Here is a 71195-nt window from a genome sequence, read left to right on the forward strand (position 1 = left end):
GGCCCTGGGGCTGTCCAATGTTTGGGCATCCAGTAGAGAAGGAACAACCAAGAAAGGAAATTGAGTTGTGAACTGCCAAGAGAAGGGCTCTAAACTGTGGTGTTCCCAAGCCTTCTTGATAATGGAAGCTTTTGGTCATAGGGCGACTTGTGCTCAGCAAAACACACTGAGGTAAATGCTGGTTTATGCTACAGTAAGTGGAAAGGCAGGCTACAAAATGGTATGAAAATTATGATTGCGATTGTGCACAACCATGTACAGAACATGCCTGGCATGTGTGCTCAGTAAACATTTGTTGAATGAATTAATGAATGAAAGTAACACATATGGACAACCACAACAACACAGCCACTACAAGGGAATAAACAAAAGTGACAGTAGTTGTTGGTAGTGAGATATGATGAGAGAAAGTTTTTCCAAATTTTCTGCAATGTTCTGTTGTCTATTTTTTTCTAATGGTGTTTTGCCAATTTCATGCATCCATCCGTCTCTCCTGCATTCAGGGATACTGTTCCCAGACATCCTGTAGGAATCCACTCTGCCTGTTCTCTCCTGCTTGTTTTGAAATCCTTGACACCATTCCTGGCCTGTTTAACTTGAATTCCATTCAGTTCCATCAACAATTATTTACTGAATCATCTTTAGGCTAGAGAGATGATTAATACATAAGGCCCCTGATCTCACGTTGCTCACAGTCTGAGGGAGATGGATAGGTAAACCTTACTGAAAATCCACTTCCCCTCTAGTCCCTCTTATTCTATCCCTGAACTTTAACCCGTTTGTTTACACTTCCATGCTTCCAGTCAGTTCCCTCCAGCTTCCAGTTACGGCCCTCACCCTGCCCCCTACAACTAGCCTATTAACGTATTTAATTAGATCAAATAAGCCCCACTGGCAAATATCTGGAATAAAACGTTACAGCGGAGTTTCCCCCACAGAGGGAATTTCTCTGCATCCCTGCATAAACTGTTTTTATGGACATTTGTTCATTGTTGTTAAACGTGTCTCTGTGTGTGTGATTCTTGCTTCTCTTTGTTTTTGGAATGGCTCCTAAAGGTTTTCAGAGGTTTTGCTAGGAGAAGACACTTTACACTGTAAGACACCTCACCATCCACCAGGACATCATCTCGCAGAGCTTTGATTATGGTAATTAATACATTTTGCCAAAAAAGAAAAAATACTGGCTCCTGCAAACATAATAATTGTTTACGTTTGTTGAGAGCATACCATGTGTCAAGGATTATTTTAAGTGCTTTATTCAAATTAAATACTTTAATCCTCCCAACACCCTATGAGGAAGATACTAGTATTACCCTGTTTTACAGATGAGGTCCAGAAATGTTAAGTAACTTACCTTGATGTTACAGCTGGTAGGTGATGAAACTGGGATTCACACCCAAACAGCTGGGCTCCACTGCCACCCTCACTATACTCACTATAAATTTACGCACATACACAGATACATCATACATCACTTTTTGTATTGTTTTAAATCAATTAACATTGATTAACTACTTGGTTCGTACTAACCTCCTAAAGCAGACCTAGCATACTTTGACATCAATAAGTTGGAAGAGGCAAAACTTTGAGACACCAGAATGACCCATTAGACCACGTGAACTTCATATCCTTTTCGGAGAAAGCATTTTGTTGAGGTTACAAAAGAGTAACATGTCCAATATTGCTAAAAACAATTACTATCGGGAAATCTTTTAGGTGTAATCCTAGTCCCAAAGGATACAAGTCCCCTCAAAGGCCTGTAATTAATTTACTTTGCTTAAGAAACGTCGTTTCAGCAGAGCAAAGACTACCACACTGGAACCTTGCCATGGCACTGTTCCCTATAAAGCCAATTTAGTATTAGGCCAGAAGCCTTGGATGGGATCCAAAGGAGGTTTATTTTAGAAGTAATCAGAGACCCTTGCTAGATGGAGACCTCCCTTCCTGAGGCAGTTCTACGGTCTAGATACACAGAAAAAGTTTTATAGGAAGATTTTGTTATACTATTAGCTAATTAAGTCATCAAGGCAGCTCTTTTAAGAATGACAGGTTAGCAGAGAAACAGGTACCCTTAGACATGGTCAGTGGGAGTGCCGGCTGGTCCTCTTTCTTTGGAGGAAGTTCGACAATTACCATCAAAATTCGAAATGCACATATTCTCTGCCCCAACTGTTCCATGTGTGGGAATCTATCCTAAAGATCTCTCAAATCTGTGTAAAATGTACATTCAAGATATTCACTGCAGCATTGTTTGTTATAGCAAGAGACTAGGAATAATCTCTAAATGTAAATCAGGGCCGGCCCCGTGGCTTAGCGGTTGAGTGCACGCGCTCCGCTGCTGGCGGCCCGGGGTTCGGATCCCGGGCGCGCACCAACGCGCCGCTTCTCCCGCCATGCTGAGGCCGTGTCCCACATACAGCAACTGGAAGGATGTGCAGCTATGACATACAACTATCTACTGGGGCTTTGGGGGGGAAAAAATAAAATAAATAAAATCTTTAAAAAAAAAATAAATGTAAATCAATAGGAAACCAGTTAGATAAGTTATGATATATCATACAATGGAATTCTATGCAGCCATTTAAAAAAAAGAAAATATTCATACAATGGAATACTACCAACAATTTAAAAAAATAACAAACTGCTGCTACTCACAAAAGAAGCCAGATACAGAGGAATACCTACTAGATGGAGCCATTCATACGAAGTTCAGAACTTTCCAGCCAAGATGGAGTAACAGGGACCAGATTTATCCTTCTGTCTGAAACAACAGCAACAAAAACTAGACAGAATATATGAAACTATGGATTATGGTTTTCGAGACAATGAACAGTGAAGGGAATGGAAAATGAAGGGCAGTGATCCCTGAGAGACAGGAAACAAATCAGTGAGGCCTCTTTCCGGTTTCCTTATCACTCTACCCAATTTTAAGACATAATATGTAGCCACACTAATCAAGACTGCAGGGGGCCGGCCCTATTGCTTAGTGGTTAAGTGCGCGCGCTCCGCTACTGGCGGCCCGGTTTCAGATCCCGGGCGTGCACCGACGCACCGCTTCTCGGCCATGCTGAGGCCGAGTCCCACATACAGCAACTAGAAGGATGTGCAACTACGACATACAACTATCTACTGGGGTTTTGGGGAAAAAAAAGGAGGAGGATTGGCAATAGATGTTAGCTCAGAGCCGGTCTTCCTCAGCAAAAAGAGGAGGATTAGCATGGATGTTAGCTCAGGGCTGATCTTCCTCACAAACAAACAAACAAACAAAAAGACTGCATGATATTGTGTGATATTGGTGGAGGAATAGACACATAGATCAGTGGGACAGAACAGAGAATCCAGAACAGACTCACAAAAGTACAGCCAACTGATTTTTAACAAAAGTGCAAAAGCAATTTAGTGAAGAATAGCTTTTCAACAAATGATGCTGGAGCAATAACTGGGTATCTATAGACAAAAAAAATGGACTTCAATCTAAACCTCACACCTTATATAAAAATTCACTCAAATAAATTATAGATTTAAGTGCAAAACATAAAACCATAAACTTTTAGGAGAAAATCTTTGGGACTTAGGGCTTGATAAAGAGTTCTTAAATATGACACCATAACCATGATCCACAAAAGAAAAAAATTAAGGACTTTTGCTCTGCACAAATCTTCTTAAGAGGATGAAAAGACAAGCTTACAGACTGGGAGAAAATATTTGCAAACCACGTATCTGACAAAGTACTCATATCTAGAATATATAAAGAGGTCTTGAAACTCAACAGTAAAAAAAAATCCAATCAGAAACTGGGCAAAAGACATGACATTTATTTTATTGAAGAGGATATACAGACAGCAAATTAACACATGAAAAGATGTTCAACATCATTATACAATAGAGGAATGCAAATTAAAACCACAATGAGATATCAGTACACATCTATCCAAATGGCTAAAATAAAAAATTGTGATAACACAAAATGCTGGCAAGTAGGTGGAGAAATTCGATCACCCATACATTGCTGGTAGGAATGTGAAATGTACAGCCACTCTGAAAAACAGCATGCCAGTTTTTCACAAAACTAACATGCAATTACCATACAACTCAGCAATTACACTCTTGGAAATTACCCTAGAGAAATGAAAACTTGTATTCACACAGAAACCTGTACACAAATGTTTATAGCTGCTTTATTTGTAACAGCTCCAAACCAGAAACAACCGAAATGTTTTTCAATGAGTGAATGGTTAAACAAACTGTGGTCTATGCTGTCTATGCCTACTCAAAACCACAGAAATGTTAGAGTTAAGCATAGGGTGCTTTAGGAGCGCAGAGGAGTGCCTAGCCCCGCCTGGGAGAAGGTGAAGAGGGCCAGTGAAGGCTTCCAGGAGGAAGTAGCACCTGAGCTTTGTCTTGAAAAGTAAGCAAGAGTTAGCTAAATCAAAAATGGGGGAAGAGCATTCTAGGTAGAGAGAACAGCATATGCAAAGGCATGGAATCTTAAGAGAGCGCTATACATTTGAAGGCCTGTAAATGGTAACTCGACATGGTGGGAGCCCAGTGGACACTAGCAAGAGATGAGGTTGCAGATGTCAGCAGAAAGGCCCTTGGGCCTCCAGGCTAAGGAGGCTCTCAGACAGCAGAGAGTCACCAGAAGGGTCTTAACTGGGGGAGTAAGTGTTAGATCTGCGTTTCTGAGAGCTCTCTGTCAGATGCTGGGGAGGGTAGTTTGGAGGAGGGTGAGACTGGCGGCTGAGAGACCAACATGGAGGCTGTTCCTATGGTCCAGAGAATGTGCAAAGGCAGCGAGGAAGAAGGAAGGGGCAAGTACAAGAGACAACTGGTGAATCCTAGCAAAGTGTTCATTGTTCACTGTAAAATGATGAAAGGTGAGGGAGAAGAGCTGTTTAGAAGACATGGAGACCAGTTCCTGAGGGTGAGGACACAGAAGACCTCTTCTCCACTGTCCTCTCTCTGCCTTGGCTACAACGTTCTGCCCACTCTCTCCCACCCATGCCATGTTCCTTCTCCTTGCCTCTGTGCTTCTGGGCTTGGGAGGTCCAGCACAGTAGGCAGAGGTGATCACCTTTCAGATTATTCAGAATGAATACACTGATGCATAAACCAGAGGCAAACTTATTTGTCCCACAGTGGGGGCATAACTTGGCCCTGGTGCCTCCTGGACAGAGTATCCCCTTGTAAAGCCTCAGGTTCCTGGGAAGCTGATGTAGAGAACATGCACTCAGAGCAAAGGGAACTTGGTGTTCTTAGATTTCATCTGGAGGATGGCAAAGCCTGGGGCAGTGTCATCAAGCAGAGGGTACCAGCTTGGAAGTCAGATAGACCTGAGTTCAGAGCCCAACCCTGCCACACAAGCTGTGAAACCTTGAACACATTTCTTAACTTCTCTAAGCCTGTTTCTTCAGCTCTAAAATGGCAATGGTGATTCTCTGCAAATAAGACTGTTGTGAAAACTAAAAGAGATCATGAAGGGGAAGCACCTGGCTCATGCTACATCTGCCATTTGTGTTGGTTGTTTTCCACTGTCTCAAATGAACACTGCCTCCGAAAAAAATCCACCTCACTAGATACCAGAATATTAATGTCCTCTAGAAACTGCAGCTCTTTTGCTTAGACAATCCTGGACAAACACAGATGGAATCTTCTTCTCTGAAGCCCCTTTTTTAAAAGTCAGTTGTTCAAAGCTTCATTATCTCATGCCAGACAGGAAGTTCTTCAGCCACTGGCAGTGCTCAGGAGCCACATCCATGCTATCAGCAATATATCTGCATCCATTTGCCATGATGGGTGGCTACTTTTGCAGGTAGCTGATCTCATCCACTATGTACTGATTTTTCCTGGTTTCAATTTCCAAAGGTGACCTTTTTCTACCCTTGTCCCCAGAGTCTGGGGCCCAGAGCTCCACATGCATTGACCGCCTCTGAATGGGATCAACTAGATCTCTGTGTTTTGTTGCTTCAAGCTCCCCTTTCAGAATAAGCTCTGCTGGGATCTCAAATGGGAAAGAAACCGCAGCCCTTTGGCTGTGGAGCAGGTGGGGTTGGGACAGTGAGTCTGGGTCAAGGTTTGTGAACCTCTGTCCTGGAAAGAGGGCTGCCATTTCTCTTTCTGGTTTTCCTTGTTTAAGAAATTCGTGGAAGAATCAGTCTGAGGAGATAATTAATGGAAAATCCAAGTGGCAGCCATTCCTGGCTCTGACTCACTGTGCACACTCCTGCAGTTGTTACCATGGTTTCAAGGCTGAAGTTTTCTCCTCTCTGCTCTTCTGTTCATTCGTCACTCTGCTCCACAGACTCCTCCACAGTCGGCCTCCACAGACTGGTGGAGACTTAACCCTGTATAGAAGCTAGCTTTTTCGTTGTTTGTTTTACAAATAACATTTATTGCCTTTTTTTTCTTGAATAAAAAAAAATACATGCCAAGTGATATAAACAGAATATAAACAGAAAACAATGAAAGTTAGCCATAAACTCACATTCCAGAAATAACACTTAAGATTTTATCATATTCCCCTCCCATCTTTTAGTGATGCATGCTGCATAGTTGAGATTGTACATGATTTTGTATCTGACTGTCTTAAAGCACTTTTGACCTTGAAACCCCCAGCAGACCTATACTCATCCTTTTCTACTTTGAGCTATTGGCCTTCAGGCACTGCTTTGGGCAAATTCAGCCACGTACACAGGCTTGCTTATTATTGTTCTTGCTGTTATCTGCTGGAAGACACAGAGCTCACAATGTTCCAGGCACTAAGCATTTGCCAGGCACATCAACCATTTAATGCTGGCTCTTGATTGGGATCTGAACTCTGCTTCATTCCCACTCCGAGACTGCCATAGCCAGTGGTCACAGGAAACGTTGTTCCCTGTGAAAAACCAGAAGTAAATGTGCCCCCTGGGCCTTCACAGTTCACTGGCTGTGGATGAGCCAATGAACATGAGGCCACACTGTCATTGTCAAACTCCAGCTAGTCTTGGAAGGTCAGTACACTGGTGGGATCCACCTCAGAAATGGGAGAGCAATGATCCCCTCAGTGCTAGATGTGTTCCCTACAGTTGATCACTCTCAATCTGAAACAAGGAGTGCCCAAGATGTGCTGTGTCCAGAAGTCACAGTAGTACGAAATGAGGGGGCTGTTCGTTATGTATGAGTTGGGGTGGGCACTATCTCAGAAATACCCGATCCCTTGGTCTGGGCATGAAGCATCCCAGGTCCAGCAAGGCTGTATCCAAAAACTAAACTCTGAGCTGGAGACCTATATATTCTGGCCGGCAGTGGCAAGCTGGGACAGCTATCTTGTGGAGTGGAGGAAAAGCCCTGAGGTTATATACAAACTGGGGGGAGAGGGGTTGTAAGGGGAGAAAGTGTAGGGGCACAAATTCAAAACTCATTTATCTTAAGCCTACACTCCATGAGCTAGTCATTGTTTTACGTGCTTTACAAATATGAACTTGTTTAAATCTCTTAACCTTAAAAGTAGGTACTATTATCATCAACTCCATTTTACCAATGATGAAACTGAGCCAGAGGGATGAGGTAACTTCCTCAAGGTCACAGAGCTAGTAGCCAGATGGTGGAGCAGGGATTTGAAGCCAGGTGGTCTGGCTCTAGAATCCATGCTTTTAACTACTATATTTTGCTGCACCATTATAGAAATTTTGAAAAATACACAAACATACACAACAATCTGTACTAGCACCACTGGTCACATTTTGCTGGATAGCCTTCCTGTCCTTTATAAGCATATATTATATACTTTTTAGAAAGGTATCATATTCTATAGCTTGTTCTACAGCCTTCCTTAAGGCCATTTCCCCTGTCTATACGACAGGTTAACACTCATTATTTTAAATGGCGCATATCCTTTTGTGTGCTTGAAACCTTATTTACTTAAGCAATATCCTACTGAGGGACATTTAGACTGCTTCCAATTTCTCTTGTGGGAGATCAAAATTGGCCACCCTAAAATATATCTCTTTACCTTGATTATTTTCTCTGACAGACATTTGACCTCCCACTAACTGCCTAAAGAATTTAACACAGAAGATCTATTCCAGGAAGGAGTTACTGTCATATGATGGCTGTAACATAATGCAAAATAGATGTTACAATAGGAAAGGCACCAACAAGCCCATCTTATCAAAAATTCTCTCTCTCTGAGGCCACATTCTCTAGGCAGCCCTGCAAAGAGTTGCCAGACAAATATTTACATTTATAAGGGAAATCTCCATTTGTAAAGGTAGCTCCCTCTCTGTGCTGAGGGGAAGGGGGGTTGGCCTCTCTAGAAACCTATCAGTATGGAGGATAAGGCTTAAATCTGCATACCCTCCATTACTGTGATTTCTGTCTCTCTTCTGTCTCCCTCCCCACCACCAACATCCTCCTCTGTCTTTAGCTGAAGATTCTATTTAAGAGGAGAATCTCTGCCATTGTGTTGAGAAACTCAGTTTCCCTGGTTTCTCCCATGTATACACGTTATCAAACTCGGTATTATTTTCTCCTGCTAACCTGTCTTTTAACTATTTGGCCAGCCAGAAGAACCTTAAGGGAAAGAGCAGAGGGGGATTCTCCCTCTTCCCCACACTCTCCATGACACAGTTCTGAATGAGGCAGAGGGATGATAGCCTTTTTAAAAAAGTACCCTTTGAACCCAATCAGCTACAGGCTGCAAAATAAAACTTAAAAATGAAAAACTACACGTGTGTGTAGGCAGGGGCAGGAGGAGGGGGCGGTCACCTCGACTCTTCCTGCTTTTCTTTTGTTTCGCGGCCCCGCGGGATTGGCTAGAGCCCTGCGGAGAGACTGCAAACCTCCGGCTTCCACTACGCACGCGTGGAGGAGGCGGGCGGAAGAGCCGATGAGCAAGGCAGCTGGGGCAAATAAGAGCATGCGAAAGAAGTAACAAAAAGCCCAGAGGCGGGGTTTATCACCCCTGCTCTACCTTTGGCTCCACCCCCCTACCTGGCCCAAGCTTCTTATTGGTCAGGCATCTTCAGCCCCATTGGTCCGAGGGCTAAAGGACTGGGTCTGCCCCAAGATATGCCTGCTTCCGGAGCTGCAGTAAGAACCGTCAATTGCGATGCTGCTTTCAGGCATTTGTTTAGGACATGCCCCTGGGGCCTGAAGGGGCTTTGTACGGCAACCGAAGCAGTTGCGAGTTCAACGGCAAGTTTCGAAGATGCCGCCCAAAGGAAAAAGTGGTTCTGGAAAAGTAGGGAAAGGTAGAGCGGTCAGAGCAACCGGGGAGAATGGGGTTGGGTGAGGAGCGAGGGGAGGAAGCAGACTGGCGACTCCCAGGGTCCCGGACGGAGGCAGGGGGTGGTCAGTGTCTAGAGGACTGACCAGGAAATAAGTTGGGGATGATCAGTGTGGACTTCTCTGGAAAGCTGTAATTGAAAAAGCATAGAAATTAGATGGTAGAAGAGAACAAAGGATTAAGAGGAAGTCGTATTTTGTTTGTTTCTTAAGAATGGGGAAAACTTAGGAATGAGGCTGACGTGAAGGATCCAGTAGAGTTAGAGAAGTAAAGGTACACAGGAGTGAGATTTGGGAGAAAATGGGGTCCAGGATAGAGGTGGAGCAGTTGACCTTTGAATAGGAGAAGGGATACCTTACGCTTGAGGTCACAGTGCAAGAGACGAGGATGTGTGGTTGTGAAAATTGGGGCCAGAGAGAGGGGAAGGGGTGGAGCTTGTGGGAAATCGTGCTTAATGGCCTCAGTTTTTTTTAAAGCTTCAGCGCATAGTTGTGTATCCTAGTTGTTAGTTTACTTCTCTATGTGAGCTGCCGCTACAGTATGACGACTGACAGAGGAGTGGTGTGGTTCCACAACCGGGAAACGAACCCCGGGTTGCGGCCATGAGAGCGCCCAGTCTTAACCACTAGACCTCTGGGGCTGGCTCCAATTTCTTAATAAAATGGAAGGCAAGGGTAATTTTTAAGACTGAGGGGGCAGGAGGCTGGCCCCGTGGCTTAGCGGTTAAGTGCGCGCCCTCCGCTACTGGCGGCCCGGGTTCGGATCCTGAGCTCGCACCGACGCATGGCTTCTCCGGCCATGGTGAGGCCGCGTCCCACATACAGCAACTAGAATGATGTGCAACTATGACATACAACTATCTAGTGGGGCTTTGGGGGAAAAAAAAAGGAGGAGGAGTGGCAATAGATGTTAGCTCAGAGCCGGTCTTCCTCAGCAAAAAGAGGAGGATTAGCACGGATGTTAGCTCAGGGCTGATCTTCCTCACAAAAAAAAAAAAAAGACTGAGGAGTAGGGACTGAGTAGGGGTATTAAGGAGAGTGGTAAAGGTTTGGAATAGTCATTGAAGGTGATGGGAGAGGGAATGAAACACTAGTAAAAGGATTGCCCTCAGTGCTGAGAACCTAAGATTGAAGGCCATGAATTTGTAGAGGACACAATCTGCACAGTCAGAATTTATCTAGCACCGTGCAACTGGCACAATATAGGACTGAAAAGAGCTAGGTGTAGCCTTGAGCCAAGGTTGAGGTTTTGTTGGACAACAATAATAGAAGGATAGCAACACAAGAGAAATAAGAGTGCCAGTGAGAACTCAGTTCAGATGATCAAGCATGGGGTGCAGACAGGGAAGAGAAGGAGAAGTCTGATAGTCTACAGGGAAGAGAAGGAGAAGTCTGATAGTCTAGAGGAACGTAGCAGGATAAAGGGACTGAAGGGGGGTGCAGTTTCTGTGACGTCAAAGAGCAGTGTGGTGGGAATGAAGCATGAGAAAGCTGGAAGAACAGGAAGTTGTAGCCAGAGACTGAACTAGTAGTTCTGAGTGGCACAGTACTATGGTGTGCCCCTGGGAGCAGTGGCCTGGAGTAGAAGGCATCGGCATTCTGGAGGGAGGTCCAGAAGTGTGAGGTTAGGTTGTTGGATGATTCCTCAGCATAGATGGTGAGGTCATCCAAGGTGATGGCAGGAGTGAGGGTGGAAAGGAAGCCTGAAGCTGCTGCCAGAGGCCTCAGTTGATCAAAGGGAGTGAGGTGGCAGTCAGAAGATGACAGCATCCAGCGGGGGAGAGGATGGGATAAGTGGGAGACAGCATTGTTCGAGAGTGAATATACAGCAAACCCACTTTAAGAGTTCTGTTGTGATAGAACTCCTTTGGCAGTAACATTTTTTAGGCATTTGGTGGTATTTTGGGTTTTCAGTTTAGTTGAACATTTATTGAACAACTGTTTTGTGCCAGGCACTGTGCTAGGCATTAGATATACTAAGACGAGTAAGATGGAGTCTCTTGATTAAAACTTTGCAATGGCTCCCTATTACTTCTAGGGTAAATTCCAGGTTCCTTAATGGGGCCCAAAGGCCCTCATACCCTAACCCTCAGCCACCTCCTCTGGGCTCATCTTACAGCACTCCCACCTCAGATTTGGCTTTATCCATAGTTTCCTACACATACCACGCTGTTTCCTGCCCCTGGAGTGCCCCCTTACCCTTGTCCTTTCTTCATCTGATGAGCTCCTACTCATCCAGGAAACGTTCCCTGGCTGGCTAAAATGTCCCTCTGTCATTCCACAGCTTCCTGTCCGTAATCATAGATCATTCTCCTGCAATGATCTATTTACGTAACTGTTTATATATCCATCTTCCCCAGTAGAATATGAGCTCCCTGAAGGAAGGTACCGTGGCTTTGTATCCCCAGTGACTGGAACTTAGTAGTTCCTTAGGAAATGTTTATTGAACTGAACACTTAATCCAGCAATAGTTCTTAGGACCATCAGCCTCTAACAGTAATTATGCTGCCATCGACACAGACGTTGACATAATAATAAAATGTAAGATGCTGCCAGTGGTTGTTAATCTGAATATCGATAGGTTTTCTTAGGAAAGTGTCAATGGGTAATGTAGTAGACTCTGGAAATTTGGACATCAATGTATTCTTTAGCCACATATGGGTGGTGGGAAATTTGATCTTTATTTAAAATATATTCTTGGAGATTTTACTTATTGGAATTGTGAGTACTCAGATACATTGTTGCAGTGCTTATTAGAAATCTTACAAAACCTCAGGGGTTTGCCGTTAGAAGGCAGGATTTCAAATTGGGTCCAGAAAATCTGGACCAGGCTTCTGGCACTCTCAACCATTAGCACACTCACTTGTGTATCCATTTTCCTTGAAGGGTTTATGTAGCATGTGAATTTTCTGTTTTAAGAGAGGTGAGTCACAGATTAATTTAGCTTGATGTAGTAAACTGTCTGGCAGAATTCCCTTTTGAAGTTTGGTGCTGTGATGGAAGTATCAACTCCTATTGTGTTGGACCTTTCTGTAAATATCAAGGTGCAGTTTAAACGAGTACATGTCATCTTTTCTCTAAAGGAGGAGCAGCCTCTGGGAGTGACAGTTCTGACAAGAAGGCTCAGGGTCCCAAAGGTGGTGGCAATGCAGTAAAGGTGAGTTAGTAGTTCTTTTTCTTAACGTTAAGTATAAATAACATATATATGGGTGTTACTTTGGTACACTTAAAAGGAAAAGACAGTATACTGAACTCATCGTAAGAAGCTAGCCTAACACTGATGTAAAATCCAGGTAACACAAAATTGGAAAATAGAGACCAGTCTCACTTATGAAAAGTAGTTTTTCTCAAATGCTTTCTCAGACATCCAGAATTTCTTCATACTTCAGTATTATTCCTTAAAATGTATTAAGTTAGATCTTCCCAGTAAGTGAATGAATTATTTCTCAAGATGAAATAATTTTTTATAAAACCAAGAGCTTAGATAAACAAGCAAAGGCACAGGTCTCATTAGATGGCTCCTCCACTGGTAAGCTACAAGCCAGGGCCCTCACCATGAAAATGGGGCTGGGAGACAATCGCAAATAATTACTTGAAGTACTTGACCTAGTCCCAGAGGAGTGTCTGCCCTGGAAAAATATAATCTGCAAACAGAACTATACTACTTAGTGCCATGTAACAAAGCAATTTCCATGTTTCAGTCAGGATATAGGATCCCATACTTTGATTCATTCATTCAATGAGGATTTAGTGACATCTGCTCTGTGCCAAGCGGTGTACTAAGTTCTGGGTATTTAAAAAAATAAAAAACAGGTAAGAGATGGTCCCTGTTATCATAGTCTAGTTGGGAGCAGTTAGGTAAAGAAAGAAATTTCCTTGCTGTATGATAAGTGCACTAGGAGAATTACATCATATAAATCCAACCATACACATGCAGCCAAAAGAAAAAGAGAGATAATGTAAATAGTGTGGGCCATTCTGCCCACTTTTCTACTCAATGAACCTATGCCCCAGAGAGGGAACGAAATGGGAGACATGAATCTGCTGACCTCTGTTCTCGTATGAGCATCCAGCCATGTGAAGTGGGATTCTGGTCTCCAAAGATAAGTTTTCATAAGACATGGCCCCTAAATACAAACCAGCTACTTCATCTGATGTTCAGCTGAAGACGTCATTGTTACAACATGGGCGGGGGAGACAGGCTATGTTGGGCTTAATGAGGGCAGACATGTTGGTATCCAGTATGGTATCTGAATGAATGAATCAAAGTATGGGATCCTATATCCTGACTGAAACATGGAAATTGCTTTGTTGGTATCTTCACAAGGGATGTGTAGAGTACTTTTGGCTATCTGCAGTTTTCACCTTATGTGCTGACTTTTACAAGCACCTAACCTAAGAGACTGCTCCACTGCATATGGCTTTAAAAAGGCATCTTGCCCTCTCTGGAAAAGAATAAGTTCAGTGTGGCTGTACATGAGGTAGATGGAGAGGGGTGGCATGTAATTAGGTAGGAAAGTCAATTAGGGTTAAACCTTTTTGTTAAGCTTTATCTTTTGAGATTTTTTTTTTTAGAGAGAGAGAGATCTCTGGAGTCTCTTCTCTTTTTTTGAGGAAGATTGGCCCTGCGCTAACATCTGTTGCCAATCTTCCTCTTTTTCTTTTTTCTCCCCAAAGCCCCAGTACGTAGTTGTATATCATAGTTGTAGAGTTGTAGCTCTTCTATGTGGGACGCCGCCTCAGCATGGCTTGATGAGCAGTATGTAAGTCCACACCCAGGATTCGAACCAGCCAACCCCAGGCTGCCGAAGCGGAACGTGTGAACTTAACTGCTACGCCACCGGGCCAGCCCCTTTTTTGAGATAATTTTAGACTCATAGCTTCAGTTGTAAGAAATAATACATGTACCTTTTACTCTGTTTCCCCCAATGGTAACATTTTACAAAACTCTAGTTCAATAGCACAACCAGGAGATTGACATTGATGCAGTCAAGATACAGAACAGTTCCATCACCAGAAGGATCCCTGTGTTGCCCTTTTATAGCCACACCCACTTTCCTCCCGCCCCTGCCTCTGCCTCCTCCTTAACCCCTGGCAACAACTAATCTGTTCTCCATTTCTGTAATTTTATAATTTCAAGAATGTGGTTTTTTGTTTTTTTTTTTTAAAGATTTTATTTATTTATTTTTTTCCCTCCAAAGCCCCAGTAGATTGTTGTATGTCATAGCTGCACATCCTTCTAGTTGCTGTATGTGGGACGCGGCCTCAGCATGGCTGGAGAAGCGGTGCGTCCGTGCACGCCCGGGATCCGAACCCGGGCCGCCAGCAGCGGAGCCCGCGCACTTAACCGCTAAGCCACGGGGCCGGCCCTCAAGAATGTTATATGGATGGAATGATACAGTGTGTAACCTTTTGGGATTGGCTTTTTTCTTTCAGCATAATTCTCTGGAGATTTCATTCAAGTTATTGCATGTATCAATAGTCTGTTCCTTTGTATTGCTGAGTAGTGTTCCATGGAATGGAAGTGCTGTAGTATGTTTAACTGTTCACCTGCTGGAGGACAGCTGGGTTGTTTCCAGTGTTTGTGAAGGCCCCAGCAGGGGAGGGACCCTGAAACCCTCCAGCCTTTTAGGGTCTAGGCTCCTTCTACATCCTGCCATTTTGCTTTAGACCCCACTCCCCATTCCTGAGCCTGTCCGTGCCCTGTGTTACTAGGGCTGTCCGGATCTTGAAATCCACCCTTCACTTCCTGCCTTCCCCAATCCTGTTCTGTTCTTCTCCGCACACAGACCTCTAGGCCCTCAAGCCGTTCCTGTTCTCCTCACCTTCTCCCAGGCTTTATGTCTGTTCTCTAAGCCCCGTTATGTCCTGTAAGCTGGAAATTAGATCGAAGGTCTTGACCATTGGATCAAGGAGCCTGACTCCTTTTCCTTTGGTCCTCTGCTGCATCCACCTGACAAACTACAACTCAGGATCAGTCCAATGGTCTACTTTTTTACACTGAAACCCAGAACTGCTGGGCCCTACTGGAGGGTCACACAGCCTTGGGGATTTGGGGCCACTAATTCCTGGTCTCTAACCCTAGCTAGGCCCTCAGTACTGCTCAGCAGTCCTTTGCCTCTTACCTCAAGTGATCCACCACCCTGCTCCAGTCAGTCAGCAGATCACTTTGTCCAGTGGTTCTCACCTCTCATCAGGTTCACCTGGAGAGCTTCTACAACAACCAGTGCCTAGGGCCCCACCCCAGACCAGCTACCTCAGAATCTCTGGGGAGTGAGGCCTGGACCTTGATTTATTTTTTAGAAGCTCTGGGGGTGATTCTGATGTGCTGCCAGGGTTGAGAAACACTGATCCAGTCTCACAGGGTTGGTGTGAGGATTTCATGAGATAATGCATGTAAAGCACTTAGCACAGTGCCTAGCAAATACTAAGTACTCAATAACTTTTAAATATTGTTATAATTTTCACAAGAAAATGGAAACCAGACCTATAGTCAGGAACTCATTGGCTTTCCAGCCCCCTATCAACAAAGTTATCTTCACCCCCACCCCCCTCTTCTCACCTTCTTCCTTTAAGGCTCACTAATTTTTCAAACAGTGCTCTGAATGCCAGACCTTGCTCCTTCATTTCTCCACCCTCTTTCTTGGCTCTGTCTTCAACCTTTCCCTCTACTGCATCTTTCCCTTCCTTCTGAAAATATGCCCAGGGATCTTGAAAATACACACATGTCCTGTGACCCTTTTCCTCTGACCAGAGCCCTTTCTCCTTTTCTAACTCAGTTGGGGAAGTACCCCCCAACACATTGCCTTCCCACTTCCCGTTACTCCCTCAGTCAGCCTGCTGCAGCCTGGCTTCTGCACTTACTACTCTCTCCAACTGCTTTTGCTAAGGTCATCCATCAATCTTGCTAAATTGATTGTACCTCTTACCTGATCACTCTGCAGCATTTAACCCTGTTGAACATTTCCTCCTTGAAACTTTCTCTTGCCTTGGTTTCTGTTAACACACCTTTCTCTTCTACCTATCTGGCCCTTCCTTTTCATTATGCTTGTTGAGCTGCTTTCTTTGCTTATTGCTTAAACGTTGATATTCTCCAAGGATGTCTTTAACCTACTTTCCTCCTCTTCTCATTCTACATAGCCTCCCTGGGTAATCTCATCACCTCTCACAGCATCAGCTACTACCTCCATGCTGATTGCTCCCTAATTCTCTCCATAGCTTTGCTCTCTTCTAAGATGCCAGTCTTACCCAGTTGCTACTTGGTCAGTCACAATTACAAACCCCACAGGTACTACAGACTCATTGTGTCTAACTTATCAAACTGTCCAAACCAGAATACTTGTTTATTCCTCTATAAAATGGCGGATGGTATCGCCTTTCTGTGATCATGAATACTGTGTGCTTTTTCCCAGTAATTGAACCAGAAGGTTGCTTTGTGAGTGTAGAAGCAGAAAGAGGGAGGCAGTCTAGAAGCTGTTTTAGCTAGGCTGAGTTGAGGTCTGATGAGCCATCCTTGTCCCCCAACATGTATCTCTCTGGTGTCCAGATTGTTTGTCCCTGTCTCCCCTGGACAGTGCTGGACACATTCTATAGACGTTTGCCTCTCTGAGCCCTGCTTTTTAACACATTCTTTCCTTTGCTGGGTTGGTATCTCCTGTGTAGCTCCTCCAGTCAGGAAATTACTCCTGTGGGCCTAGGATTCCCTCGCTCCCAATTTCAGTAATTGAACCCTGAGGACAACCTTGGTTCGCTTGTCTCTAAATTTATAAGGGAGACACCTTTAGCCCCTACCCCAGTGTATCACTTGCCATATGGAACAACAGATTCTATTTGCATGAGAAATGGGAAATCCTGCAAAACAGATGTCTTGACAAAATCATTTTTAAGGATATAGTGATTTTTTTAAAACATGGCTTTTTGTAAACATACGTCAGATTTGAATACTTCTATAGGGTTGAGTATTCTTAATATTCAACATACGATACTTTTTCAAAGTGTTGAATTGTGGGGAGGCTTTATACATTGGGCCTCTTTTGGTAAAAAGTGTTTCCTAGTGGGTTTTTTTTTCATATATTTCCCACTCTGATGAATGCTACCTTTATTGAATGCTAGCTGCATTAGCTCAATCTTCACAACACTGTGAGAACACATAGGTACTGTTATTATCTCAATGCATACATGAGGAAACACTTAGAGGTTTAAAAACATGCCTAAGATCATACAGCAGAGTTGGGATTTGACTCCAGGACCCAAGCTTTCAACCATGATCATGTTTCCTCTTCCTCTTACCATTGAGGTACATAGTCAAAGATGGGAGCTTCCCACAGCCAGGTGCCCGTTTTCCATCTAAATCGAGGTTCTGAGATATTGTCGTCATGTGGGAAATGAGTTTCTGGCCATCACCCAACTGGGCAGACTTCCAGGATTTTCTGTTGCCGTGAGCTAATGTGTTTTATTTTTTGTTTTTTGTTTTTTACTAATGGGGGTAATCAGACATGACTGCTGTACTGTGAGGAAAGGAATCGTTTGGGTCTCCAAGTATTATGTGAACATACTTTTTCCTTGTAGGTCAGACACATTCTGTGTGAAAAACAAGGAAGAATCATGGAAGCCATGGAAAAGTTAAAGTCTGGAATGAGATTCAATGAAGTGGCTGCACAATATAGTGAAGATAAAGCCAGGCAAGGGGTATGGTGCTCTTATCATTTGAAATGATCTGTTCCCCACAGAGGACACCCAGCAGTAGGGATTATTTCTATGTTCTGCCATTAATTTTAGCCATATCTTGGTTTAAAGATCTTAAAAGCAGAAATGTCCAACTTGTGAACAGTTAAATGTGGGTCCCCTATGTCTAAACCTAGGCATGACCAAACTTGCACAGCTAACAGACACCCGGTAACATTGTGAGTGCTTCTGTGTTCCATTCAGGGTTGGACCTCTTCTACCCGTTTGTCCTTGTGGAGCCCTCTCCTTACAGCCCAGATGAATAAACCTAGGAACCTTAGCATTTGTGTTGGGAAATTCTCAAGCTACAGTAGAACTGTTCCCTCTTCAGGGCCACTTGACATCACATATCTTTTGGGTTTTGCAGGGCGACTTGGGTTGGATGACCAGAGGGTCTATGGTGGGACCATTTCAAGAAGCAGCATTTGCCTTGCCTATCAGTGGGCTGGATAAGCCTGTGTTTACAGACCCTCCAGTAAAGACAAAATTTGGATATCATATTATTATGGTTGAAGGGAGAAAATAAAATTGTATGAAAGACTGAATATGTTTTATACATTCTGCTTATTTCTTTAAAAGTTATTGAATAATTCTTGTATTTTATGAACTCTGTCATTGTGGGTTTGTAGGTACAAAAGCAGGTGGGTAGAGGTCAGCATACACTGTACACTGCAGTAGGTAGTCAGTTGGTGGTTCTCAAAGATGAGTCAAGTGGACTCCTTTAACCTGTCGTCCTTTTCCTTCCAGAATGACTTTATCTGATTCTCAGTATATCCTAGAAGTTCATTTAGAAACCATCTCTAGGGGAGCCAAATATGAGTTCATACTATGCACACGTTGAATTGGACATTGAATAGATGGATTCTAATATGAAAATCATCATATAAGTTTCTAGACAACACTTGTTTTTTAAGTTAGCCAACTTGGATCTGCCAGGACAGTTATTATTAGCTCCATTGTCTTAACACAGTACATGGCACATAATGGCCATTCAACATTAACTACTTTCTTTTTAAATAAATGTTTATTGCAGGAAAAAAAGCACTCAGTTCTTCTACCAGTTGTTTGTACTAGACTAAGCAGCCATTCACCAAGTGCTGGTTAAGGGAGAAATGTCAGAATAAAAACATTTCCTCATCTTCAAATGTATTGGTTACATTATGACCATCCCTTCCAGGGCCAATGTTCTGTGTATCTACGTTTTCTAAATTTATAATGCCATATTTATGACATACAAAAAAGTATAAAGAATAATATAAATACTATACTGCTTCAAAAACAAAACTTTGTCAACACAACTATGTGATTCTTAATAGTGATTCTTTTAAGACACCGTGTTATCTCAGCTGCATTTGACATGCCACGTTATGCTACGTAGTGGCAACTTCACCTAGAGACTTAAGGTTCCCATTTTAGAAGAGTTTCTGAGCACCCAAGCGGATTATGCCTTCATGAGATTTTCCTCACTGAGCAGACCAAAGGCTGCCCCATTCCCTGGGATGCATAGATACGCCAGTACGATAGAGAGAGATGTTCAAAATAGGAAGTGTAAGATGAAACTGCTTTATTTTTTTTTTTCCCCCAAAGCCCCAGTAGATAGTTGTATGTCATAGCTGCACATCCTTCTAGTTGCTGTATGTGGGATGTGGCCTCAGCATGGCTGGACAAGCGGTGAGTTGGTGTGCACCCAGGAACCGAACCCGGGCCACCAGCAGCAGAGTGCGCGCACTTAACCGCTAAGCCACGGGGCCGGCCCTGAAACTGCTTTAAAAACCACATTCAAAACAATGTCTCTAAATAAGGGCTATAAATTCTGAAAATCTTGAAGGAAATTCTGAAAAGCTTTATGTACATGAGACACTACCTAGGCTAGAGTCCTTTGCTCAGGACATTGGCTTACCCAGGATACTAAGTGAATACATTTTGCATGGGTGTCACTCACAAAGGAAGGAAGCTGGAGTGCTCGAAAGGTGGACTAGAAAGAGCAAACTAATTTCTGTGGCATGGAGAGAGAGCCGTTATAAGCTAGCTTGTGAGCAGGTGGGGCAGAAACGGGCCTCTGACACCAAGCAAACCTGTGGGACGTTAGCTTTTGACTGGTAACTATGGTTCTAAAGGAGTTGGTAAATGAAAAAATTAAGGATTTATACAGATTTATACACATTATAGCACATGCATTCAATTTTGCTTTGAAACTGCATCTTTTTCATTAAGTTCAGTGCTTAAAGAACAAACCTCATTCATAGTAAAATAATTGCGAATTAAAACCAAAATGAGATCCCGCTTTTTACCCATCAGATTGGCAAAGTTCAAAACGCTTAATATTTTGTTGGTGAGGGTATGGGGAAATAGGTATTCATTCATTAATGATGGAAATGTACACTATTATAACCTCTATAGGGAACAATTTGGCAATACCTATCAAAATGATAAATACACCCTTTGACCCAGGAACTACATTTCTAGGAATCTATTCTGTAGATATAATCACACGTATAAAAGGTACAAGGATATTACAGTGTCAGTTGGAAACAAACTGAATATCTATCATTAGAAGATGATAAATTATGGTATATCCATTCAATAGAATATCATGCAGCTGTGTTCAAGTTAAAAACAGGTGCAGAACAGTGTGTATAGTATACTGTCACTTGGGTAAAAACATAAATATATACACACATATGCTTGTACATACATAGACTGCCTCTGGGAGTGGCAATCCAGAACTGGGGGCAGGAGTGGGTGAGAAACTTTTTACCTCATACCTTTAGAGCAGGGGTCTTAATCTGTTTTGTGCCATGGAGCCCAATTAAGTCGTTTTATATATATAAAACGACTTAAAAATATGTATTTAAATTTTAAATATGTGTTTATATAATCTTTATTAATATATTAAGTAAGATCTAGTTGTAGGTCTAAAAACTACTGTGATTTTTCTAGTGATGAATATCTGGTATTTTGAGATAACTGTAATAACAATAAAATCTCTGTGATTTCTGTTGGTGACAAAGTCACAGGTACTGCTAAAACTTCTGCAGTTTGTTGCCTACATTCATAATGAAAGGAAACATTAAATTACAGATAACGGGGCAGTGGGGGAAAAAGATGTAACTTTTTCCCATCCAAATTCACAGACATCTGAATTCTATCCATGAACTTCAGTTTAAAAATCCCTGCCTTAGATACTGTTTGTTTGAATATTTTATCATGTGCATGTATTTTTCCCCCCAAATTGTCATAATACACACTCAAACAAGAAGCATTTTGTTTTTTCAGTGAGAAATACACCTAGGCCTTAAGCCTCACTGTTCCGATCAAATGGATACAGGCCCCTCAAGCCTCCTGGCAGGCAAATAAACCCTGTAGGGCCTTTTTTTTTTACATCAGGCAAGAGGAATTTTCGCTGAATTTCCACATTCTGTATTCTTGATGGAAGGGACTGAAAAACAAAGACGTAGGGCGCAGCCAGTGATGCTCCTGCATCACCAGCCATTCGGTCCACATAGGGCAACAGGGAGCTGCACTGAGATGCAGACTATAAATTGCTGAATCAGTGTTACTCCCAAGATTTTTAAAAATAATGACATATCCAATCACATTACCCTCCCTAAATATTAGTAATAATTTCCTTTGGTAAGAGCAAAATTTTGTACTATGAACAAATAACCTATTATTTAATCTTCAGCTCATCTCTTAACCTTCTATCTGTATATTCTGTAATATACATAATATATGAGAATAGTAGTGTGTGTATATACATATAATTTACAAATTAGTTTTATGTGTGTGTATGTGATATAAAAAACAAATATCTGGTCTTTGTCCCTGGTTCCTGGCACACAGCTCCTAAAACCCTTGGAATCTCCGGAGCGATTACGAGTGTCTTTGTATGCTAATAAGATGACTATTGGCTGGGGGCCTCTAGCTTCAGGATGGGGGCTGGTCATCAGAAAGACCAAGACATAAGAGGGTTGATACCTTTGGCCCCATCCCCTGGCTTCTAGGAGAGGAGAGGGGCTGGAGATTGAGTTAATCACCAACGGCCAATGATTTAAACAAGCACGCCTATTAATGAAACTGTTACCGAAACCCAAGTGGGTTTGCCTCCTGGCAAGTTAAACCAGACTCCACCAGAAGAAGTTGTCACACAAAGTATATTTGCAGCAAATAGGAGACCACGCAAAATCATTTCCAAAGTGATGGCTCCCTGAACAAAGGGAAGCAAGGACCTTTTATTTCAGATGGGGAATGAATATTCAAAAGGAGAGGAGGGTATTCGCTTGCACAGGCTCAGTTGGAAAACATGTTTCCACATACACTGCTGATTACGGTGATGAGGCCTAAACTCCTGGAGAGATCTTAGCATTAAAAATAAGGAAAAGGTCATGGGCGTAGCTCGTGTGGTGGGGCTTGGTCTGGTTCAGGGTGGTTGGTGATTGCATCTCTTAACAAAAGGAAAGAAAACAATTTGGAAACAGTTCAATACTGCCCAACCCACCCTTGAGTTCCTCAGGGCAATAAGTGATAAAACCTCCATTAAAAACCCTAAAGGACTGGGTTCAGAGCTTTGGGTTGGTGAACACATCAAGGTGCTAGAAGTGTGGTGGTGCCCAGAGAGGGCATAAAAGACACTAAAAGACACACACACACACACCCGTACCTTGTCCCATGCATCTCTTCCATTTGGCTGCTCCTGAGTTGTATTCTTTATAAAAACTGGTAATAGTTTTCCTGAGTTCTGTGAGCCTTTCTAGCAAATTATTGAACCTGAAGGGGCAGTCATGGGAACCCTGAATTTGTAGCCAAGTTGGGATAGAAGTGTGGATAACGTGGGAACTCAATATTAGCAACTGGCATCTGAAGCGAGGGGAGTCTGATGGGAGTGAGCTCTTAAACCTGCGGAGTCTGACCCTAACTCCAGGCAGTGTCAGAATTGAGTTCAACTGTAGGACACCCAGTGGGTGTCTGTAGAGAATTGGAGAACTGCTTGGTATGGAATACCCCCACACATTTGGTGTCAGAAGTGTTGTGAGTAAAAACAGCTCAGTATATTATAAGTGGCTTTTCACTAGGTAACACATGGTTAAAAATCCATTTCACGCCTTACTATGTGATCTTGGGCAGGTCACAGCATCACTGAGCCTTAGTTTCCTCAACTGAAAAATGGAAATGCAATCCTCGACCTCAAAGGATTATGGTAAGGATTAAACGAGAAACCTATGTAGAGTACCCAGTACATAGCAGGTACTTGATAAATGCTAGTTCCCCTAGTGACAAAAGTACAGAGTGCCCTACTGCACTTTATATTTGTGAGAGGGAACCAAACTCCTCTTCAGTCTACAACCCAGAGATACAGTGTGCTAGGCACGTGTCAGAACACGGTGGTGAGGGAAGAATGGCTAAATGGTCAGCAGAGTGACTCTAGGGTACAGTTCCAGTGATAAAGAGGTGTAGCACCAGGTGCCGCACACCAGCCTTCTGCTATAGGAAGCTGAGAACCTAAAACAGCATGTTAACAAGCCAGTCTTAGATGTGGAACACTAATGACAAGCTCCTGCCTAAACAGGAGTTTCTTTCTATACGCATTTGCCAGTGTCATCTCAGTGAAAGAAAGCAAATAGAAAACACTTGAGAAAAGCAACTTTAATATTCTTAGCTGAACTGTAAGATACAAAAGTGATCATTTTCAGAATAAAATTAAGAATGGCCAGAATAATTTTACAAAAACTTTTCTAGAAATAACATAGTTCTGTTAAGTTTATACAGTATGCCTGAAAGAAAAAATAAGAATATTTGAGTAAAGAAATATTAACCTAGTGCTCAAATACCAGAATATATGTATTGGGAGAGGGGGGCAGGAGCAAGGGGTAAAGGCAGAATTTACAAAAAAGTTAGAAACAAAACCTTGCTTTTTGAGATCTGTCTTGCCATAAGCCTGAATGCTTCATGCTCCCAAAGAATCCAATTATGGGAACAAATTACCTCATACTCAATTTTGCTTTAAAATACAATGAACAGGTTATATTCTCAAGTTTTATTAAGTTGCTTATACAAACTTAAAGTCATGAGCATGACTTCAGGATCTGCACTTTTTATGTCAAGTGCTTTAACTAAGCAGTTTAATGCCTCCTGTATTTTTCCACACTCTTTCAGTTCTTTTCCACGCATTACCAGAGTCTCATAGTCGTTTGCCACCTCCACTGCCTTATCATGGGGAGAATCAACCAACTGTCCATCAGACAAAGGCTCAGGGTCACCAGGAGAGGTCTCTTGAGCTAGAACACAGGGCTTAGGTGTAGTTAACCAGCTGGAATTATTTTCTAAAGATAGTGTTTCTCCAGAAGGATCCTCTTCTGTACACTCTGGGGCTTCGCCACTGCTTTCCTCTGCTCCTTCCTCCAGATAATCTTCAGCAACCTTTGCTTCACTGCTGTTGTCAAGTCTTTCCTCCATATCCTCCACATGGTCTAAAACCACATTAATAAGAGACCTCCTAGAAGCCAGGGATCTTCTAGAGTTTATAGACTTATTTACACTATCAGGTATTTTAGGTGAAAAGAACTTTCCAGGTGGACTGATGTCATTTTTGGGAGTTGAAGCATCAAATTGTTTTACAGATAAGAACTGAAAGGGAGATACATTGAATGGATTTGTGATTGAAGTATCTTTTGAAGTATCATGTTCATCTTCACCATCTGAAACAATCCTTCTAGCTTTACTTCTGACTTTCACATTAACTACTACTTCTTCTGGCTCATCATCTTTCTCAGAAAGATCCATACTGAGACATGCTTTGCTAGGCACCAACTCTGCTCTAGAATTAGCTGCAGAGCCACACAAGCTATTTTCTTTCTCAACATGCTCCAAAGAGTGACTGGAAAGATTTTTTCCATTGTCTGCAGAGTCTTCCAAGAAAAGGTTGAAGTCACACGCATACTGTGGTGAAGACACTAAAGGTTCCTCTTCCAACTTGGCCTCAGTTGCTTGAGCATCCTGCAGTGCACTGTGGGATGCTGACAAGTCATCATCAGGTATTGTAATAACAGATACATTAAATTCTGTATTTTGATTTTCAGTTGTTATGGGATTGATGGGCCAGGGATTGCAGTGACGTAAAATCTCATCATCATTTAGTTGATCTAGATTTGGCCCAAGATCAGCTCTGATTGATTTGCTAAATAAATAATTAAAACTTCCCAGAGGGTTATCATGCAGTGCCTCCTGCGTAGGCCCCTCTTGCGATGCCTCTTTTTGTAGAGCCATTCCCGATAAAGAGTCGGTCCAAATTTCTTCTACACTTCCACACCCCTTGGGTGAAGTAGCTACCAAGTCAGCATCAAATGTACTTTCACGCGTTTTACCATCTTGCAGGATGGTAACGTTCATCTTTTTACTGGAGAGATCTTGTTTCTCACTCTCTTCAGGCAGATCATCAATGATTATACTTGTCATTTGAGACCTGATTTCTTCTTCCTGGATATGATTAGTAGTTAGAAGAGGTGAAGGCTGAGGCTGTGGTTTATTCAATTCAGGGCATTTCTTCTTTATTTGAGAAGGAAATACAGGTTCTCTCAGCCAGACCCCTTCATTTCCAGTTCTTTGTCTTTCCATTAAGAGCTCTATATTTTGAGACTCTAATTCAACAAGGAATTGAGCTTTCTGAACCCTTTGTTGAATATAGTGAGATTCTTCTATCATGTCAAGCTCTTCTTTAACAGACAGATCACGTGTGTATATCAAATCATGGTCTGAGATTCCAGCTATCCCCAAAGAGTGCAGGTAGGCAATGTGTTCATCTAGTTTCTTATCAGATCTCCTCTGAGCAGCATGCAAAGCCTGAAGCTGCAGCTGGGTTGCAGAGTTCTGAAAATCCTCGATTGTAAAGAGCTCTCTTAATTCTTGTTTACTAAAATATCGAAAAGGGTTCTTCTTATCACCAGTAGTTTGTCTTATTAAAGAGTCCTTGAAAACCTGTCTTCTGTATATTTTTTCCTCTACAGTCCCACAAGTGATTAGCCTATAAACCACAACATTTTCTTTTTGTCCAATTCGGTAAACTCTATCCACAGCTTGAGCATCAGTAGCAGGATTCCAGCTAGGGTCAAAAATGACCACTCTAGTTGCTGCAGTTAATGTTAATCCAACACCACCTACTTGAGTGGTAAGCAGAAAAACAGAGTAATCTTTACTTTGCTGGAATAAGTTAATTCTTTTTTCTCGTTCCACAAGATGAGTAATTGTTCCATCAATTCGCAATATCTTAAAGTGCCTATTCTTTAAGAGACGTTCGATGATGTTTAGAATTTGTCTTGATTGGGAAAACACCAGAGTTTGATGCCCTTCGTCTCGCAGTCTCTTAAGCAGGTCCATTAGAAATATCATTTTTCCAGATTCTTCCATCAGTGTATCATCAGTTATTTGATCAATATGGTCCACATCTGAGGAATCTTCCCCTTCATTTTCATCTTGAACAGAGAATTTGACAGCTCCTCGATTCAGCAAATGACAAGCCCGTGCAGACAGCAGCCTAGGATGATCACACAGCTTCTTTAAGACACCTAGCTCAGCCAAAGGTGAGCGTGTCTCCATTAACAACTCCTTGATATGATCTAGAGACACGAATTTCCTGTATATTTCTTCTTGTAAAGGTACAAGACGTAGCCAAATAATTAAATCATTTTTCCTGGAAAGGGAAGGCATTTCACAAATGGCATCAACATCTGGATTCTTTTCATTAAGTCTGACCTCTGGGTTGCTTGACTTTTTCTTCTGTACTTCTTCTTTAGTCCTCCTGAGAAAATAGGGTTTTATGATTGCCATTAAGTTTTCAGATATTTTAAATCCCAAGGCTTTTTCCCCTGGGGTAGCATCCTTCTCTCTTGCTCTAGTAATAGGATTTTCATACTCCATTTTAAAAGTTTTTAATGTTCCTAGCAGGGACCCTTGACAAGCAAAATCAAACAGGGACCACAGTTCTTGTAAATTATTCTGGATTGGAGTTCCTGTGAGGAGGATGCGATTACTGGCAGGGATAGCACGAGCACATATTGCTGACTTAGTAGATGAGGTTTTTATTTTATGTGCTTCATCAAGGATGACATAGTCCCACACAAACTGCTGGCCGTTCAAGCTTGAAAGCTGCTGCCAATTATTGATTAACATTTGGTATGTAGTGATAATGACACCATTCCTTTGCTGAACCCGATTGAGGTTTCTGGTACGTTCATCCTTGCTAGGACCATGAAAGGTTTTGACTCTCATTCCTGGAGTCCACTTGACAAATTCTTTTACCCACGTGTTAATAAGATTGGTTGGCATGATCAGCAGCACATGATTCACAAGTGAAGCATCAAACATACCAGAAAGGAAAGCGATGATTTGAACGGTCTTCCCTAATCCCATATCATCTGCCAAGATACCACCTTTTCTTCCATCTCTATATAGGCTATAAAGGAAAGCTACACCTTCCTTCTGGTATTCAAATAGTTGGTTGTGCAGTTCTCGATAAAGCAGCAGGCCAGAGTTGCAAACATCTGTGAATTCATCATCTCCATGTTCTGCCAACTCCTCCAAGGCTTCCTGTATTTTTTGGATTCTGCTCATCACCTTTTCATTGGGAAAAATGTCCTTTGCCAAATTGAAAAGTTTAAATGCTTCTTCCAGATCTCCATTCTTAGTTGCTTCTTTGGCCTCTTTCACATATCTGTAAAAAAAAAAAGGTAAAAAAAAAAAAAAAGATAGATATATAGAAGATTAGAAAGAAAGCAAACAGATGGAACATTCAGTCTAAGAACACTTTAGAGTCCATTTTGGAATCCAAACTACAGTTGGGCTTTTAATATCCTCAATTCAGAATGGGAAAGGTTAGCACAGAAGATGCCAAAGAAAGCTGGCATCACTTAAGACACAAATCTCCAGACACTGTCAGCAACACCTTCAGGCACTAGTTGTGGGAAATGCATGTGCAAAGGTTATTGGTTCCACAATATTAAAATAAAAAATTGCCACCCATAAGAAGTATGGAGTGATATTTTTTGTAAAACAACCAACCTATATTGTGGGAGCATGGAAACAGGAAAGACACATGGGTACTTCTCAGGCCTTATTTTTCTAGACCTCTGTGATGTATTTCACACATTGATCACTCTGTCCTTAAAATTCCCTCCTTCCACCAGATTCCTATAGATTCCTCCTGATTTCCTCTCCCATCACTGGCCATTTCTTCTCTGTCCTTCTTGGGCTCCTATTCTTCCTCCCAGGGCCCTCTTCTCACTCCTTTTACTCTCTCCTTGGGCTCTCCCTGAGCTTCCATTCCCACCTATATGCTCATGACTCCCAACCACTCTCTCCAACCCAAGGCTTGCCCCAAACTCTGGTCTAGACCCACATTCCAACTGCCCCAGACATCTCCACTTGAAAGTCTCACAGGCACCTCAAATTCAATTAATCCCAAATTAAACTCATTATTTCCTCTCTAAAAAAGTGCTTCTCCATTTGTGTGGTAGCAAATGACACTATCATCCACTTAGCCATACAAGCTAGAAATCTGAAGATCATCCTTGACTCCAACCCAAATATGAGTCATCCTTGACCTCTCCCCTCTTTTTACCCTCCTCCCAGCCACACAGTCCCCAAGTCCTACTAACTTTATTTCCCAAGTATAACCTATGTCTTACTCTCCATCTCCACTACCACTACTGTGGTCCAAGTCACCATCATCTCTGGCCTGGATAACTGCAACTTCCTACTCACCAGTCTCCCTACATCCACTTTTGGCCCCTTCCAATACATTCTCTATGTAGCAGCCAGTGATATTGTCTTAAAACATAAAAGAAATCATGTCACTTCTCTGCTTAAAATTCTTCAGTGGTTTACAGTCAATTGATTTCGAAAGGATACCAAAACAATTCACTGAGGTAAGAATAGTCTTTTCAACTGGATATCCATGTGCGAAAGAACAAAATTGGTCCCCTACCTCACCTACCATACACAAAAATTAATTCAAAATGGATCAAAGGGGCCGGCCCCATGGCTTAGTGGTTAAGTGCGCGCGCTCCGCTGCTGGCAGCCTGGGTTCAGATCCCAGGCGTGCACCAACGCACTACTTCTCCAGCCATGCTGGGGCCACGTCCCACATAAAAGCAACTAGAAGGATGTGCAGCTATGACATACAACAATCTACTGGGGCTTTGGGGGAAAAATAAATAAATAAAATTATAAAAAAAAAAATTAAAAAAAAAAAAAAGGATCAAAGACCTAAATATAAGAGCTAAAACTACAAAAATCTTAGAAGAAAATATAGGCATAAATCTTCATGACCTTGGATTTGGCAATGGTTTCTTAGATATGATGCCAAACACACAAGCAACCAAAGGAAAAAATAAATTGGGCTTCATCAAAATTAAAAACTTTTGTGCTTCAAAGAATACCATCCAAAAAGTGAAGACAGCCCAAGGAATGGGAGAAAATATTTGCAAATCATGTATCTGATAAAGGATTTGTACCTAGAATACATAAAGAACTCCTACAATTCAATAATAAAAAGACAAACAACCCAGTTAAAAAATGGGCAAAGGATCTGAATAGACATTTCTCTAAAGAAGATATACAAATGGCCAATCAGCATATGAAAAGATGCTCAACATCATTAGTCATCAGGGAAATGCAAATCAAAACCACAATAAGATACCACTTCATACCCATTAGGATGGCTAGAATCAAAAAGCAAGAAAATACCAAGTGTTGGCAATGATGTAGAAAAGTTGGGACTCTCATAACACTGTTGGTGAGAATATAAAATAGTGCAGCTGCTTTGGAAATCAGTTTGTCAGTTCCTCAAAAAGTTACATATAGAGTTACCATGTGACCCAGCAATTCTACTCCCAGGTACATACCCAAGAGAAATGAAAACATTTGTCCACAGAAAATCTTGCACATGAAATTCATAGCAGTATTATTTGTAAAGCCAAAAGCGGAAATAACACAAATGTCCATCAACTGATGAATGGATAAAAAATGTGGTATATCCATACAATGGAATATCATGCAGCTATAAAAAGGAATGAAATACTGATTCATACTACAACATGAACCTTAAAAACATTTTGCTACATGAAATAATAAGCCAGTCACAAAAGGCCACACATTTTATGACTCCATTTATATGAAATATCCAGAATAGGCAAATTCATAGAGAAAGAAAGTAGATTAGTGGCTGCCAAGGGCTGGGTGGCTGGGGGATTCAGGGATGGTGAGGGGTGGCTGGTGATAGCTAAAGGGTAAGGAATTTCTTTTTGGAGTGATGAAAATGTTCTAAAACTAACTGTGGTGATAGGTGCAGAACTCTGTGAATATACTAAAAATTATTAAATTGTACACTTTAAATGGGTGAAATGTATGGTATGTGAATTGTACTTAAATAAAGCTATTAACAAAAATAAATTCTTCAGTGGCTTCCCGTGGCCTACAGAACGAAATTTAAGCTCCTTAGCCTGGCATTCCAAGCCCTCCCTGATACAGCCGGGAACTGCTGACCTCTCTGCCTTAACTCCTGCCACTTCCTGCCTCAAACATTTTATTTTAACCCCTTATGCCCATCTTGCTACTTTGTGTCCTTTAAGCTTAGGCTCATACCACCCTCCTCTTCCTGGAATGCACTCCTCTCTTTTCACCAAGTTAACCTCACTGAATGCATTTTCTAACACAGTGATTCTCAATGTTCTGCAATATCTCCTGGAGGGCTTGTTAAAACACAGACTGCTAGACCCCAACACCAGATTTTCTGATTCAGTAGTGAGGCCCAAGAATTTGTATTTCTATAAAGTCCCCAAGTGAAGCTAATGCTTGTGGTCCAGAGACCACCCTTTAAGAGCTGCTAAAAGATATAGATCAGGCCTCACCTGTGGTTCCTCTAGGACGCCTTCCATCCCTACACCCTATCCTCCAGCTGGATCAGTTGTTCCACCTCAGTACTCCCCTATGTGTTCATCTCTATCAGTGCATTTAACACTCTGTATTAAAATCATTACAAAACAATCTAGCTGTGTTACAAATGCATGAAACAACTTCACTGTGGTGGAGGGAAAAGGTGCTGGTCTAAGTAATCTAAGAAATGAGTGACGTCTGTAAGACTAAAAACAAAAGAAATGACAGAAGCGCTGTACTCTAGTGGATAAAGTTGGTTCCCATGGGGGTATAGCTAATGATTCTGATACTGCAATGCATGTATACTAGAATTGAAGAATCAAGTAAATGGATGGTGGGTAGTGGGAGCCAGGTTTCTCACTGTTGGAGTGGGAATTTACAGATAAGCAAGAGCAGAAGGTTAGAATGATTCATGTGGTCATGGATCAGAGTTGGAGACATCAGTACAAATTCACGTTTAACATAGACACAGATGGTTACATATAGAAATATTTACAGACGTGTATACACATGGGTTAGCATACACACATACTTCTTTGCTCTGTCAGCTGAGAGAGCCTAGAAACAAGGAAACCCCAGTAGCAATGAACACACCTAGAACCTAGATCTCGTGTTCTAATACCATTCTCCAATAAAAGGAGCCAGGGCTCCTTGGAAAATGGCTGATTCTAGGACTGCGGCAGGAAATCTATAAGATGAGCCTGGAGCATCTTGTAGCGTCAGAAAGCAAGGAAGTGCTCAAAAAAAAACCCCAACGCCCCACAATCATGGGAGTTTGTCAAAGAGACAGAGGAGCCAAATGAAAGATCTCCCAATGGTCAAACCTGGAACAATTTGAGCAATAAAATGAAGTAGTATTAGGTTAAAACCCAAAGTATAAAATAAATATCTATGAATCCATACTGATATAAATGAGTGAATAAATAAATAAAGAAGAGACAAATCTCCCATGTGGAAGAATTTCAAACAATTCATGCAGCTACTCCGCCCTTAAGGAAATGGAGCATAACTCCTACTCCTTAAACGTGGAGTGCACATCGTAACATCCTTCCAAAGAGGAGAGACTGGAAAGGCGCGGTGGGGGGACAGAGTAATTTTAAAGTGGAGAAAACTGGCAAACAGTACGTCAGGCAGGTGATTACAGTCTACATCCACAGTGATAAATCATGTTGATAGTATGTACCCTTGATATGATTTGATGAGAAGGGTACTTTACCTCTGTAGTCTTACCCCTAAAAAACCAAAAACCCCAATCTAATCATGAGGAAATACATTGACAAATCCCAATTGAGGGAACATTCTACAAAACACCTGACCAATACTCCTTGAAACTGTCAAGGTCATCAAAAACAAGGAAAGTCCAAGAAACTGTCACAGGCAAGAACAACCTAAAGACACAGATGACTAAATGGAATGTGGTGTCCTAGATAGGATGCTGGGGAAAAAGGACATTAGATAAAAACTAAGGAAATCCAAATAAAGTATGGATTTAGTTAATAATATATCACTGTTGGTTCATTAACTGTAATTAATGTGCCATACAATGTAAGATGTTAACAATAGGGGAAAATAGGTGTGGGGTATATGGGAACTCTGTACTATCTTTGCAATATTTCTGTAAAACTAAAACTACTCTAAAATTAAAAGTTTATTTAAAAAGAAAAAATCATCTGCTTGTGTATCTGCCTGCTTGTGTATCTGCCTGTGAACTCCTTGAGAACAGGGACAGGGATCAGGTCTTAGAGCAGACACTCAGTAAAAGTCGACTGAATGAAAAGATGAAAAGGAGGAGGAAAAGAGGAAGAAAAGAGACTGCTGGCTGCAAAACTCTGCTATTCCTACCCAGGCAGATCAGCTGCCCACCTCCCCTACTCTAGTGGGCTTTAGAATTAAGTTACATTCCCTGTTACTCTGATCTCACATGAGGCCATAGTGGTGACCACTGGATTCCTCCACCTAAGTGCCAGACCCCGAACCCATTCTCCACTCTCCCTTTCCTCCTGGCCCTTCCCACCCCAAGGGTGCCTTCACCTGGATAACTGGTCTTCTATCTTGGTCTATGTTCTAGAGCTTGAAGGAGAAAATATGTCATTTTTTTATTACTATTAGATTGTTTCCAAGTTCCTGAACTGGTAACCTACCCAGGATCCTGAACCCCTATGAAGCTTGGGCTTCTAACTCCAGCCAGGCCTCCTTCCCAGAGAGTAAAGTGAACCCTAGCTCTGGGCCAGAGTCCCCATAATCATACACCAACCTTTTAAATGGCAACTGTCTTCCTAGACATCTTACCACCAGCTTAAGATTCATATTGCTGGGTTCTACCCATCCTCTGGAACTCGTACACTTGTCAACCTTCTGCCTGAACTACAACTGGAGTTTACAGTATTCCTTGGACACCCCACTTTCTGGCTAGGTTGAACCCCTGCTGTCAGCCAAGCTGCGTTCCCAGTCCCTGCTCCGCCCAGTTAGCAGGTCTAATACTATATCTCAGCTCTTCCCCTCTACCCCATCTGCCCCACCAACGAAGTTGGACCTAGGATGGTATTCTTTCCCTATAATGGAATCAGGGAAAAAATGAAATCTGCTTTTTATAGAACTGCTCTGGATAACGGGTTATTTACAAGACTATAGAGCTTTCTATAAAGCAGTTTGATTTAGCCACTTAACCTCTAATCACTTCCATTTTCCAGGGGTTGGAAGGAAAACATCAATTTTATTACTAATGCACTCATGTGTCCATCTATAACACATAGGATCCCTAATGATCTGGAGAACTTAGCTAACACTTCATGGGCTCAAATATTTTTTCCAAAATTGCTCCCCTATTCTCCTTGGGCATGGCTGCGGAGAAGCCAGGCCTGCTTGGGAGTCAAGAGGGCAAGGGAAGAGTAACCAGTTCAGGAGAAAGAACCTCCTCTCAAGCAGGAGAACAAGGAGAAAAACAGTGCTAGGGTATGGGGGGAGAACGTCAGTTTTTAATTTCATTTACCAATTTAATTTAATAATTTTTTAAAAGGCGCTTATATGTCAGGCTCTAATATGTTAGAACTATTTAGATGCAAAACTATCAACCCAGAAGAGATTTTAATTCCATAGCAAGGGACAATGAAACAAAAATCTTTACATTTTAATGATTATACCTGAAATTACATACCTAGAACATGGTTCCCTATAAGGATCATTTTAAAGGACATTTAGAAAGATTATATACAAACAACTCCTGTTGGAAGAAGACACAACCATTATTATTATTATTATTTTTTATGAGGAAGATGAGCCCTGGGCTAACATCTGATGCCAATCCTCCTCTTTTTGCTGAGGAAGACTGGCCCTGGGCTAACACCCGTGCCCATCTTCCTCCATTTTATATGGGATGCTGCCACAGCATGGCCTGATGAGCGGTGCGTCGGTGCGCGCCCAGGATCCGAACCCCGGGCCGCCAGCAGCGGAGCGTGTGCACTTAACCGCTACGCCACGGGGCCGGCCCCGACACGACCATTAAACATGGGCTACAAGTCCCATATCCGTAAAGCTGTCCTTTCATTGGCAGAACTGCCCAGTTGCTAACTCCCTGGGCCCAACCCCACCTAAAGATCTTCGCCATAAGAAACCCTGCCCAAGTGGCCATTTAAAACCATCTCGGTCCAAAAGTTCTTTCTGTTTCCACCGATGCAAACTTCTTCCTTAACTGTAGCCAACTAACATCTCAACAATCTCATTCCATCTACCACCCTTCGGAGCTGGCTGATACCTTGAGAAGCCTTCCCTCTCCACAGAGGGACTGCCAGGTTTACATGCTGAAAATTTTTCCTACCCGGAAAAACCAATTATCCATACTATATCTATGTCTCAAAGAGTTAAGCCCAGCTAACCAAAGTAGTGTTCACAAACCAGCAGCTGAAAAGACATAAGCTTAAATTGCAGAGACAATCACTAGGTTTTCCTTAATCTGGAGGGCCCTTTGGAACATTCCCTATGATGTTCTTCTGGAATGTGACAGGATAGGGAACTAAATGCAAAGACCTTGACCCAATAAACTTTATTTGCTTCACATGCAAAGCAACCAGAAGTTGCTCTTTGTCTTCTAACCTGGCCACCAGGCACTGGGCCTCTGGTAGAAGTGCAGGGGCCTGGATCTGCTCATCTCAGTGCATGTGAACAGTTACCGCTATTCACTGTTCTTCCCACAAGAACTCAGTTCCCCTATCCTGATCCAGTTCCCTAATGAGGAGCTCCCTGACATATCTCATTGTATCCAGTCTCCTTGTCAAGTTGCATGTGGATACATCAGACACAATTAGTAGTCTTTTGATTCTCAGAATCAATAAAACCTGTATGGCTGACATAGAAATTGCAGGTGACCTGAATGCCAGTATTGGAAACCGATCCATCAAAGTCTGGGTCATGGAACAACTAGCCTGGGAAGATGGCTGCCTTTTGGCCTCACTTCCAGGGATGATCATTTTAATCAAAGTGGAAAACAATTTATCACATTCACTTATAAATACACAAAGTTATTAAATAGCAACTTCTGGGATAAATTAGAGAATATGATTAACAGTTCAAACAGCAAGTATTACTGATTACTTAATAATTAGCTTTCCCGTGCTTAGCCCCATTTGTGAGGTGGACATCTAAGAATAAAAAAACACACACACACACACAAAAACTACATTGCTTTACTCTAATAGCCAAAAACTGGAAACAATCCAAGAGTCCAGCTTGGATTAACAATCTGTGGTATATTCATCCAATGGAATACTACTCAATAATAGAAAAGAATGAACTACTATATGTATGAATGCATGCATGAAGTCATACATGTATGAATTTCAAAAACATTATGCTGAGCCAAAGAAGCGAGGCATAAAAGTAGAAGCAGTGTGATTTTACTTATATGAAGTTCCAGAATAGGCAAACTAATCTGTGGTGGAAAACATCAGAGCAGTGGTTGCCTCTGGAGGTGGAAGGTGGGAGTGGGGATTTCCTGGGAAGGGGCATAAGGGAACTTTCTGGGGAGATGATAATGTTCTATACCTTGGCAGGGGTTTGGGTTAGACAGGTGTATGCATTTGTCAAAACTCACCAAATGTACACTTAAGATTTGTGCGTTTCTATATAAATTTTACTTCAAAAGAAAAAAACCAAAATTGAAATTTAGTTAATGGCATGTATGCTGAAGTAGGAGGAAGTATCCTGATGTGTGCAATTTACTTTGAAATGCATCCAAAAAATAAGACGGATTGGTAGAATAGATATGTGATAAAACAAGTATAGTGAAATGTTAGTAATAGAATCTGGTGGCAGGTCAAACAAAAAAAAAAAAAGGAAGACTGCTTTGCCCATAGATTGCAGCTTCTCAGTTTGAAGGCACACATAGCTAGGTGTCATAACTCAACACGCTGCAATTGGCTTCTTACCCAAGCACTCGAACGCAACTGTTTTCACCAAGGGCACCAATGACCTCCATAATGCCAAATCCAATGGCCACTTAGTCTTTACCTTTCTTGACATTTCTGCTGAATTTAAAACCACCGACCACTACCTCCTTTGTGAAGTTTTCCCTCCTCCTCGGGTACAGTGGCACACAACACTCTCTCCTGGATTTCTTCCTACCTCTCTACCCATTCCTTCTCAGTCTGCATCTTGAATTCCCCTCCTTCTGCCTGTCCCCAAATAAATGGTGTTTCTGAGGATCTTTTTGTTGTCATTGCCCTTCTGACTCTATGTACTTTACCCCAGATTTTTAACCACGGCAGTGGTTAGTATTGGGTTGAATAGCATCCCCCAAAATCTCATGTTGACCTGGAACCTGTGAATGTGACCTTATTTGGAAATGGGGTCTTTGCAGATGTAATCAAGTTAAGATGAGGTCATACTGGATTAGGGTGGGCCCTAATCCAGCATGACAGATGTCCTTATAACAGGTAAATTGGACACAGAGAGACATAGAGACAGAGTGGAAAAGGCCATGTGAATACAGAGGCAGAGATTGGAGTGATGCATCTATAAGCCAAGGAACTCCAAGGATTGCTGGCACCATCAGAAGCTAGGAGAGGCATGAACAGATTCTCTCTCACAGCCTCCAAAAAGAAACTAACCTTGCTGCCACATTGATTTCAGACTTCTGGCCTCTAGAACTATGAGAGAAAAAATTTCTGGGGATTTTTTTATTGTGGTGAAATCTATATAAGATAAAATTTGCCATTTTAACCATTTTTAATTGTACTTCAATGGCATTAATTACATTCATAATGTTGTACAACCATCACCACTTATCTATTTCTAAAACTTTTTCATCACTCCAAACAGATAATCTGTACCCACTCAGCAGTAACTCCCCAATCCCCACTGCCTCCAGCCCCTGGTAACCTCTACTGTTCTTTCTGTCTCTACGTGAATTTGCCTGTTCTAAGTATCTCATACAAGTGGAATCATACAATATTTGTCCTTTTGTGTCTGGCTTATTTCATTTAGCATAATGTTTTCAAGGTTCATCCATATGGTAGCATGTGTCACAATTTCACTTTTTTTTTTTTAAACAAATCATTTTATTTTTTTTTAAACAGTTTTATTTATTTATTTATTTATTTTGTGAGGAAGATCAGCCCTGAGCTAACATCCATGCTAATCCTCCTCTTTTTGCTGAGGAATACCTGCTCTGAGCTAACATCTATTGCCAACCCTCCTCCTTTTTTTTTCCCCCAAAGCCCCAGTAGATAGTTGTATGCCATAGTTGCACAGCCTTCTAGTTGCCATATGTGGGACGCGGCCTCAGCATGGCCAGAGAAGCGGTGCGTCGGTGCGCGCCCGGGATCCGAACCTGGGCAGCCAGTAGCGGAGCACGCGCACTTAACCACTAAGCCATGGGACCGGCCCGCTTTCACTCCTTTTTAAGTCTGAATAATATGCCATTGCATGTAAACATCACATTTTGTTTATCCATTCATCTGTTTTTTTTTTTAATTTTTATTTTATTTATTTTTCCCCCAAAGCCCCAGTAGATAGTTGTATGTCATAGCTGCACATCCTTCTAGTTGCTGTATGTGGGACGCGCCTCAGCATGGCCTGAGAAGCGGTGCGTTGGTGCGCGCCCGGGATCCAAACCCGGGCCGCCAGTAGCGGAGCCCACGCACTTAACCGCTAAGCCACAGGGCCGGCCCTATCCATTCATCTGTTGATGGACACCTGGGTCATTTCCACCTTTTGGCTCCTGTAAATAATGCTGCAATGAACACTGGTGTACATGTATCCTTTGGGGTATATACCTAAGAGTGGAATTGCTGGGTCCTATGGTAATTCTATGTTTAACATTTTGAGGAACTGCCATTTGTTTAAGGGGACTGAGGGAATGAATATGGGTAGGTGGGAAACAGAGCAATCTGGAAGAGACACAATAATTTGGTTAAGAGAAGGGACAGAATAAATGACCTAGGCCCAGTTATCCCCATTTCATATATAAGGAAACTGAGACTCAGCATGGTCAAATGAATTGTCTGAAGTCTCATAGCTAGCAGAGCAAGTGGCAGAGCTAGAATTTCAACTGAAGCCTGAAAAATCCAAAGCCACTTCTCTATCTACCATTCCATCTTGTCTCCATATTATATTTTCCCCAGGCCTAGCATCAAGGTCCAAAGAGCTGCTTTCACTCCTCTCATCTTCACCATGTTCCAGCAATACTAAGCTCCTACAGTGTTCTGAAGGGGCCATGCTTCCTCTTGCTCCTGAACCTTGACACATAAAACTCTGCCTAGTATGTGACGTGCATCAACTTCTTCCCTACTACTCAGCTAATTTTACCACTCATCCTTTAAAAATCAGTAAAGGTACTATTTTTTTCCCAGAAGCCTTCTCTGACAAATCCCCACTTCACACCCCCCCCAAAACCCAGGGTTCTGGATTAGGGACATATCCTCTGTATTTACATCAATCATATGAAATTTTTCATTTGTCTTTCTTCCCCACTAGACTATAAAGACGTGTCTTTTTCACCACTGCATCCTCAGCAACCAGCAGTGTGGGCTGGTCCACAGTAGGTATTTGGTAAATGTTTGCTGAAGGCATGGAACGGTGAGATCAGGATACTCAGAAAGTTAAAAGAACACATCTTTTAGATACAATGGGCAATCTTTTGTCTTTCCAGGAGTTTGCAACTCTCCATCGAAGCTACCTTAAAAGTTCTTCCACTAGGGGCCAGCCCAGTGGTGTAGTGGTTAAGTTTGCATGCTCCACTTCAGAAGCCCGGGAGTCACAGGTTCGGATCCCAGGCACGGACCTAGGCACTGCTCATCAAGCCATGCTGCGGCAGTGTCCCATATATAAAGTGGAGGAGGATGGGCACAGATGTTAGCTTAGGGCCAATCTCCCTCACACACACACAAAAAAAGTTCTTCCACTAAACCATATACTAGCAGACCACAATCTGCCTGACCACCTAAGACCTGGCATGTGGTTTGAAAAACACTTCCTTCAAGACAGTACATTAAGCAGAATTCAGAGAAAGTCACTTCAACATTAATACAATTTAAGTGATTTTATAAGCCGTCTTGTTTAAACCAAATCCAAAACATCAGGCTACTAGAGATCTCAATGGGAGAACTTGAGCTTGGCTATAAGGCCCAGCAGAAGCTTAGATCCTGAGACATGACTGCTCCTGAATTAGCTCTAATCAGAGGCAGCATGGAGGCACCAATCCCCAGTGATACCCCAGTGAGCACTCTCTCTCAACATTCTCCTGTGATAATCACCCAATGTTTATAGGTCCTCTGTTGGTGAAATTGTAACTGCTGTGGTTGGAGGACATTTGACTAACGAAAGCAAGCTAAGAGACATTCAGTTGTTCATCAAATACGTATTAAGCACTGACCACGTGTCAAGCATTGTGCTAAACACTGAAGATATAGCCAGGAGCAAAACAGGTCTCTGCCTTTGTGCAACTTATAGTACAGGGGACTGACACTTATCAAAGAATCACATAATAAGTAGTTACAAACTGTAATAATGGCTATGAAGGAAAAGTATAGAGGGCTACGAGAGCATACAACAAGGGAACCTAGGGAGGAAGGAGCAGTGGACCTCCAACGCCACAGAATTCTATTTGAACTCTTCAGGTTTGGTCCTTGCCGAATATACCCAAAGTAGAGCGGTCACAAAGCAAAGACCTATAGGACAAGGCAAGTAACAGAGACAAGCGAAGCTGCCAGATGAAAAGGGACACTGGGGCGCATATGCCCCATGTGAAGGGGGCAAGCTACTGTTCATCTCCACAGGGTAACTGCAACACAGGAGTTAAGAGCCCAGGATTGCCACGATCTTCGATGGTTGAAAAAAAGTTGGAAATTCTGATTTTTATGTGAATTCTCCTATTTTCAAATGGTAACTAATACATACGTTTTAAAAACACTGGGCAGGACAAACAAAACTTATCTGTGAACATGGCTCATGGGCTGCCAGTTCATGACCTCTGGTTTATCTCAGCTAAAAAAAGTACCATCGACTTTGGCAGGATCTCCTCTCAAATGTTTTCTCTTAAAAACATGGTAGGCCTAGGGCTCTCAGGATGGGAGCCTACACAAGGTTTGGTTTGGGGCTTACCACTGTCCATCTACGTACTCTGTTTCACTTACAAGACCAATGACTTAAAATAGTGTAAGACTTTCTGTAGTATTTATTATCTATGTCACTGGTTTTGGATTCCACAGACAAGAACTATCTGGACCAACCCCTATGGCCCCAAAGAGATCCAAGGTTCTTAGTGCTCTTTCAGGTCCTTTATACCCCGTCACAAAGAGAATACAAGCAGGCAGGAAGAGCAAGGCCTAATTCAAAGGGGTTAAGGCAGGCAGGGATCTAGTCCTCCTCCTTTGTATCTAAGACCTGAAAAATTTGGTTGAACTGGGCAAACACTCTTCTGCCAGAATAAACAGGAAGATAGCATCCTTTTACATGTCTACAACATGCCCTCAGAAAGCAGCTGAACCTGCTGGCTAATTACTCCAGAAAAAAAACAGCTAACTAATAATTATGCCAAAACCAAAATTATCTTTTTTTCTGGCACAGCAGATGTGCTTTGGCATCCAGATGGACCAAAGCAGCCAATGCTCCTCAGCAGAAAAAAGTTTTATTATTTGGAGGGGCATGTGGTGGCTAACATCCTGACTGGCCCTTTGAAACAAAGTCTAACTAAAAATGAAAAATTCTCCAGGAACAATATTAAGTTCTTTTACCATAGGTATAGACCTATAGCACCTCCAGCCCCCAATCTTCCAGCCCAAGGTTATCTGTTTAACCACCGCCCTAGAGTGCAAAGCTCTTGGGCTTCAAGCAAGCACTGATTCTAGAATTTGAACAAACCTAGGGTTGTTTGAAAAGAAGAAGTCCTGAACCCTCAAGTTTGCCTTCAGTTCACCTTCAGGCCACTTCAGTGGGGAGACAGACATGACCTTCCATTAAAACAAGAATATAAATGTAAAAACAAACCATGACCTAGGAATTTAACTCACTAAATTGAATATTTATGTTTCATATATTTTCCTATATACATCTTATATTTCAGAACACAAGTTTTAAAGAGTGTTACTTGCCCACCCTAGTGGCCAGAGGATAAGATCTATCACCAGAAGAAGGTGGATGTGAAAGCTTGCTGAGCAGACAAAAAAAACACAAAAACAACAAAAGACAACAGCAACCATAATTCCCTACACCTAGCAATCGCCTGAAGTATGAGTGTTTTATTATGTTGTTCCAAGAAAGGAGAGTCTAGGCTCTCAATTCTATTCCATTGATCTCTACGTCTATATTATGCAATTACCACACTGTCTTGACTACTATAGCTTTGTAGTAGGTTTTGAAATCAGGAACTGTGAGTCCTCCAACTTTGTTCTTTTTCAAAATTGTTTTGGATATTCTGGGTCCTCTGCATTTCCATAAAGCTTTTATAATAGCTTGTTAATTTCTGCAAAAAAAAACGAACAAACAACTGGGATTTTGTTAGATATTGCATTGGAATCTGTATATCACTTCAGGGAGTAGAGTCAGCTCTCCGTATCCGCAGATATGCAGGGCCAACTGAGGGACTCGAGCATCCATGGATCTGTGGGAGGGTCCTGAAACCAATTGTTTTCTTAATTTCATTCACTGCTACGTATAGAAATACAACTGAGTTTTGAATATTGATCTTGTATCTTGCAACTTTGCTGAACTTGTTTATTAGATCTTATAGTTTTTTTGTGGATTCATTAGGGTTTTCTTTTTTCTGTTTTTTGTGACGAAGATCAGCCCTGAGCTAACATCCGTGCTAATCCTCCTCTTTTTGCTGAGTAAGACCGGCTCTGAGCTAACATCTATTGCCAATCCTCCTCCTTTTTTTCCCCCCAAAGCCCCAGTAGATAGTTGTATGTCATAGTTGCACATCCTTCTAGTTGCCGTATGTGGAACGCGGCCTCAGCATGGCCGGAGAAGCGGGGCGTTGGTGCGCGCCTGGGTTCAGAACCTGGGCCACCAGTAGCGGAGCATGCGCACTTAACCGCTAAGCCACAGGGCCAGCCCATCATTAGGGTTTTCTATATAAAAGATCATGTTGTCTGCAAATACAGATAGTTTTACTTTTTTCTTTCCAATCTGCATGTCTTTTATTTTTTTTTTCTTGCCTAATTGCTCTGGCTAGAACCTCTATTATAATGTTGAATAGAAGTGGAGAGAGCAGACATCCTTGTCTTGTTCCTGATATAAGGGGGGAAAGCTTTCAGTCTTTCACCATTAAGTATGATGTTAGCTGTGGGTTTTTGAAGATACCCTTGATCCAGTTCAGGAGGTTATCTTGTATTCTTAGCTTGCTGAGTGTTTTTATCATTAAAGGGTGCTAGATTTTGTTGAATGCTTTTTGTGCACCTATGGAGATGAACATGTGGTTTTTGTCCTTTGTATTGGGACAAGTTAAGTTTGATATGTCTATTATCAAGTAGACATGTCAAGTAAGCAGTTGGATACAAGAGTCGGGTTCAGAAGAGGTCAAGACTAAAGACAAAAAAGTTAAAATTCTCAGTATAAAGACGGGATTTAAAACCAAGAACCTGGATAAGATCACCAAAGAAAGGAATTTGGAAAAAAAAAAAGACATGGCACTCCAACATTCCAACATTAAGAACATTTACAGAAGAATTCCAGCTAATGAATACAGAAAGAATGGTGAAACTAGAAAATCAACACTTTGTAATCCCTAATGAAATAACTGATTTGGGCAATGATTTTCCATGGATGCAAGGTTTATGGGGAACTGGGTATTTAAGGGATGCTAAAGTATCTCTGACATATTAGTTATTCATCATAAGAGGGAAAATGCAAATTTGCAAAGGAATGATCAGCCTGTGACTACCTGAACCCTCTGATTAATCTTAATATTACTACAAGTAGGAAAATCAGACATTAAATGCTTCCTGAAATGATGCAACATGAAGTACGTGGCTTCACCTATGAAGTATTCGTGCCAAAAATATTGAACCTTAATTTTTTTTCTTGCTCTAGAATAGCTTTTTTAAATTTTTTATTGAGATATAATTGACATACAACATTATATTAGTTCAGACGTACCACATAATGATTTGATATTTGTATATATTGCAAAATGATCACAATAAGTCTAGTTAACATCCATCACCACACAGTTACTTTTTTTCTTGTGGTGAGAACTTTTAAGATTTACTCTCTTAGCAACTTTCAAATATGCAATATACTATTATTAACTATAGTCGCCATGCTGTACATTACACACCCATGACTTATTTATTTTATAACTCAAAGTTTGTACCTTTTGACATCCTTCACCAATTTTACCCACCCTCCCACCCCCTGCCTTTGGCAACCACCAATCTGTTCTCTGTATCTATGAGCTTGTTTTTTTTTTTTTTTTTAGATTCCACATATGTGAGATCATATGATATTCATCTTTCTCTGTCTGACTTATTTCACTTAGCATAATGCCCTCAAGGTCCATCCACATTGTTGCAAATGGCAAGATTTCATTCTTTTTTTATGGCTGAATAATACTCCATTATATATATATATATATATCACATTTTCTTTATCCACTCATTTATCAAGCCTTTAAATTGAAGTTACAGGAGATAGGAGAACAAACTAATGACACTACAAGGAAGCATCAGACTAATCTAAATCATTGGCATAGAAATAAAAGTGGAGGGCAGGGAAGGAGGGATTGTTCTTGATTAAAAGAGGCTTAAGAAATATAACCAAATACAGTGTGTGGACCTTGTTTGGATCCTGATTCAAACAAGAACCAATTATAAAAAGACTTAAGACCATTTTAAAAATTTGAATACGGACTGTGTATTAGCTGATATCAAAGAATTTGTTTATTTTGTTAGGTGTGATATAGTATGACGGTTTTGAAAGAAAAATGTTCTTTTTTTAGAGATGCATACTAAAGCATTTAAGGATGAAATGCCATGAAGTCTGAGAATTTACTTTAAAATACGTTAGAAGAAAAAGCAATTAAGGATATGAGGAGGAATCAACAGAATCTGAGACTCAGCAACCAGTGAGGCAGGAAGAAAATCAGGAGGGTGAGGGGTCCTGGAAACCAAATGAATCAAGTGTTTCATGGAGAAGTGACCAACTCTGTCAAATACTGCTGGTAGGCAAGGAAGATGAGGATTATGAATTGACCATTAGATTCAGTTACACGAAAGTCATTGCTGACCTTGACAAAAGCAGTTTGAGTGGAGTGATAGGAGAAAGCAGGTGACATAGATAAAGAGAGAAGATGAGTGACAGCGAGAGAGTGGACAACATAGAGTACAAGCAAGTGGGTGACAGAGAGAGAGGGTGACACAGTGAGTGACAGAGAGAAAAAGTGAGCAACACAGCAGAGAGGGTTGGTGACTCTTCCAGGCATCATTTATTGCCCCTCAGTTCCAAATACCCCCCTCAATACCTGTTCTGTGATAATGGACAGAATTCCTTCAGGCCTCTCTCCTTTACAGCGAGCACGATGTTAAGCTTTTTCAGAGGGCACCTGATGGACACTGCAGGAGGAAGGGGCTCTCCTGAAATTGCCGGCTGCTGCTGCACAGTGGGTCAGCAGAGTGGCCCACAGCCACACACCCAGAACACGCAGTCCCTCAATGACCCTGAAGCCTCTACCTGGCCTGGTGATAACCTTCTTGCAGCCCTCTCTACGTGGAAACCAGCTCCCCCAGCGGCTCGCCTGTGCCCCGGGCCCCCACCCCTTCTGCATGCCTTCACCATGGGTTGCTGATAGCCTGCTCCCCACCTGCACTCCAGAAGGGTGCTTCCTGCTGGCCCAGGGAATGCAGACCAGCTCCGGCCTGGGCAAGCCAGCACACTTCTCTGCTATCCAGTGGGCTGAACTACACCTTCTCCAAGGAGGTGTGAAGCTCAGCCTTGGGGAGAGGACCCCCTTCCAAGTTTGTTCTTCCTTGGGTACTCTCCCTTAGCCCTAGGGTACCATATGGAATTTCCTCATTTCTTACAGTCACTCATTTATCAGTTTAATAATTCTTTATATTGAAATTCCTGTTTTAATACACTGTATGGTTTCTACCTCCTGATGGGACCCAGAATGATACAGTGAGAGAGAAAAAGAGGGTAGATGACAGAATAAGAGAGTGGTGACAGAGAAGGAAAGTGGGTGACAGGGAAAGGGTAGGTAACAGAAAAAGAATGGGTAATAGAGAGACAGAGGTAGAGAGTGGGTGATAGAGATGGGGGTGACACAGAAAGAGGGGAAGGGGCGACAGAGGTACAGAGTGGGGAAGATGTCAGAGAGACAGAAAGAGGGTGGGATGGCAGAAAGAGTAAGTGGGTGAGAGAAGGGATGACAGTGTGAGCAGGTAGATGAGTGTGTGCACAGGTGGGCAACAAAGAGAAAGAGAGGTAGGCAACAGAGAGAAGGGGGTAGTGGGTGACAGAGACAGACAATGGGAGAGAGTAAGAGAGAAAGAATATGAGTGCCAGAGAGGAAGAGCGGGTGACACAGAGGGAGAGATAATGGGCAACAGAAAGAGAAAGAGACAGAAAGGAGGAGAGAGGGAGAGAGACAGAATATGCCAGAAAAAGAGGGGGTAACAGGGATGGGGACGTAACAGGGGTGGGGGGGCAACAGAGAGTGGAAGCAAGCAGAGGATACAGAGAGCACAAGAGGGCGGTGGGGGTCAGAGTAAAAGGGTGGGCAAGAGAGGAGCTGGTGGGTGGGCATCACTAAGGGAGAGCATAACTGACACAGAGTGTGCCACAGAGAATGTGTGACAGACAGTCACTGTATGTGACAGAAGATGAAGTTATGTGAAAAAGAAAACACATGTGCAGAGTGTGTGACAGCAAGTTTCAAAGTTTTCTTTCATCTCTTAGGCAGGAGAGGCAGCGAAACAGGAATGGAGAGGGACAGAAAGGGGAGAGAGGTGTGAGGGAGGGAGAAAGACAGAGAAATTGTTTGAGAGTAGGATTGTGCCAAGGAGCAGAATTATGAGCAAACGAGCAATAGAGAATGTAAAGAAGATGATGCTTTGTGCAAGGGGGTTTCCATGGGGGGAGATTTGGAAGAGGACGAGAGAGACTGAGAAAGATTAGGAGAAATAAATGAGGAATTTTGAGAGTTGAGAGGTCATGAGAGATGGGATGTCATGAGAGACAGAGAAACTGTGAGAAAGGTGGGGACTGTGAGAAAAGGGGGTGATTGTTGAGGGGAGTGGGAGCTAGTTTGAGAATGTTCAGGAGAGAGCATGTGGGAGTGAGTGAGGGACAGGTGCCAATGTGAGAGGCAGGGTTGAAGACTCAGTGCAAGCTGAGAGACCCACTTGCTTGCTCAAGGAAAGGAGGGGAGGGGACTAAAGGTCTTAAGCCTTACTATCCCCATTTTCCAGATGAGAAAATTCAGGCTCAGAATAGCAAGTGACTTGCTTGAGGTCTCCCAGCTGGCAAGTGGCAGAGCCATAATTTAAACCCCAAATGGCCCAACTCTAAAGCCAGTACTCTACCATACCACATCTCCTCCTTCTGTTTTCCCTAAGTCTTCCTTAAGGAAGTCACGTAACTTAGTCCAAAGATGTGCTTTTACTGCTCTGTAAGGTGACCTTTTGGCGCGCTTTTTTTTTTTTTTTTTTTTTGCTGAAGAAGATTGGCCCTGGGCTAACATCCATGCCCATCTTCCTCTACTTTATATGGGACACCACCACACCACGGCTTGAGAAGCGGTGCGTCGGTGCGCACCCAGGATCCGAACCTGTGAACCCCGGGCCACCAAAGCAGAGCGCACGAACTTAGCCGCTACACCACGGGGTCGGGTCCACCTTTTGGCTTTTAACAGCCTTAAAACATTATCTTTTTGAAAAGGGAGACAGAATTATTCCACTGTCCCAATTTATTTCTTTGTACTACATCAAAATTTAAAACTTCTGGGCATCAAAGGACACAATCAACAGAGTGAAAAGGCAACCTACAGAATGGAAGAAAATATCCGCAAATCATATACCTGACAAAGGGTTGATATCCAGAATATATAAAGAACTACAACTCAACAACAACAAAAAACCCCGACTAAAAAATGGGCAAAGGACTTCAGTAGACATTTCTCCAAAGAAGATATACAAATGGCCAATAAGCACAGGAAAAGATGCTCAACATCACTAATCATTAGAGAAATGCAAATCAAAACCACAATGAGATAACACTTCACTATCATTAGGATGGCCAGTAACAACAACGACAAAAAAAACCCAGCAAAAATTAGTGTTGGCGAGGATGTGGAGAAATTAGAACCCTTGTGCACTGTTGGTGGGAATGTAAAACGGTGCAGCTGCTATAGAAGACAGTTCCTCAAGAAATTGAAAATAGAATTACCATATGATCCAGCAATCCCACTTCTGCATATATATCCAAAAGAATTGAAAGCAGCAGATATTTGCACACCCAAAGAGATACTGCAAACTCGAAGAGATACTTGCACACCCATGTTCACAGTAGCACTATTCACAACAGTCAAGAGATGGAAGCAATCCAAGTGTCCATCAACAGATAAATGGATAAACAAAATGTGATATATGCATACAATGGAATATATATGCATACAAAGGAAGGAAATCCTGTCACATGACACAACATGGATGAACCTTGAGGACATTATGCTAAGTGAAATAAACAAATCACAAAAAGACAAATACTGTAAGATTCCACTTACATGAGGTCCCTAGAGGAGTCAATTTCAGAGACAGAAAGTAGAATGGTGGTTGCCAGAGGCTGGGGTAGGGGGAATGAGGAGTTGTTTAATAGGTACAGAGTTTTAGTTTTGCAAGATGAAAAGAGTTCTGGAGATGGATGGTGGTGATAGTTGAACAATGTTAATGTATTTAATACCACTGAAGTGTGCACTTAAGAATTGTTAAGATGGTAAATTTTATGTTGTACTTTATCACAATTAAAAAAATTTTTTAAATGCTCTTTCCATCACCATGCCCCCCACCCTTGGCCGTCTGGTGACTGCTTACTCATTTTTCAACACAAATGTCTCCTCCCCTTTGCTCACCGACCCTTGTAGTTGGCCATTTCCTCCTTTATGCCCATACCGTGCCTTACACATTATACCTCTTACAGCACCTGTCAAACCTCATAGCGATTATTGGTTTACCTATCCCTTTCCACTACTAGATTATAAGCAATTTGGGGACAGGGACAGTGCTTTACTCATCTCTGTAGTTTCTAGGCCTGGGGCTTGATAGGCTGTAAAGAATCAAGAAAGGCTTGACTAATTGAAGTTCTGGCTCTTAAGGAGTTCATGCTGGAGAGTTATTTGACCAAAAACGGGGGCATCAGGGAGCTCCCCAGGCTTTAGAAATCTAAACAGAGTCCCACGCCCTACTCCGAGAATGTGGGCGAGCGTCTCACAACGCTCCGTCTGAGCAGTTTGGGCCCCTGGGAGGGTCCGAGGGCCCCCCACTCCCGGCCAGGGCCTGCGGCCTAGACCAGCCCAGCGGCCCAGACATACCTCAGGTAATGGGCAGCCTGCTCTGGGCTTAAGGCCTCGGCTTCCGCAACCCCTCGGGACGCCTCCATGACCCTCACTCTGGGTTTCTGTATCTCGGCCGGAGATTGAATTTCGCTCGCTCCCGCCCCGCGCACGCGACGTGCGCACGTACGCTGGGCAGGGCCAACCGTCGGCCTCGCAGCTGGCCAATCCGCAGCCCCGCACTCCGGCGCCATCGCCTGAGCCCCGCCCACGAAGGTCGCGCGCATGCGTCTACGCGCGCTGGCGCTAAGAGGCAGTCGCGGCTCCCGTGGTTAGGGGTGTTGCGTCATTTTGTTTTCTGTTGCGTTTTCATTCCGATCCAAACTCTGCTACTGCAAATTCGTGTGTGTGCTGTCCTCGTGCGTGGAGTAGACTGCTTGATATGATCTCATTTTAGTGGCCCTTAGAGACCTCCTCCAGAGGCTGCGCCCCAAATATCTTCCTTTCCCTGCTCGCCAATGCCTGAGCATGCTTTGAATTCAAACATGGGAGGCATAGTCCCTGTGACTTAAACTCACACTGAAGAAGGGTCTTCAAGAACCAAGCCAAAGCTCTCATTTAAGAAATAAATAGTGCTGCGGTGCATGGTCACCAGTTCAGAAGCTCCAACCGAGCTGCAGTCATATTTTCAAAGGCAGACCTCAGGGCTTCAGGAAACGAGGTGATGGAGTTTAAGTGGCTTGCTTGGGTGATGCTAAATAGGAGGTTGTGGGCCAACAAAAATTGTCCTTGTTCATATACTAGTAAGAACAGGGACATTATGCTTCCTCAAGGCACTAATTAACATTCAGCATTTGAAAACTCACCTATTGGCCCAGTCATATGCTACCGTACATCCAGAGCACTTTAAGCTTTTTGTAAATTTCATAGACCGTTAGGAGTTAAAAAGGGATCTTGGAGAAGATGGGCTATTTTCCTGGTTTATATCACTTTAAATCATGTGTTCACATGGCTTTAGGCTCTCTGTTAAAAGGGCTTTTGGTATATTACCATTATTCCTATTTTTCAGACGTCAAAACTGAGGCTCAGAGAAAGAAAGTGACTTTGCCTAAGGGAAATGTCAGAGCCAGAATTCAATAACAGGTCTATATGGACACAAATCCGTACTTGTTCACTGTGTCACACCGTCTGTTGCTGGAAAGAAGAGGGAAGTGGTGGGAAATGAGATTGATGAGGTAATTGGAGGCCAGTTTGTGAAGGAGCTTGTTAACATGCTGAAGTGTTTACATCACTTCTTTTCCTGGAGGCAAGTTTGGCGTGGGGTGGGTCGAATGTGCAGGTGCCCTGGATACCCGAAGGATGAATGTGGTGAGAAGAAGGGCTGGTGGGGAGAATTCCATAGAAAGGTAAAAAGAGATGGGAGCAGAAAAATCTTTGGAGTGTGGGGAAGACCATCTCTAGTTGTGCTTTGGCTCAGTGGCCACCATTATCACTCAGATCCTTGGAACTATTGAGAACTCAAGATGAAGCAAAGCAGAACACTTATTGCTGTCTTAGGCAGCTGCCCCTCTGTGGGCTGTGGAGAAGAGCTGAAAGGAACTCCCTCATGAGCCAGGCTACCACCGCCCTGCTTCCCAGCTGGCAGTGATCCCCAAAGGCCCTGGTCACTGGGAAGAAAGGACCACCCCTCCCACCTGCCTGCCCTTAGGCTACTGGATTTTTCTCAGTGCCATTTTCACACAGTCACGGACTCCCCCTTTTTTTTTTTTGTGAGGAAGATCAGTCCTGAGCTAACATCCATGCTAATCCTCCTCTTTTTGCTGAGGAATACCGGCTCTGAGCTAACATCTATTGCCAACCCTCCTCCTTTTTTTTCCCCCAAAGCCGCAGCAGATAGTTGTATGTCATAGTTGCACATCCTTCTAGTTGCTGTATGTGGGACGCGGCCTCAGCATGGCCGGAGAAGCGGTGCGTCGGTGCATGCCCCGGATCCGAACCCGTGCCGCCAGCAGCCGAGCGCGCGCACTTAACCACTAAGCCACGGGCCGGCCCCCCGCTTCTTTAAACCCATCAAGTCCTCCAGCTCTCCTTCTCTCCCCCTCAGTCCTGCAGTTGCTGCTTCCTTTGGGCCCTTCTTGTGCTTCTAGAGTCCGAGCTCCCACCCCAGGTTGCCAATGACCCAGGAAACTCTCCACCCCAGGCTCCTCGACTGCCTTTGGTTACACATATTCACAGACCGGAAATGAGAGGTTGAGGAGACTTTAGAGTGGATAAATGGAGAGAATGAAAGAGAATCGAAATAATAGTTACTACTTTATCCCATTCATGTGTCAGGCCCCATTCAAAGCACTTTACTTATATTAAGTCTCTTGGCTGTTCCTCATTTCACATCGACCTCGAAGCGAGGGCTCCCATTCCCAGCTTCTTTCAAGGGGATGGGGTTTAAAAAACCTTTCCTAATTATTGTTAATTTTTTAAGTGTGGTAATGGTATTGTTGTATTTTTTTTAAGTCCTTATCTGCTAGAGATACATAATGGAGTATTTCCAGATAAAGTGATATGACATCTGGGATTTATATTAGAATACTCCAGTAAGGAGAAAAATGAAAGAGCGCGAGATGAACATAGATTGGCAAAATGTTGATCATTGTTGAAGCTTGTTACAGAGGTTCATTATCCTCTTCTCTCTACTTCTCTGCATGTTTGAAATTTTCCATAATAAAAATTACAAAAAAAAACTTTGCTATCTAGTCTGCAAATTACACTGAGTCACCTGGACTCACAGACCGGAAATAAGACAATGAGGCCTAGTGGGAGAGTTTAGAATGGGTAAATGGAGAGATGGATGGGGCAGAATAAGAACAATAGCTGTTACTAATATAGCACTTGAGTGCCAGGCCTTGTTCTACACACTTTACATATAATGAGTCTTTTAATCCTTACAACAACCTTGTTGGGTAGTGTACACTGTTATTATCCTCCCTTTATAGATAAGGAAACTGAGGCACAGAAAGATTTAATAAGTTACACACATTTACACAGCTTGTGAGTGGTGAAGCTGGGTTCCAAACCCAGGCAGTCTGACTTTTGACTTTTTGCTCTTGAACACTGTGCTAGATAGACGTAGAAAGTAGTTGATAGGTGAAGAGAAGGATTCATTCACCCATTTACTTATTCATTTATTTAATAAATATGTGCTGAGCCTTTACAAGATGTCCAGGCAAGGAGCTGGGTGCTGGGGTACGGTGGTGAGCAAAACAGACAGACAGGTCCTTGCTATCAAGGAGTTTACACTTTGATGGGGTGGGTAGACTTGAAACAATAGTCATGCAAGCATGTGGAAAATTACAAACCATGATGAGGGCACAGAAGGAAAACTCCAGGGAGTTCTGAGAGCGTATGATGAGGTACCTGACCCAGTCTGCAGGGGCTGGGAAAGGTTTCTCTGAGGAAGTAGCATTTGAGCTGAGAGCTGAAGGATAAGGAGGAGTTAACTAAACAAACAGGGAAGGGAAGGGAAGAGCATTTTAGGCAGAAGGAAGAGCATGACCAAAGGCCCTGAGGCAGGAGAGAGTTTGATGCATGTGAAGAACTGAAAAGGCTAAGTTGGTTGGAGCAAAGCCTAGAAGGCTCGAGTTGGAATGGTTTTTTGGAGTCCACTCCAATGTCACAGGTGAGGGAACTGCCACTGGGAAAGAAGGAAGTGACTGGTCCAAGGTTACACCCTGAAATCAGTGGCAGAAACAGAAGTCAAACCTAGGTTCCTTGACTCCCAGCCCAGTGCTCTTTCCAGTACAGACCGTGGCTTCCCTGCATATGAGGAGAAGGGAGACCAACTGGGTGTCAGCAAAATGCTGCTCTTGGGGACTGAGAATGGGAGAGGGTGTTTTTGGTGATAGGTGTAAATAACCAAATGAAGTCTTCATGGGCAAGGAGATAGAGAGTGGGTTTGGGGCAGAAAAAAGAAGAAAGTGGTTTGGAAACAGGAAGAATTTAATTTGTGATTCCAAAGTGGGTGGGGTTTTTTGGGAGGTGGAGAAGTGGACTGGGACTGAGGTGTTAATCCCCTCTTCTGGAGTGAGAGGAGTCTGTCCCAGGGAAAGCAGGCAGGAGCGTGCCCTCCAGCTCTGTGGCCCAGCCATGAGTCATCTCCAGCTCTGCCAGCAGGGGGAGCTGGAAACTGAATTTCCTAAGAATGGCAGCCACTGGCCTGGTCTCAGGGCTAGATAAATTCTTATTGGAACCTAGTCAAGTCAGCCCAAGATGCTGTGGAAATGACAGCAACTGAGGGGAAAGAGGGAGCCAAGAGTTAGGATTATCCACAGGGTCTTTGCACTAAATTGCAAAGTCTTCAAGGAGTGAAGACTAAACCTGTCTCCCAGGGTTTGCGCTGAAGCAGGCAGCAAAGGGTAAGGAATCCTTTGACAGGACAGTGCTGCTGCACAAAACATGGCATCCTCCACTCCCTTCAGGCTGCTTCATCCACTCCCAAGACCTCACAATTCTGTCTCTAGCCTCATCCTCTCTCCTGAGTTTCACACCTAGATGGCCAACTGGCTACAAGACATGTCTTCCTGGAAGCTCAAAGTCAACATAGCACTGAACTCATCTCCCACCCTCCTCTACACTTGTTCCCCCAATATTCCCCATCTCCATGAACAGCACTACCGATCCCCCAATTGTTCAAGTCAGAAACTGGGAAGCATCTTTCCAATCCACCAGTAAGTCCTGTTGGCTCTACCTCCAAAATATATCTCAAACCCAAACAAACACTTCTTGCCATCTCCACTGCCACCACTCTGGTCTATGCCACCATCATCTCTCACCTGGCTCACTGCAATAGCCTCCTGACTTTCTTCCTGCTTTTATTTATGCCTGCTCCCCACTGTCTCTGCACCCAGAAACCAGAGTGATCTTTCAAAAACACCAATCTGATCATGTCATGGCCTGTCTAAACCCTTTAAAGCCTCCTCTTTGCCCTCAAAATCAAGTCTCACCTCCTCACTGTGGCTTATATGGTCTTCCTGATCTGGCCTCTGACTGTTTCTCCCACCTTATGTCTCACTTCTTCCTGGTCCCTACCCATACACACACACACACACACACACACACACACACCACTCTTCTCAAACTGAACCACTTCCACTTACTCAAATCTTGCCTCTAGGCCCTCTCATAGGCTGTTTCCTCTGCCTGGACTTGCTTCCTGTCCTTTTTGTCTCACTATCTCCTGTTCACGCCTTGGTTCTCAGCTCAGGTCTCCCTTCTTCCAGGGACCTTCCATGATCCTTGCCAACAGTTGTCTTCTGTGACACAATGTGACACACCTTGTCTTTATTATTGGATTTAGTCCATGGAATGTGGCTACCTGGTTACCTCTCTGGCTCCCCCACGATCATGTGAGCTCTGTGAAGGGTGGATCTTTTTCACAAGTACAGCTTCACTGAGCTTAGCACAGTACCTACACATAGTAGCTGATAAGTAAATATTTGTTGGATGGATGAATTTGTCAATTTACTAATCCTAAAGGGGAGCAATGGGCACCATGTTGGTGAGCTAGAATGAGGCCATGGGTGGGATTGATAAATCCAAAGCAAAAATGAGAACCAGGAACCAGGGAAGGGGGTAGGTCCAAGCATGCCCATTCCAGCCATTCTTCTTGCTAGCATTGCCCCTGTCTCCCTCTTGAACCTGCCTCAAGACGGACCTGGAAATAATGCAGAGGAATCTGAGTTACACCCAGGAATGGGACATTCCTTTTCTATTCCTTTCCCAAATCTTGTGCTGGGACAAAGCCACCCATGCTTGGCTGTGAGATGGATGGGCTCCAGCCAGTGCCTAGTATTAGTGGACTCTCCAGATGCCCTGTACCTACTTGTTTCCCAGGTCAAGGGCATTTCTAGGAGCTCCCTGTGAGTTCCTCCTCAGCTTCCTCACCCTCCTCCTGCAGCAGCAGAGAAACCCTCCCTATGCAGTGTGGGCACCTCTCCCAAAAGCTGAAGTCAAGACTCCTCCCTGGTGCCAGCCCAAGAAGGGACTCCTAGGTGGCACCTAATCTTAACCTTTGTGGTCCTTTTCCTTTCCTCTTTGGCACTAAAAGAGACAGAGAGTAAAAACTACAAGCTCTTGAGGGAGAGATGAGGGTTACAATTTTATGCAGCCCTTTGAAGGCCTTGGCCCCCTGCCCAGATCTGAGTCAGGAACTGTATGTCCCAGAGAATTGGCTTCCCAGCCATCTGCTCTGAGCTTAAAGAGCCTAAGGGCCCTTGTGGGATGCTCTCTTCAAATTAGCCAAGAAGGGCAGAGCGAGGACGACACAGCAGGAGGGACCTTGGGCAGTCTAGGCCTTTGAAGGTGTGGAGAGAAGGGGCAGATACATGACACCAGGGCACATTGAGGGCATGGCAAGTCCCCAAGCAGAGAGCTCCTCTCACAGCCCAGCTGCACTGCTCTCAGAGCCAAGGCTTCCCAGCTCCCCTTTCAAGGGAACTAATGGCTTTGTGAATACCTACTTTATGCCGGGCACTTTCCCCACAACAAGCGAGAAGTTACGGCTCTCCTTTACTGGTCGCAGGAACCAAGGCTCAGAGAGGTTAACTGCCTTATGCAAGGTCATGCAGTAAGTACACAGCAGATTCAAAGAGACCAGGACCAGGCCATCAACTCCTCGTTCCTTGGTGAATGGTTGCCAAGGCTGCCAGAAAATGATTCTCCCTTTCAGTGAGCAGGTAGGCAGCCTGAGGACAATGGCTGGGACGGAATATAGAAAATCATACTCCTTCTATGCCTAGGACATAGCTTGCTCCATCCAGGAGAAAACATGTCTTTGTCCCTTCGACACCTACCATCTCCAGGTGGTAGGAATCAGTCAGGCAATAAGGTCAGTTTCACACACGGAAAATTTTAGGGTGGAGACAAGAAAAGACTCAGCTAAGGTCTCACATCAGAAGATAAGGGAGCAGTTCAGATGAATGGGCCTGTCCAAGAAGCAGATAGACCCACAGGAGGAAGATTGACAAGACACCCCTCACTCCTAAAATCCCCACAGCCATGGATGTTTACATGGATTGAAGAACCAATCCTCAGCCATAGTTGACAGGGGCAGATTTGGGGACCTGTAAAATTAGGGAGGCTCTGGAGCTGATCTTTAGTGTACCAGGGTTGTCAACCCTGGATTCATGTTAGAATCATTGGAATCTTTTAAACAATAATAATATTTACAATACATGTATCTGACAAAGCACTAGTATCCAGAATATATAAAGAGCCCCTAAAAATCAATAATAAAATGACAACCCAAAAATATAGGCAAAAGACTGGAAGAGACATCTCACGAGAGAGGATCCATGAATCATTGATAAGCACCTGAAAAGACGATCAATGTAACTAGTCATTAGGAAAATGCAATTTAAAACCATGATAAGATACCACTATGTACCCACGAGAATGGCTATAATTAAAAAAACAAACAATACTAAGTGTTGGCAAGGATGTGGAGCAACTGTAACTCTCATTTTGCTAGTGGGAGTGTAAATTGGTACAAGAATTTTGGAAAACTGGCAGTTTCAAATAAGTTCAACATAAATCTAGTAATTCCACTCCAAGAGAAATGACTGCATGTGCCCACAGAAAGACTTATACATGATAGTGCTGGCCCCGTGGCATAGTGGTTAAGTGTGCACGCTTTGCTGCTGGCGGCCCCGGTTCAGATCCCGGGCGTGCACTGATGCACCACTTGTAGGCCATGCTGTGGCGGCATCCCATATAAAGTGGAGGAGGATGGGCATGGATGTTAGCCCAGGGCCAGTCTTCCTCAGCAAAAAAAAAAAGAAAAAAAAGAGGAGGATTGGCATGAATGTTAGCTCAGGGCTGATCTTCCTCACAAAAAAAAAAAAACAACAAATGTCCCTGGATATGTGAATGGATAAACAAATTTTGGTGTATCCATACAAGGGAATACCACTCAGTAATGAAAAGGAATGAACTACTGATCAGTGCGACAATTTGGATGAATCTCAAAGGCATTATGCTAAGTGAAAGAAGCCAATCTCAAAACATTACGTACTGCTTGATTCACTTATATGCAGTCCAAGAACAATCAAAATGAATCTATAATAGAAATCAGAATGGTGGTTGCCTCTGGCAAGGGTGGGATATTGACTGGGGAGGTGGAAACGTTCTATGTTTTTATTGGGGCGGTGGTTACACGGGTGCCCACAATTATCCCAATTCATTGAACTATATGCTTAAGACCTATGCATTTTACTGTGTGTAAATTATACCTCAATTTAAAAAATCATGCCCAGGCCCCATCCCTGGCTAATTAAATCAAAGTCTCTAGAGGCGGGGCCTAGGCAAGGGCATTTTTTAAATCTCCTCAGGTGATGCTAATGTGCAGCTGGACTGAGAACCACTGATTAATATTACCACCACTTCTCGCTATCAACAGACCCTCTTAGCTTCCTGTGTCATGGAGACTTTTCAAAGGTGCCCATCAGAAAAAGTCCCTCTCACTATCACTAGCAGAGTAGACAGGTGAGGACAGAAGGTGAGTGAGGGTAGGCACTTACTAATATATCTTGAATGTTGTTTCATATCAAAACATAAAGACATTGACTTTTACACTTTAAAATGGTTAGAATAGTGAATTTAATATCATGTGAATTTCATCTCAATTGAAAAAAATATCAAGAGCTTCCTTAGTTTTAATGGCTGCATATATTCCATTGTAAGCCTACTTACATTTATTTGACCAGTACCCTATTGATGGATATTTTTTCCAGTCTTTTTTTTTTTTTTAAAGATTTTATTTATTTTTTTATTTTTTCCCCCCAAAGCCCCAGTGGATAGTTGTATGTCGTAGCTGCACATCCTTCCAGTTGCTGTATGTGGGACTCGGCCTCAGGATAAACGGAGAAGTGGTGCCTCGACGCGCACCCGGGATCCGAACCCGGGCCACCAGCATCGCAGCGCGCGCACTTAACCACCAAGCCACAGGGCCGGCCCTCCAGTCTTTTGCTATTACAAACATTGCGGTAATAAATATTCTGGTACATGCATTTTTGTGAATGTGTGTGAGTATATCTGTAGGATAATTTCCTAAAAGTGGAATTGTTGGGTCAAAGTGTGTCTTTCTCATTTTGATAGAAACTGCTGAATTGCCCTCCATAAGGGATGGGCACACTTACATGACCATCAACAATATATGAGGGTGCCTGTTTCCCCACACCTTTGCTAACAGTGTTTTCCAACCTTTTGATCTTCACCCTTCTGGTAATTAAGAAGTCATACTTAGTTTTATTTTGCATTTCCCCTGAAAGTAAGTCTTCACTGAGATGGGTCAAGGGCATTCAAGTGGAGGGCAAGGGTGTTGGTTTGGAGGCAGGGAGGGAGGCAGTTATCTCCCCATGTTTCTGTTCCAGCCTAGGGTTGGCTTTGAACAAGTCACCAAGATTCCTGAGAACTCTTAACTGAATATTAAGAATTCCCAAATGTCTTTCTTAGGTCCAAACCTCTCACTTGAGCCCCAGACTCCTATATCAAGGGCTCCCTGACATCTCACACTGAAAACATCCAGAAGACAGTTATTGATTCCCAACCCACCCTCAAACCTGATCTGTTCCAGTCTTCCCCATCTCTATAAATGGCACCATCATCCACCCAGTTGCTCAAGCCCCAAACCTAGAAACTACAAATGTTGTCTCCTCTCTGTCCCTCATCAAACCCGTCACCAAGCCCTGTGGGCTCTAATCTCCAAAATACATCCTGAATCTCTCCACCTCTCCCTGCTCAACTGTAAGCACCCAGGCCTAAGCTACTTGGTATTTACCAATGGCTTCCTCACTGGCCTCCCTATTCCCATTCTTGTCTCCCAGTCCATTTTCCTTATTAGGAAAATTTAATCCATTCTTCAAACAGTAGCCAATAATCTTTTTTAAAAATATAAACCGGATCACATCACTCCCTTGCTTAAGACCTTTCAATGAGTCCACAATGCCCTGAAAATACATTCCATATTCCTTACTGTGGCCTGCAAGTCTCTAGTGACCCGGCCGGTCCAAATATCATCCTGTTTGTTCATTTCACCTCAACCACATTGGCTTTCTTTCTCTTCTTTGAACAACCAAGCCCATTTCCACCACAAGGTCTTTGCATTAGCTATTCCCTGCCAGGAACACTTTCTCCTAAAATCTTAGCATGACTGCTCTTTCTTATCCTTCAGATCTCAGCCATCTCCCCTATGAGACCTTTCCTGACCCTCTTCTCTAAAGTAGCTACCCTACCTCCCGTCTCCTGTTTATATCCTTTACAGCCCTATTACTATTTAAAAGCATCTCCTTTCTCCATTTACTTCTATACTGTCTGTTCCTCCTCCAGAACGTTAGCTCCATGTTTGTATCTCCAATACCCACGCTAGTTCTGGCACATAGTAGGCGCTTAAAAAATATTTGGAACAAATGAATAATTCAATAGTACTTTGTTTTCAAAGCCTGGTCCTGGTAAGGATCTCAGATTTAGAGAGGGAGGAGGGGACTGAAGAAGGAAGGGTTCAACTCCTTGAAGGGAACAAAACTGATTTTAAGGATTTGAGGTCTGCGTCTATCCAAATAATTAACAAAAAAGTCTTATCTATTCACTAACTAAAGCTCTCCTTGGAAACGCTCAGGAAGCCTCCTTTGAATTATCGCGTGACATTGTAGGCAATAAAACGGCCTTTCTTTGTCAATATTCTCTGCCTCAAATTTGTCCCTAATTCCAGCTGGCCTCATCCCAGCCAATCTGAATGACCGAAAGGCGGGGTGAATACAATTTAATCAGTGGCTCGGCCTCCGCGGGATGAGCTGGCCGTGTCTCTGCGGGCCTCATCAATAAAAGGTGTTCCAGGGGCCGTGATTTTTGCACCGAATAAAGGAGGGCCAGCAGGAAGCCTGCTCCTGTGGCGGGGAATCTGGCAGGCACTGGCTCAGGGCGGGGACGAGGCGGGCAGGGGGGAGCCGCAGAAAGGCGGAGAGAAGTGGGAAAGAAGACAATACCACGAAAAAGAATAGTCATTGTACTAATAGCCAGCCCTTCATTTACAGTTTTACACACTGTTCAAGCCATTATCTCATTTCTGCCCCAAAACAGCCTGCGTGCGGGTTATTATTCCCGTGTTACCAACGGGGAAACCAAGGCCCAGAGAGGCGGCGGCGGCGAAGGCAGCGGCTCCCCGCTGCGCGGTGCCCTCGCCCCTGCCCGCCCTCTCGATGCCGGCAGCGTGCACCGCTCCCTTGCCTTATCTCCTGCCGTCAGTGAGCCCGGCAGCGCCGGGGCCGTTGCTATGGCATTTCTGGAGTGTAACAAGTGCCCAGGAAGCATACAAATCGACCTGCGTGAAACACAGCTCTGTGCAAAACAACTTCCAATTTACTTGCAATAATTACCACCCCCAGATAATCGCCTGTACCCAGGCGGGCGAGGAAGGCTTGGGTGGGGGAAGGGAGGAGAGAGGCGAGGAAGGGAGGGAGGCTGGGCACACCAGGCAGACAGGGGCCATGCCAAGGCTGGGGTTTCAGGGAGGGGTGGGGGCAAAGCAGAGAGGTGGTCTTCCTGAACTAGGTACTGAGGAGGGCTCTGTCCTGTTTGGTTCTGGAAGCTCGAATGTTCTTCTGGATGGATCATATGAAGGCATTTCATTCGCCGCGTACTGGGCACCTTTGGTGATGAGCACTTTGCCTGGCATTGGGGATGCAAAGGCCAGTTCCTGTGGTGGAGTGGCTCACAGACTCCTGGGAAAAAAAAACAAGACAGGCAAACAAGGTACAATTACAAGGGCCATCATTCATTCACCATATAGAAGCTGGAAGCTACTATATGCCAGGCATTGTGCTGAGGATACAGCAGTGAATGAAACAGACAAAAATCCCTGCCCTCAGGAAGTTTACATTGGAGTGGAGGGAGGCAACACATTTTTTAAAAATAACAAAAGTATACTGTTAGTTTGGTGTATTTGTCTGGGTTCTCCAGAGAAACAGAACCAAGAGGATGTATATATATATATAAAGAGATTTACTATAAGGAATTGGCTCATGCAATTTTGGAGGCTGAGAAGTCCAAGATGTGCAGTGTGCCGGCAAGCTGGAGACCTGGGAGAGCTGATGGCATAGCTCTTGTCAGAGCCTGAAGGCAGGAGGAGACTGATGTCCCAGCTCCAGACAGTCAGGCAGAGAGGAAGAATTCTTTGTTACTCAACCTTTTATTGTATTCAGGCCTTCAATGGATTGGGTGAGGCCCACCCACACTGGGGAGGGCAATCTGCTTTTCTCAGTCAACCAATTCAAATGTTAATCTCATCCAGAAATAACCTTACAGACACACCCAGAATAATGTTTAACTGAATATCTGGGCACCCCGTGGCCCAGTCAAGTTGACACATAAAGTGAACCATCACAGTTGGTGATAAGTACAAGCAAGGGAGAAAAATAAAACAGAACAGTAGGAACAGGAAGTGCTGATGGGGTAGGGGTTGCCAATTTAAACAGGGTGATGGCGAATGTCTCACTGAGAAGGCATCATTTGAATGAAGACTTGAAAGAAGTGAGGCAGCAAGCCATGCAGATTTCCAAGAATACTCGAGGCAGAAGAAACAGTCAGTACAAAGGCCCTGAGGCAAGAGCATGTCTGGTGTGTTGGAAGAACAGCAGTGAGTCCAGTATAGCCAGAGCAGAGTGAGCAAGGGACACAGGGCTAGGAAAGAGGCGGAGACAGACCCTGCAGCCATGTGGGCCAACATAAGGACGCACACTACAAGTGAAACAAGGGCCATTGCAGCATTTTGAGGTGAAGACACGACATGATTTGACTTGTGTGTTAATAGGACCCCTCTGGCTTCTGTGTTATGAATGGACTGTGTGTGTATTGGGGGTGGGGCAAGGGTGAAGCAGTTAGGAGCACTGTGAGGGGAAAGGAGCAGTTAGGGTACTATCGCAGCGATCCAAGTGAAAGATGATGGGTGCTTAGACCAGGGGCATCTGTGGAGATGGTGAGAAGTGCTGGATTCTGGATATATTGCGGAGGTAGAACGAATAGGATTTGCTGATGGACTGGACATTGGTAGGAAGAAAAAAAGGAGTCGAAGGCGATCAAGGGGGAATGTGTTTGGGGACAGGCAGCTTGGTGTGAACTGGAGAAAGTTCAAGTTCATAGGGACTTGGGCATTAAATTGAGCCACACCCCTGCCTTTCTCAGCTGTGTGACATCGAGCAAGTTGCTTTCCATCTCTGAACCCGGGTTCCCTCACCTGTAGAATCTCACAGGGCTGTTGCAAAGATTTAATGAGGTGAGGTATGTAAAACCCCCAGTTCCACAACTGGCACAGAGTAGATGCTCCCTGAGCACTTGTCTCCATGTCCTTCCCTTTCTGGGGAAGCTGGAGAAGTTTCACAGCAGAGCTGAGACTGGAGGGGACTGTAAAGGATAAGGATAACCCTTTTGTTAGGTGGAAAAGAAGGGCAAAGGGGCTCACCCTTTGCGACAGGCGGGGGAAATGAAGGCAATGACCAGCCAGGCCTTAGTGGAAGTCGTGGGGTGGGGAAGGCTGCCGGACGACAAGGAGCACCTGGGTGTGGGGAGAGCGTAAGGAAAAGAAAGTCATGTGCAAGGAAAGGGGCCCCAACAAGGAGGTGTGAGGGAATGGGAGGCCAACCTCCTGCCTCCCTGGCTCTGCCTGGGGCCCGCCTCGGCCCAGAGGACCTTTGAAACTTTCTGAGTTATGGGATGAAGCTGGTCCCATAACTGTAGCACACAAATTCCCAGCACGGCAAGGGGTCACTGAGCTCTGTGTTGTGTGGAGTCACACAACAAACATCTGGCTTGGCCACTGGCCAGGACAGCCCCCACCTGCCCCCCCACCATACACACACTGATTGTGAACATATGTCCCCCAAGGAGGAAGCTTTCCAAAAAGCCCCGAGAGCCATCTTTGCCTTCTGGCCCGAATCACCCCGGCCCGGGGCTAACACCAGGGCCCCCTTACTCCCCTACTCCTTGCACAAAGGCATGAATTCCCCTCACATGAGACCAATAGACCCATGCCAAGGAGCCCCGCTCCAGAAAGATGAACACCAACCTCCCACCTCATCGGAGGCTCTGACAGCAGACTGCCTGTGTTCCCATCCAGCCCCATCCCTCTTAGCTATGTGAACTTGGGCCAGGTTTTTGACCTCTCTGAGCCTTATTTTCCACTTCTACAGTGAAGGATATAAATGACCCCTCCTTCACAGGCTTGATGAGACTCTCAAATGGGATTATCTGAGACTATGACTCAGAGGCTCTAAGTACTGAAAACATGTGACTTCTACCTCCACTTTCCCCCACTCCACACTCAGTACTACCATTGTCGTTAGGTGATTCAGGGTAAAAATTATACCAAACTGTAAAAAGGGGGAGAGAGTCCAACCAAAGTCTGATTTTTTTCTGTGATGGCTACTCTGATGGAGTCCTTTGCAATATCAACTATCATATTCTTTTCCCAAACACTTTTGTTGTTGTTCCTGCTTTATGAATTCCCTAAGCATTTTTTTTTTTTTTGGTGAGGAAGATTAGCCCTGAGCTAACATCTGTTGCCAATCCTTCCCTTTTACTGAGGAAGATTGGCCCTGGGCTAACATCTGTGCCTATCTTCCTCTACTTTATATGGGACACCACCACAGCATGGCTTGATAAGCAGTGTGTAGGTCCGTGCCCACAATCCAAACACGCGAACCCCAGGCCGCCGAAGCAGAGCGTGTGAACTTAACCACTACGCCACCGGGCTGGCCCCAACCCTAAGCATTTTTTAAAATTATTTTATTGAGGTCATATTGGCTTATAACATTGTGTAAATTTCAAGTGTAAATTATTATATATGTTTCTGTATAGACTGCATCGTGTTCAGCACCAAAAATCTAGTTTCCATCTGTCACCATACCTATGTGCCCCTTTACCCCTTTCGCCCTCCTCCCATCCTCTTCCCCTCAGATAACCACCAATCTGTTCTCCTTGTCTATGTGTTTGTTTGTCTATCTTCCCTAAACATTTTTATTGAGCAATCAGGCCCTTGGAGATTATGGATTTGGAAACTGTAATGGGTCAGACACATTCGTGTTGGCCAGGATCAGCTAACACTCAGCAGTGTTTACTAACTGCCAGGGAATGTTCTAGTTCATTTTATCCTCACCACAATCCCTGTGAGCTTGGTACAGTTATTATCTCCCTTTTACAGAAGGGGAAGCTGAGACTCAGGGGCGTAAATTGACTTGCCCAACGTCAAACAGCTCGTGAAAGTTGGTGGAGGTCTTGAACACAGGCAGTCTTGCTTCAAAGGCCATATGCTTAAGCAGTATGCTATACTGTCTCTTCAAACGGTTGGATCAAACCCTTGTCATACATGTGAGAGCCTTGTATCCCAAGGGGGACTGGGATGGGTTGAGAGAGTGAGATTGGTGCTTGGTAATCCTCCCCACAGCTGGAACCCAGTCCCAAGCCCACATCCTCGCTGGAAAATACATGGGTGCTAAAATTGGCAACAGTGCTGCCCAGTGTCCTTCTTTGGCGGAGGCATCTCTAAGTGAGAGGTTTGAACTAAACGCCTTCCAAAGGTCCTTTCACTTCAAAGAGTTGAAGTCTCAACTCTGTCTCAGGCCTGCCAGCTGTCTCCTCCTGGAGGAGCAAGCAAACCCTTTGCAGTTCCCTGCATACCTTGTTCACTTGGTCCTCCCTCAGAGGGCGGTGTGCATCCACCCTTGCCTTTATCACTCAGCACGCCCAGGAGACTTCATCTCTCCGCTGCTGGAATCACCTTCTTTATCCTGTTGCCTGGTCCAGACCTCTTCTCTGAGCTCTAGAATCATCTCTCCAGCTGCCTCCCAGACCTCACCTCCTTAGTGTCTCTCATAGACCTTGCACTTCATCTGCAGTGTGAACTTCGTGGGTGTCTTCTTACCTCAGAACCTCTTCCTCCTTCCGTGTGCCTCTTCTGGAGGAATGGCTCCGCCATTTATCCATTTGTTTAAGCCAGAACCCAAGAGTCAATGTTACCTCCTCCATATCCACGAATCCACTGCCTTCTCTCCATTCCCACCGCTATCTCCCTAGTCCAAGCCACCACCACCTGAGAGATGAAGTAAAAGGCAACAGCCTTCCCCTGCCCTCTCTCCCCTCTTTTCCCCTTTCCAATCCATTCTCCACCCTGTAGCCAGGGTGAGCTTTTTAAAAACAAAATCTGGGCGTCTCCTCCCTGCCCAAAACTCTTTGATGACTTTATTTTTCTTAGGATTAAGTCCCAATTCCTGTACACGTCTGATGAGGTACTGTGCTATTAGGCAAGCTGTTTTCCAGGATGGGTTCTGGAGTCCATATTATGATGCCACACCAGCCACCTAATACCCAATGTAACTTTCTTAACCTCTCTAACCTGCAAATTTCTCATTTTTAATGTAGGACAATAACAGTACCTACCTGGTAGGGTTGTTGTGAGAGTGAGAGGAGATAGTGCATGTAATGCACTGAGCTCTATGCCCCGCACCAACATGCTTTAATCGTTCACTGCAAGTTAGATCTTATGATTATAAAGTTAGCAGTATCGGTCATATAAATTATTATTGATTTAATCAACTAATGATTAATAATGACAATAACATTATGGACCTTGTTCTATTGTAGTATACATTATTATTATGAGATTATTATTATATTAATTTGGATTTTATGATTATGTCTCTAGCCTCACCTCTCATAACCCCCTCCCCACCTCTCTTCCCTTGCCTTTCATTGTCACACACTCTCACCCCCCAGCTTTCTCACTCTCTCTTCCTGGAAAGTTTTTCTCTCCCCATCCTCTGACTACTCCAGCCCCTTTTTGTATTGCCAAGTCCCTTCTGGTATCAGCTCAGACATCGATTCCTCTGGGAAGCTTTCCCAGACCCTCTCCCAGACCCCTGTAAATGGCTCTTCCTTGGGCTCCCAGGGCACCCTGTGCTTCCCTTCTCAGAGCCTCTATGGCACCATATTTGTAATTATTTACTTGTCAGACTCTCGGAGGAATTAGGCCATCAGCTTGGCGAGGAGCTCTGTGTTTTATTCACCAGTATATCCCAAGCTCCTAGGACTGCTGAGCACATAGTAGTTGTCCAATAAATGTTTGCTGAATAAACAAGAGACCGGCCCGGGAGCAATCCTCCCCTGCCCCGCCTACCTTCAGGGGGTCCAAGGCCTGAGATAAACCTCTTCAAAGCCAAAAGCTGCAACCTGAGCACAGAATCAGACTGAACTAAAGCGGGTGGGTTGACTACCTGTCACCGCAAGAACTTTCTGTCTCTACCCTAGAGGTGTTTCTGTCCTTGGGTTCATAACCCTCTCATTCCCTGTGGGCTTAGTGAAGGTATGGGTGTTGGGGGGAGGGGGGATTTGGGGCAAGTTGATTCACCTCCCTGAACTTTATTTTTGTCATCTATAAAATGATGAATAAGGCCCACTTGGCGGCCTCATCATGGAGATTCACTCAGGTAACACATGGAGGTTCTTTGTAAACTGCAAAGGACTGCATGTAGCACTTGATGATGATCAAACACAGAAAATGTGTTGCTCTTTGTCTCAATTCTTTTCAAGATCCCATGTAGACAAGGGCCCTCCTGCTTACAGCATTATCTCTAGCAATCAGGTTACAATTGATTGACATTATCACTTTCTTTATATTTGGCAGATTCCCAGCCTGTCGAAACATGCTGGTCACCATAGAGACCTGAGAAGCACCCTTGTCTCACTGGTACCACATTTACAAACCAACCCGTAAACTGGATTATTTTGCAGATGGTTGATCTCATCAATTCAATGTTGATTCTATTAGTTCCGATTTCAGAAGGTGACATTTTCCGACCTTGTCCCCTTAAGCACAAGCAAAAACTATGGCTTTTTTGGGAAGTGAAAAAGTACAAGGTGTGCTTGGGGAACAGTGAGGAAACAAGACAGGTGGAGGGGAGGGTTTGTAGGTGAACCACAGGATATACCTCTCATTCACTCATTCGTTCAGCACCTACAATGTGGCAGTAACTGGGCTAGATACTGGGGATACGGCGGTGAGCAAGATTAGCCTTACGGACCTCACAGTCTCCTGGGGTAGACAAACAATTAATAGATAATTGTAGTACAGTGTGGTGAATTCTATGGTGGGAAGAACAGGGAAATGGTGTGCTGTGGGCCCCTAACCTTCCCAGAGGAAGCAACATCTCAGCTGAGACCTGAAGGATGGGTGAGAGTCAGCCAGAAAAAAAGTTAGGGGAGAGAGCAACCAGTGGGGTGGAGTGGAAAAAAATGTTCCTGGAAGAAGAAAGTGTCCAAAGAATATGAAGAGAGATGGGAACAGGGTAAATTTGAGGGCTTAAAAGAAAATCTGGGACTATAGGAATAGAAGCACTGTGGGGGTGGGAGGGAGAGGAAAAGGGTGAGCTCTACTTGGGACATGCTGAGTTTGAGATGTCTGGGGACCATCCAAGAGGAGATGTCCAGGTGGCAGGTGACTATGTGGGTCTGATGTACAACAAAGAAGTCGTGGTGAATAGAGACCTGGGAGTTGGGAGCTACTGGGTTGTCCTTCTATTGAGAAAATAGCTTAAGACCACACTGGGGAGGGCTTGCAAGGGTAGCCTGAGGAATTTGGACCTGATTCTACAGGCATGTGTTTGAACACGAAGTTTTGAAGAGCAAGTGACACAATTTAAGCTGAGCTCTAGGGATAGGGCCACAGTATGTGGAGGAGAGACTTGGGTGGGAGCAGAGGAAGTCGCCCATGGCAGAGGTGGCCGAGGGGATGGAGAAGGAGGGCACATGTGAGGGGTGCTGAGGAGGCACAAGCAACAGAACCAGACAGCCAGCTGAGTCTCATAGCATGACACAGTGGTGTGCTGGAACCGGCTCATAGCCGCTCACGAGAGGCAACTGTTAAATTTTCAGGAAATTGCTGAGCACCTGTTAAAAACAGCCATTATTAAAAAGGTAAAAAATATATAAATATTAAAAATGTTTTAGAATGTTAATATATAAATTTACAATTAAATTATATTAAATAAAAAGCTAATAAATAAATACTAAAAACTCATTACTTCCTAATTGTTTTACTACATTCTACTATTATCTATGCCCTTGAGGTCATTTACGTCGATTTATCTGGTGGAAATGCTATATAATGGCGTGCTACTGCTCATCTCTTCTCAGCTCCCTGTTCAGTGACATCATGGTAGTAGCTTGAAATTGGCCACGGAAATAGATAAACACTACAAATCAGGACTTGTTTTGTTGATTGTCTAGGGTTAAGGAAGTGATGAAGAAAATGCTAAAATGCAGATTAAACTTAGAAGTGTGTTGTGTCTTGTAGCCATTACATTGTGAATAGTACAAAAAATTAAGGAAATATTTTTTCAGTATTTGAAAACTATTATACAATTCAGCAGTTGTTCATATCATTGACAAATGAGTGAAGTTCTAATATATGTCTTTGTTGTTTCACTTTTGTCTTATTTGTTAATGCAAACAAAAACATCAACCAACACTCTTGTCAGAACTGCATTTCTTTGTTGACTGCAATCATAACCATAGGTTGATATGGATACAAGAGTTTGGCAAAATCAATGAAAGCATTCTGTGAGAATCAACTGGCTATATGGAATTCACAATAAAGACTAATTGCCTGTTTTATTATTACTTGTAAATTGTGTTATACATCCTTTATATCAGTAAAATTTATAATAAACCTATGTACATATATATATATATATATACACACACACACACACTTTTTTCCCAGAGCTGGTTGTTAAACATTTACCAGCACACCACTGATTATGCATGTTCACCATTGCTAGAAAAGCTAAGAAAAATGCATGAGCGTAACCCCAGGAAAGCCCCGGAAATAAACTGAAAAGCTGTTGGCTCTTGGGAATTTTATTGTTGTTGTTGTTGTTATCATTATTATTATTAAAGGCTGTTTGTTGTCTCTTGGGAACATTATTTGTTATTATTTATTGTCCAAACAGTACAACATTCTCAGAAGTCAAAATGGTAGAAAAAATTGACCCACAAACTCCTGTCTGAGCAAATCAAACCTTTCATTTTTCATTCTCTTTGGGCTTTAGGATTGATCTTTGGGTTTGGGGAATTTTCCAGGCCCAACAACCTGGGACAGATGAGTGGATTCCCCTGGTTTAGGATGGAAAAGTCCTACCTGAAAAGATATCATCTCTCTTGCGTATCTAGTTTATACCCAAGCTAACATGGAAATTAACTCCTTGGGTGGAGCCCCTGACAGCCAGCACTTGCCATCTCTTGGCATCAGGAACCCAAGGTCAAGATGTCTGCAACTCACTTTCAAAGGGTTCAGAAAAAGAGGGGTGTGTGTGTGTTTGTGTACATGTCTACGTAGAGAAATAAAACAAATACGGCAAAATGTTTTAACAATTATTGAATCTAGCTGGTGTCTATGTAAGTGATCATTGTACTACTCTTTTGGCTTTTCTGTATTATTTGAAAATGTTCATAATATAAACTACATACATAAAAAAAATGAGTCAGTGCAAGGTGCTAAGACAGGAGAGTACCTCGCATGTTCAAGAAACAGTAGACCAGTGTGGCTGGAACAGATTGAGCCAGCGGAAGTAGATGAGCTCAGAGGCCAGATTGTGGGGGTCTCTTAGGGCCTCCTGATGACTGTGGCTTTGTCTGAGTGACATGGGAGCCATTCAGGGGTCCTAAGCAGAGGAGTGATCTGATCTGACTTACACTTTAAAACAGGGTCTCTCTGGCTGCTGGGTTCTGTAGAGGGCAAGGATGGAAGCCAGGAGACTAGTCAGGGGCTAATGCTGTAAATCTATAATGTAGGCAAGTTGGTGGTGGCTCAGACCAGGGTGGTAGCAATGCAGGTGATGAGAAGGGGTCCGACATTATTTGGGGGGGAGGCCAGATACCGTACTGTCCATCTATTTGTTCCTTTATAAGTTTATTACAAAAAATGTCAAACATATACAGAAATAGAGCAACAAGTGTAATGAATCCCATGTACCCATCACCCAGCTTCAACATTATCAGTACATGGTCAATCTTATTTCATTGAGCTTCCTTACCCACTAGATTATTTCAAAGCAAATTTCAGATTGCTTGTCATTTCTTCTACAAGTCCTTCAGTACGTATCTCTGATAGGATTCTTTACCATTATCACACAAAAAATTAACAATAATTTCTGAATATCACCAAATAGGGATTCTGGATGTATTTTGAGGGTAGAGCCAACAGGATTTTCTAATAAAAAATGTGAGAAAAGGAGACGAATCAAGGACATGTCCAAAGTGTTTGGCCTGAGTAACTGGTGAGATGGAATCTGCCATGACGTGAGATGGGGAAGACTATGGATAGAACTGATTGGTGCGGGTCAGGGGTCAGCGGGGTGGATATCACTCTTTCTGTAACATCTGGTTTAGCAACAAGAACACAAGATTTGGATATCAAAAAATCAAGATGGCTCTTGTAAACTATAAAGTACTAACAAGTCCTGTTTGTATTCTTGTGCTCATTCAAAGCTGTGCCGTGCTGCCCTCTGACTGACCATGAGGTCTTGTCCACGAAAGGCACAAGAGAAGTAAACCAAACCCAATCAAGTTCTGCTTGCTTGTCAGTTTCATTTCAGGACTGCTTGTCTGCTTCCCTGCTGAGGTGATCTCTAAGGTTCCCTACTGCTCTAAGATTTTATGAATCAAGTCGGAAGCCTTAAAAAGCCCTATAAAGACACAAGCCATTATCTGGAAACTTATAGCTCATCCCGATGATACAGGCCACTTTGGCTAAATCCACTGATACAACCTGGTGTTAGGATGGAAATATTCCCATGTTGGTGCTAGTTGCTAATAAAAAAAACATTCCTGTGTTAGTTTAATAAATAAATAAAAAAATATAAAATGTTACAAAAAATTCTGGTGATGTGAGGAGACTGTAGCCAAACACGCCAATTCCCCAGTTGTACAGATGGCCGGCCAATTAGCATCCAGGAAACCACTGTGCTTGTGGAAAGAACCAACTTGGAGGCCTCTCACTCTCCATATTCACTTTGGTTCCTTAGCTAAAACTCAAATCGTTTCCATCATCTGCTGAGCTGAGACTTAGAACAAACCTAGAAGGAAAAGTACGGCCACAGGGGCAGCAAGCAGGGTGGCAGCAAGAGAATCCATCTGCATTCATGGACCCCCAATCTCCAGCCTTTCAGTCTCACCTGTTTCTTAAGCGGCACCATAAGATGACTTCTGACCC

The 71195-nt window shown here is 43.3% G+C and overlaps 2 protein-coding genes across 5 annotated transcripts; one reads left to right on the forward strand and one right to left on the reverse strand.

Moving 5' to 3' along the window:
- Nucleotides 1-9111: 9111 nt before the first annotated feature.
- Nucleotides 9112-18591, forward strand: PIN4 (peptidylprolyl cis/trans isomerase, NIMA-interacting 4). The gene is made up of 4 exons (XM_058536177.1): nucleotides 9112-9230; nucleotides 12348-12421; nucleotides 17833-17952; nucleotides 18356-18591. The coding sequence occupies exons 1-4, from the start codon at nucleotides 9188-9190 to the stop codon at nucleotides 18512-18514; spliced, it is 396 nt and encodes a 131-aa protein (XP_058392160.1). The 5' UTR covers nucleotides 9112-9187; the 3' UTR covers nucleotides 18515-18591.
- A 5020-nt stretch (nucleotides 18592-23611) lies between these two features.
- On the reverse strand, nucleotides 23612-49032 carry ERCC6L (ERCC excision repair 6 like, spindle assembly checkpoint helicase). 4 transcript variants are annotated; one of them, XM_058536174.1, is made up of 4 exons: nucleotides 48929-48986; nucleotides 44864-44954; nucleotides 41723-41866; nucleotides 23612-27691 (listed from the first exon to the last, which is right to left on the reverse strand). In XM_058536174.1, exon 4 carries the CDS (start codon nucleotides 27589-27591, stop codon nucleotides 24016-24018), a length of 3576 nt encoding a protein of 1191 aa, XP_058392157.1. In that variant the 5' UTR covers nucleotides 27592-27691; nucleotides 41723-41866; nucleotides 44864-44954; nucleotides 48929-48986; the 3' UTR covers nucleotides 23612-24015. The 4 variants fall into 4 exon arrangements, with proteins under 4 accessions (XP_058392157.1, XP_058392158.1, XP_058392156.1 ...); XM_058536175.1 differs by lacking the exon at nucleotides 44864-44954 and having other exon boundaries at nucleotides 48929-48993; XM_058536173.1 differs by lacking the exons at nucleotides 41723-41866; nucleotides 44864-44954 and having other exon boundaries at nucleotides 48929-49032.
- Between the last annotated feature and the right edge of the window lie 22163 nt (nucleotides 49033-71195).

The sequence above is a fragment of the Diceros bicornis genome, chromosome X (assembly GCF_020826845.1).
Source record: "Diceros bicornis minor isolate mBicDic1 chromosome X, mDicBic1.mat.cur, whole genome shotgun sequence".
Classification (NCBI taxonomy): domain Eukaryota; kingdom Metazoa; phylum Chordata; class Mammalia; order Perissodactyla; family Rhinocerotidae; genus Diceros; species Diceros bicornis.

Excerpts from the sequence above, each read along its gene's own strand:
- PIN4 (XM_058536177.1), top strand. The coding sequence starts at position 9,188 with ATGCCGCCCAAAGGAAAAAGTGGTTCTGGAAAAGTAGGGAAAG. Across the intron at positions 9,231-12,347 it reads TTCTGGAAAAGTAGGGAAAG|GAGGAGCAGCCTCTGGGAGT; the intron begins GTAGAGCGGTCA and ends TTTTCTCTAAAG. Across the intron at positions 12,422-17,832 it reads GTGGTGGCAATGCAGTAAAG|GTCAGACACATTCTGTGTGA; the intron begins GTGAGTTAGTAG and ends TTTTCCTTGTAG.
- ERCC6L (XM_058536173.1), bottom strand. The coding sequence starts at position 48,996 with ATGGAGGCGTCCCGAGGGGTTGCGGAAGCCGAGGCCTTAAGCCCAGAG. Across the intron at positions 27,692-48,928 it reads CAGGCTGCCCATTACCTGAG|ATATGTGAAAGAGGCCAAAG; the intron begins GTATGTCTGGGC and ends TTTTTTTTACAG.